The sequence below is a fragment of the Centruroides sculpturatus genome, unplaced genomic scaffold (assembly GCF_000671375.1).
Source record: "Centruroides sculpturatus isolate CEXI.00-Female unplaced genomic scaffold, Cexi_2.0 scaffold13, whole genome shotgun sequence".
NCBI classification, from domain to species: domain Eukaryota; kingdom Metazoa; phylum Arthropoda; class Arachnida; order Scorpiones; family Buthidae; genus Centruroides; species Centruroides sculpturatus.
Window position 1 is genome coordinate 920057 of NW_019384405.1, and position 64142 is coordinate 984198.

Here is a 64142-nt window from a genome sequence, read left to right on the forward strand (position 1 = left end):
AAATTTTATTCACATTTAATTAATTTTCAAAACATTAAAATGAATTTTCTGAGTGACTACCTTATACATTTATAAACTGTAGTACTTTTTATAATTAATTTATTCAGTAAATTTAAAATATTATATGATTTCTAATTTAAACTATATTACTATATTCTCAAACTATAAAATTAAATAATTTCACACTAACTCTACTGTATTAATACTACATAAATGTCCAAGCCTTAAGGACGAACACAATTGCTAGTGGCAACAAATAGAAAAAGTCTCCAAGCCAGTCAGTGGCAATTTGCATAAATGCCTGACGTGACATTGTGAGTGCTGCATCATGGTTTGAGGTGGACATATTCCGTACTCTCTCTGCCTGAATTTTGGTAAGTACTTTGCATCCATCTCCACCCATGTCCGACTGCTGTATATTTTTCACCTAAGACTTATTTTATGGCTTTGATTTGTAAAATCCTACAAGTTGTTGTGTATTTTCCATGTTAGATGTCAAGTAATACAGTTCTTGCCATATTTGTTGGCATTAGTCTACAGTTCTCTCCGTTCGTGTACAAATGTCATCCATCCTTAAGTTTTGGATAGGTATATTTAATCATTTTAAATGGAATATACTACACTAACCAAATACTCTTCCCTCAAAGAACTGATTTTTATCAACCCAAACTGGTTGCTTATTACCAAGTCCATCCACAGTGTATGCTTTAAATCTAGACGATAAAAGACCTTGAGTAGGATTTAGAATCAAACGAAAATATCTGAAATTAAGAAAAAATATACATAATTTTAATAAAAAGTAATATATAAAATGCTTTTAAGTTCCAATTTCTTACCTGCCAAGTGCTTTAAAAGACACTTCTTTAATTGTGTTGTATCGGTGGTAACTGGGATGGATGCCTCTTTTAGTGATCGTATGACTAACATCAGCCGCATCGAGAAGTTCAAAATATTTGAGCTGTGCATTACTTAAAGCTAGAACGAATGGAAAAGAAAAGTAAATTATTAAAATTATTTCAAAGTTTAGCACTAATGACCTGTTTTCATTTAAATTATATTTCATAAATTTAGAGTTGAGAGTAAAGATTTAACAAGACAGCCAATGAAAATGAAAATAAGTTTTATAGATGTACTGTATATTAAAAGAGACCTTTGGGAGTTATCAAAATTTACACACAAAAAAGGAGAAGAAAAGAGAACGATTTGAAAACATAAGAGACTAGTAAGAAGACAAACAATCGCGCATTAAAATACAGCAATCATTTGTCTTCTTATTAATAAACATTGGACGCTGAGATGGTCATAGATACATAAGATACTAGACAAGCAAATTTGTTTAAAACTTAAAAATTTATTTAATCTTTTCTTTGTTACTTTGTAAAATCAAACAACTGTAAGAACGTTTCATTTTTTCCTTTCTCACCTTCAAGTCAGCAATGAATTACTGATTAATTTGCTTATTTTCATCAGGATTCAGTTATAATCCTCATTCCTTTATGTAAATAAACAAAAGATTATCTTTTTGAGTATCAATCTCGACAATATTACACTCGTTATCAGTTGTTACAAAGTCTTAATCAGTGCATTAAACATTAAATATTAATCAATTTAAATTATTTGTCGACAATACATTAGTTTAAATTATCGGCATTTCTTATTTCAATTACATTCTAGCTGTTAATAATGATGTAAAAATTAGCAGGTAAACAATGATGGATGGATTATTATTAATTTATGATGCTAAATTAATAAATCACATTATGCAATTTTTATTGATTTGACACCTGTTTTTCAATGTCAGAATAGCTGTAGCTGTAGTCTTATTTATGTACTCCACTTATTGTTGATTAATTGCTTATTATTATTAGTTTAGGTGAATCTCAGAAGGTGCATCTAAATGACAAGCAGCTAAGTTAGCAAGCATTAAGGATCAATTACATTGGCTGAGCTTAGTAGCTACTGGTTGATGAATTTACTTGCCACTATGAAACTCATTCGATGTAATTACCTCGGCTAGTAAACTCTCTCAACGATTTATTCAAGTGAATAAAGTTGAAGATGGGCTACTTTTGTCATTAACTGCTTGCAATTTTACTTTAGGAAACTCGCTCTGTGTAATTAAGTGTAGCAAGTAACACACAGTATGGAAGTAGCATGAGTGGAAATTATACTGGTTGTTTCTATTCTAACAAAAATAAAAAAAAAATGCTTGGAAAAAGATCTGTAGACTCATTTTTCTATGGCTGCTAAAATTTAAAGAGTGCATAAAATAATTATTTTTGATAAAAACTTAGTTATTTTTGGATTAATTTTGCACCATTATGCCAATTAAACAGGCTAAAAATCACCATGTGTAGCAGAATTATACCACTGCTGGCAACAAGGCAGTATTGTGTATTTGCTACAAATGAGTAATAAACAAATTTATTAGTCCAGTATAACTAGTTATTTGACAGCATGCAAACTCACCAGAGTGAGTTTGCATGCTGTCAAATAACTAGCAAACAAACCCAATGTAATTGAGCCCTTACCTGCTTGTCATTTAGATGCACACAAAGTAAATTGTACTGTTAGAAATTTTGGTACAAGTTAAGGAAAGAATGTCTACTTTTTTAATTACTTAGGGGGTAACTAGGTAAAATGCGATGAGAAGTGGTGATTCTGGGATGATTTGGGTGAGGTAGGGCATTTTCACGTGTTTTTTTCCGACATGGTTATAGGAGTCAAGTCTGAATGTTATTTTATGTTTCTGGGTTTTAATTTTAGTTATAATTTAGTCTGGGACATTTTGTTTTGTTTAAAGGATGAAAGTTTCTACACCTCCCAGTTTTTAAATTCAAAAAGGCAAAAGTTACTTACATGACCATCACTTGTGAGAAACATCGTCGCTAATCTAAAACGACATCTTGGATTAAGCAATCGCCAAAGGGAGTTAAAGAACAGTCATTTAATCACATTGTTACCAATTTTAAAATAGAGCAAAAAAATTTTATGAAAAGATTGGACTGATTCTTGTCATAAACAAATTGCAAATAATTAAAACTGTTACCAAGTATGTACGTAAACGGAGTAGAGTGGTATGTGCTAATGTGATGTCACATTTGGGACATATAAAGCAACAATGAAGCTACCAAGTGAAAGCAAGTGCGAAGTGTCTTTTATGTCTTGATATGATTCACTAAACAAACATTTTTCTAGTTTTTTATTGTTTGCCTCTTAAAGTTCAGGCGTGGCAATTATCTGAACCCATTTTTCATTTATGTAACACCATTCGTAGGATTTAATTCTGGGCAGATTAAATAGTGCATTGCAAGATTGGCATTTTTGTGTTTGTCTAGCCCATCAGCTTTGAGTAGCTCACTTGAGTGTCTGCGGAGTACTTAACGTTATATAGTTGATACAGCAAGCACCTGTGCACTTTGGTGCTCGCTGTCACTCACATCTCAGTGCATGACTACATGCAGAGTGGAGATTAAGGAGAGTGACTGCAAACCTTGACAAACATGGAGCATAGACAATAGTAGTAGCATTGGTTCACACAAAAATGTCCTTCCTCATACAAAATTGCCCCAGAACCACCACCACTCATCACATGTCATTTACTTACCCCTAAGTAATAGGGCCAAAACAACTGCCCCTGCAGACCCCACCAGGGTACCCAGAAATATTTGGGGCCCACAACTGAAAGATATTTTTAAATTGACAATAAAGTATATATAAGATTTAATTCAGAACCTTCTGTAAAGAATAAATTTTGAGAACCATGGCTTTATGCTGTTGATGATAAATATAAAACACACAACCAAAAATCTAGCTCGTGAAACAGAAAACGATAGAGAAAAACAAACGTTTAAATGTAAAACAGACATTTGGATAAGTTGGAAACTCAAGTAAAGTACGTTTATTGCACTTAATTATATGCTTAAATACAAATATAAAAACAAAGAAATGAACAAAATACAATGACTTAAAGCTATTCATGACACACAAAAGAATGACCATTATCTCTCACCTCCAATCCCAACACATGATCAGAATGTCATAGTAGGAATGATGGCATCCAGACCCAATAAAGTAAAATGACAACCATACATACAATTAGAACCGCAGTGGAACAAATAACAAACCATCTGCACAAAACATCTTCATACACATATTCTAACATTGTAACATATGTATTAAAACATTCTAACACTGCCCCAAGTGAAAGTTGCTTGATGTTTTCTTAAGATGAGCTGAATATGGTTAGGCACATCAGCTAATTAGAAATAAGTAAAAAGTAAACAAAACAAAATTATATTTATTAATATATATAAACAGGCCCCTCTAAAAACTACTTTGGATTGTACAGGTAGCCCTTGGTTTACGCCGGCTCAATTTACACTGATTTACAATAATGCTGCTGCACAATTTGCCATTTTGCGGTGTAATTCCCCAATTTTCCCTATGCTAGGCACTGATTTTCATTTTAGTGTTGACGTATTTACTGAGCCACGACATTGTACATTCATTAAAACAAAGATTTTTATTGAATATTTTTATTTTTTCTGTTTATTATTATTGGGTATGTATACATTTGCATTAAATTAATATTAAAATACTAAATGTTTAGGTGCCTACGAGTCAAGTTATTAAACTTAATAGTCCAATAAATGGCGTCCGAATCCATAGCACCAATGAATGTATCCCGTATCAGTTCATTCAGGAAAACACCTTACGACGCAGTAGCACTTCCGGCAATCACAAACTATCATTAGTGAGACAAATCTACTTCTCGCTGGCCAGACGATACTTTTTTATTAGCCAGACGATGTCTATTTCTTGTCAGTCAGACGATATCTCTCTCTGCTTAGCCACCTTGAATTTTCCCGCTCAAACTGACCTTATACATGCGCTACAGCAACTGGTGGTCAACCAATCAGTTCTCTACTCGTCTGTAGCTCTACATCGAGTTAACATATCCTTTCAACTATGGAAAGTTTGACGGATGAACTTTGTGAGTTAGACAATGATTGGGAGTGAAATGCAAATGTAAAAAAAAAAAATCATCATCACATCCATTCAACCATATTCCGAAATTCTCAATGAAAGAAAACAAGTGTAAACAATTAATTAAAGATGGATACTTTTTCCGAAAAATGTAAGAGATCCGAAACTAAAATTTTTTAATAAAAACATTTCACTTTATTTTATGATAAAATATATTTTAAAAATTAAAATTTATTTGTATTTTGTATTATATTGTATTAATAAACAAAATTATTTGCGTATTTTTCACTTATGTAGAACCTAACCCTATACCTCAGTGTAAATATGAGTTCATTTTACGCCGATTCGATTTGCACTGGCTTTTGTACAAATGGAACTGCGGCATAAACCGAGGGCTACCTGTATTTGCACGTCCGAATACTTCAAAGATCAACTCAAGATTTGCTCCTGAATCTGTAATACAGTCGACCCCCCTATAACGTACGTTCCTATAACGACAATTCCTATAACGTAGCGAAAAAATTGTAGAAACTTTCGTATAACGTACCTCCTATAACGTCGTTTCGCGACAAGATTGATAGAGTCTGGACCAATAGTGGATGAGCAGCCGAACTACTTTCCTCCGACCCTGCGCCACGCTACGGAGCGGCTAAATTGAGTTTGCTATCGTCTGTTTAGTATTATATATAAATTATATATAAATTAGGTACTGTACATATAATTATATATTAATTATATATAAATTAGGTACTGTATATATAATTATATATTAACTTAATTTATTGTAACTTTATTATAATTATATATATGCTTTCTGCCGCCTGGCAACACGCTACGGAGATTTTAGGCTAGTAAGTTGAGTTTATTATCGTCTGTACAGTATGTAAATTAGGTACCGTAAGTCTAATACAGCACTAATTTTATACATTTCTTGTGAAAGAAACACTTCTTATTCAACGGCCATAAAAATTATTTATATTAATGATGTCTCCAAAGGTCAAGTTATTTTTATGCGAAAAATTCGTTATTAGAAATCGCGGCCGTCGTTTAATGTGCTGTTCCGCGATGAAAACCAGCTTTAAGCAACGGCGTAGTCGAACGGTACACACTCGGTAAGTAATCCTATAATTTTTTGTTTATAGCATAGTTTATACAGATTATTCCCAAAAAATTATACGTATTTTGGAAATGTTGAGTCGAATTAGTCTAGAATCAGTTAATTTTATAGAAGAAAACCTTTCAAACAGCCTTAGTCCGTAAAGTTCCCACCTATCGGGCTGCGATTGGCTCATGTATTTAATCGTTCCTACAACGTAATTTTCAGTTAGCGTGGAACGTATCTAAGCGTTAAGGGGGGGTCTACTGTATATGAAAGGGTGTGGAAAGGAAGGGGATTGAGCCAAGTCGTACAAAACTCGGACAAGGGGAGGAGTCGAACTTCGGTGGACGTCAGTTTATTTCATTAAATTTTATACAGTTTATTCATTTTATTATACAAGAAATTTTAAAATAAATAGATACTGTAAGTAGAAACTAAACATATCATTCATAAAGCAATAAAGGTTTTAAAGGGGAGAGTCAAGTCTCATTGGATATCCAAAAAGGGCAGGTGTTTACAGAAACTTAGACAAACTGGGAGAGGGAGAGTAAAAATTTCAAGAAAAATTTGAATGTAATTTATGGATGGTCCCTAATAGCGAGTTCATAATTACCTTCCAGTCATTTGCACAACAGAAATAGTGAGCGACTGTATATACGAACGCAAAAAAAGAACACCAATTTTTGAAGATAGTATTGTTCAAAAGAAACAGACAGAATAGTAACAATACAGATTAGAAAAGAAAATGATAATTTTAAAAAGACCCAATAATTGATATACTGTTTTAGTAATATTCAAGTGGTCTTCTTTTTATCTTATGAACATAAAGCACGACATTACCATCCTCTCTTACAAATTATGGTGTAATGTAATTTATAAACCCCAGATTTTCCGGATCGGTAGAGTTTCGGATCTAAAATTGGATCGAAAAGATCGCACTTTTGATTTATTCTTGGAACAAAAAAATAATAATAAAAGTAAAACAAAATTATCAAATTTTCTTCAGTTATCTGTTTATTAATTAATGCAGTATACAATATTATACACTATTTGAATATGACCATGCACATATAAGAAATCTATTAATATTTTCTTCTGTCAGATTGTGTCAACAGCCAGTGATAATGTTTTTTTTACAATTAAAAAAACTTCTCTCAGCCTCAAATGTAGTCACAGGATATATTTCAGCAAAGGTACATTGGCAAGCCCTACATCCTCAGGGATCTCCAATTAGACAGAAAAGCTTGGCAAAGCACAGAAAAACCACTGTTCTTGTCCAAAAGTGCCAACAGCTTCGCGAGAAGTTTGACTCTACATAAACCAAGAAGGTTTTGTATAGAATTCTCTACTGTTTAAAACATTTTTAGAGGTTCTTCAAGTAACAACCCTCTTGCTTCTAATGCTTCAATGTTATCCGGAAAATTTAACAAATGGGCGCAGATGTAAACTAGAGAAGCGATTAAATGTGGATTCTCCAAAGCTTCCTTAACATCAACAGTGAAAGAACTTCCTGATTCATCAAGTTCATTGATAAAATTTTGAAAGTCACATAAATGGTCCACATAGATTACTGCAGCTTTTATCCAAGTGCCCCATCTCTTGACTATGGGAGAGGGGGGCAAAGGAGTATCTGGCAAATGCTCACAATGCATAGCAGTTTGCATTGGTGTCTTTGGCACGCCATAGTTTGACAAGTAGTTTCTTGCTGGAACAAATGAAGACTTTTACATCTTTAAAATGTAAATGAACTTGTTCGACCAGAAGATGTAAAGCATGATTCAGGCAGGTTATGTGAATAAGATTATGTAAAAAGTTCTCATAACCATGGCTGCAGAGTCAGAGTCAGGAGGAATTTCTGGCCAGAGGAGTTGGAGTCGGGAAAGATGTGTAGACTCTGATTCTGGCATTTTAAATTTAATTTAGTTTTTTTTATTTAAATGAAAGAAAATTTGATTTTATATTTAATAATTTTTTAAATGTTTTTGTATTTTGTTATAATTCATTTATTCAACAATTTAATTTATTAAATATGTATCAATAGTTTTCTTTGTGGTATTTGTGTTTAATAGCTAAATTATTTTGACCCAATTGAATTTGAATGTTTTTGTTTCATTCCTTTATTGTTTCTGCTCTAAATAAGTACAAGTAACACCCATATAACACGGCACTTCTATAGCACGGATTCACTAACACGGTTCGAGAATTGGGAACATCTCCATATAACATGGTGCTTTTATAGCACGGGTTCACTCTAACAAGGTTCGGGAATTGGATAGAACACTTGTACAACATGAAATGTAATAAAGGGTGCGTTCTTTTATACCTCTGCGTAACTCTGCGCGAGCATTCTAATTGTTTTTGTGGCTACTTTGAATGCTCTTTCAACAAATAATCCATTTAATGGTTAAATTTTACAATTGGGACCCTTCTTTTGCCTCTAAAAGCTCATTTTAGAAATATAGATTCCTCCATCATGATATTATCGATAGTGCGGGCGCCGCCATCTTTCTTTCACCGTCGTTCCTAAATGCCTACAAACAGCAGCGCACTCCCGTTGCAGAGCAACTGCTATTAACGGATGCACCCAAAAACTGTTACCAATTGATGATGCTCTTGCTGAGATCATCATACTGGATGAATAATCCTCTGGTAAAATATTTACTTAAATAATAAATAAATATTTTACCTATGAAAAAAATAAATAATAAATCCAATTTAAATAAGGATTTAACAGCATGTTTTTTTTAATTTTTGGAACCTAACTTCCCTTTACGCACTAGTTCTTTGTTTCGTATAACACGGATTCACATAACACGGCAATTTTTTGGAACGTAACTCTTGTGTTATATGGGGGTTACCTGTACTCTATTTTTCTGAGTGAGCCAGACTAATTGATCAGAGTGTATATTTGTATTTTCTGAACAAGGGGCTGAAGTAGCTAAATCGCACACTTTTTTAGTTGGACAAACTTTTCTGGAAAAGGGAAACTGAAGTGCAAAAGCTGTAGAATAAAGATATGTAGATGTAGACTTTTATTGCTTCCCTTTTTTCCTCTTATTAAATATTTGTATTGTTAAAAATTAATGTTTTTATACAAATAAATATTAATGTAAGTTAAATATTAAAAATACTAACTATAGAAGTATTTGGTTAAATGGGCCCACCAGTGGCCAAGTGGTCTTCGTTCCCTGAACACTGGGAGTTCGGTCATGGGTTCTGTGCCTCGCTCGAATGGGCTGGCCACAAAGTTTGCCAGGTTTTCTCCATGTCTGTAATGCATAAATAGGGGCCAGTTACCCTCAAAAAGACCTCCAGGAAGGCATCCACCCTAGGCGGGAGATCACCAAGTGTTGCATTGCCATAACTTAATAAACAAACAAACAATTTGAGTAAATGCTTGGGGCTCCTTTTAGAGTTCAGAGTAGGGTAACTCCCTATGAGCACCTCTGCTCCCCTAAAATGACTTGGTATTTAATTTATTACTAAAATTATCAGGAGTTGGAGTCAAATGTTTTTTACCAACTCCGCAGCCCTGCTCATAACATTTAACTTTAACTATACAACAGCATTAAACCTTTCTGAACAAATCTTGCTATTGTCTGTACATTCGTCTTCTCCAGAAATTTATATAAAAGATGATAAATTTTAGTGCAATCTTTTCTGTCAAGTTTTCATACTACCATTAAAGCAACATGTCATCCGCAAGCATCTATAGTTTCATCTACAGCAAACCATGTAGCATTGTCACTAGTTTCTTTGCGAATTTGTTCAAGCACTTTCTGATGAACACATGGAAAATAATTCTTCCTCAGTGTTTATTCATCAGGAAGATTCTGCTCTGTGTATTTTTCTAAGTACTTCCTGGACAAGCGATGCATCAGTTTATGCAATTCTATATTGCATCCTATAAAGGTTTTTACTGTATCTAAGAAAAATATTCCTTTGATCCAGAGTTTCCATTTTTGTGAGCAGCATATGGGATGTTCAATCATGTCAACGTGATGCTTGCACGTCTTGCAGAACGCACAATTCTTAAAATGTGATTTCTGCATGCACACAAATGCATTTTGATATACCTCGCAGAACACTTTTGAGCCATCCACCGTGAAGTCTCTCTCGGCTAACTTCGCTTCCCTCACTCGCTTCAGCAGAAGTTGAGAGAGAGAACTTTTATGCTTACCCATTAAATTTCCTAGTCTATAGCCGAATATGAAACCTCGAGGGCTGTGCACACTTCTGCACTTCATGCTGTCACCAATAATTTATTAAAAAATAGCGAAAAGGTTACCAAATAAAATTAAATTAGCTCAAAAGATAGCCAAGACGCTAATAATTTTTATTTTCATCAATTAAAAAAGAAAAAAACCTGAATGTGACAAAGTACCGGTAATTCAGCATAGCAACATTGTTTACAAAACGACGTTCAAAGATGTCTCTGCTTTTGTTCTGAAATCCAAAATGTTTTTTCTTTGGTACCTACAATGGCATCAAGGACCGCATACATGACAGTATTTCTCCGAAAATTTTGAATGTATTTTAAAAAATTGCAAGAAAATACAATAAAATCAAGCATTTTTTTCTGATTTCAGTTCAAAAAATGTAAAAAGAGGAAAAATAATAATAGTAATTTAAAACTTTTTTATAATAAAAGATGGGTCTATAAATTTTAAACATACTCCACCATCATTTCGTCGCCATGTTTGTTGCAGTGACGATACCGCTATATCTCGTGAAGGCGCGCTCGTAGAGGTATGGTACTGTACCTTTGACTTTTTTTGTTTGTGAGTACGCTCTACAGCACTGCTAAGGTCCCACACGTACCATTCGGAGTTTGAATTGAGCCATCAAACGTGTTAAGTGTAACTTTACCTACATAGTGCGCTACATTGAATGTAGCGCACGTCAAAGTAATCGCGCGAATCCAACATGGCGTCGAAGTGATGGTAGTGGCGGTTTAGCACTTACAGTACCATCTCGTTAGAAAAAATTTCTTTTCGAATTACTACACGAATCTTGAATGTGAAAAATTAAAGAATGAATATTTATTGTCTGTAATTGTAAAAATTTAACGTAATCGATTAAAAAAAATACAATAATTGCCAAATTACCTTGGATATTATCTCCACTAATAACGAATAGGGCAATCAAATAAATAGGTACGTACATATAAACTATCATTTTCTAATATATTCGCTACATGTAAAATTTTTAAAAAAGTAATGCAAAAAATGAAAATTTGCATTTTAAAAACAAAATCATTCTTTAAGCTAAATCAAAACCGCCTCACGCCATCGCCCATTTTGAAATTTTACGACGATTCCGTGTTGCCAACCTTCCGTCGTGAAATCCCTCTGAACGGACCGGAAATTCCCCCTAAAACTAAAATGAGTTTCCTCTGAAAACTAAAACATTATTATTATTTTGATATGCATCGCACCTGGTGCAAAACTATTTAGTGAGAATCCTAAACTGTTTTGATCCAGGTGCGGTTTATATTACTCTTTTGATAATCCAGAGAAATAAATTTTCACTTTAGTGGGCTGGCGGCTTGGTCGCGGTCGAGCAAAAGGATAATATGATGATGCGAGATTTTTCCTTCATTCCTAAATTTTCCTCCATATTGTTGATTTCTCCCTAAATTGGCATCACTGCATTATGCTCGGGTGGTGCTTGAGCTACTAGGCGACTGAATTGCGTACGCTCGGGAAATGGAGTCACCTAGTAGCGGTAATACTTAGTATATGCTTGAAAGTAGTGGGGTGACATCCTTACACACAATTGTAATGGTTGGTCTTTCAGGCAATCACTTAGTTTCTTGATGCGCTTGTTTGTGCTGATACTTTCCTGTATAGTGTCTACCAAATGTCGTGGAAGTCAATACGATGTAATGGACTGTTTCACTTGGTCAGTACTTGTATCTGTCGGATTGCGCTAGTTTGCGGTAGTGTAGAAATCGATTAGTTAGAAGAATGTTGGTCCGAACTCTGTTTATATGTACTGTACACTGAACTCCCGATTATTCGTGCATCATCAAAATATTTTGTCCATCTTGTCTATGGATGGCGTAACGAAAGGAAAGTTATATATATTACCAGTGTAAAAGAAGTAGACGGCCGGATGGCCGAGCGGTTAAGGTGGCAGCCTACCGCTCGGGGTGGTCCGTTCGGATATGTCGGGCCCCGTCCCTCACCACCCGGCCGCCCCATTATGGGCCTGCTATAAGAGGCCCTCTCAGTGCCCACAGGGCGGAAAGAGTAAAAAAAAGAAAGTGTAAAAGAAATAGGCTTTGATCCGACACCTTAATCGCCTCGGCCATCCGGCATATATCACATTAGAAATAACAATAGATATTTAAGAATATTTTAAACTTTCAAAATAATTTATTAATATTAATAAAATATTTATTTATCATAAAATAATTACAAATCTTTTAATATTTTTATATCAATTCATAATAATTTTAAAAGAATTTGAATGACGGGAATTATATACAGAATATAATCTGCGATTTTTCGGACCTCTAGTGACGATCGACCGTACTAAATGAAAATGGCGGCGAAATGAGTTACGACTTATGAAAATAAAAGCGAACGAAGTTATTTAATTTCGACAACAAATTGTAGTTTTTTTTTAATCAGACGTTGTTTATACAATTTCTAACATGTTAGGTAAGTTAAACCAACGAAAATACTTTAAATAAGAGTTGTATAAGGATCGATCCTTGTATGTTTATTTTGTGAAATATTATCATCATCCTTGATCTATTTAAAAGGTTTTATTAATTCTTTTATGTAATATGTATCTTATTTAATGCTTCAATCGACTATTTCATCCAGTTTAATTCAATAATTCAATGTATGTGAAAGACATTTGCCATTTTAATATGCATCATTCACTTCACTTGTATTATATTATGAACAAATATAAATACATTACAAGTACATACAGATATACATAATGGCTACAGATTCACTTTTAGGTTACTTATTTACATTTGTACTAAATGTAAAGTGTACTTAAAAGTGACTTTTACTTCTTTGTCTTAGCTTTATCCCGTGTCTTAGCTTTATCCCGTGTCTATATGGGGGTCAGCGTTCCCATCTTTAATCCGTCTTCTCCGCTTCTCTCCATCCGGGGCGTCTTTTCTCCTCCGTCCCTCTTTCCCAAAAAGTAACTTTCACTCGAATTTATTAAAAATGCATACGATATATATTATGATTATATACTGTGTATACGGTATCTAAAAATATAGCTCACAAAGTCTGGCAAGAGGAATTGGAAAAGAAAGGTAAATGTGTTTCCGACCGCCGATCGGATGGTCCTGTATTTTAAACGTAACGTTTCTTGTTTTGTTTCCGATCCTTTCCTTTAACTTAAAATCGGTTGCTTGAAGCAATAGAAAATGTTTGTTTACCTTTCTTTTTTAGTTTTTTGTGTTGGATTATTGGTTTTGTGAGTGATATTTTTTATATTGTTGATCCAGTACATTGAGTGTATATTATATGGTATCTGTACACAAAAATGTAAATACAGTAGAGCGTCGTTTATCCGAATCAATTGGGGACTGGGGCCGTTCGGATAACTTATTTTTCGGATAACCAATTATGTACGAAAAAATATATTAATTTATCCCGTGTTGAAATTTTTCTCCGTTGCGTGTCGCTTCGCGTTGAATTTTCGTCGATGTTAAGCCTAACGAAGACTATTGTATCGTTAAAAATTATTTTTTTATTTTGTACAAACAAAATAAATATATTGAAAAATATAAAAACAATAAAAAATTATACTTCAGAAGTTAATTTAGTATCAAAAACGTAAAATATTTGAGTAGCCGAAGACATAGCCAAAGATTACAGCGCCGCAGCACTGGCGAAAATTTAAATTTGTCGACTGGAATTCTTTCGAATAACAGACCTTCGGATAAACGACGCTCTACTGTATATTATTGCTAGAGAATTGTTGAGAAATTTAACACTTTGCTATGAATTTTTATTGAATGAAATATATAATTTTATAGTAGAAATTATTCACAAAAGATTTAAGTTTGTATCCTATGTCACATTGTTAAAAAATTACAGATAGTGGTTAATTTTGATTAGAAATGGTAATTACTATGAGGCATGTTTATCAGAAGACAATTAGCATCATCCAGAAAAAATCTTGGCAACTTACATAGATTCCTAAAAAGATTATGGTGTAATTCTTAAAAAATGTGTAACAAATATATGTTTAAAATAAATGTTCCTCTTAAATTTAACTTGTAATTGATAAATACAATTTCAAAAAATTGTACATTGAAATTTTAAGTTGTAATTAAAATAAAGTTTTTTTTCTGGCATGTAATTTTAAAAGGTATAAAAGCTATTTTTAAAATTATATTATGGCAGTTTTAATAATGTTATATAATACAATAAAGATACATTATCCTCACTTACTGATATGAAATGTTTGAATAGAAGCAAACCTCTAGAAGAAAAACAGAAAAATGAAACAATAAATTGGTGGGGGTCCAAACGCCCCAAAAGAACTGCAGTTATGCCCGGAAGAGAGATTATTTTCTTTGTTTTCCTTAATACATTTGGAGTTGGATCTTCCTGCAAGACCATGGCATGTGACTGGTTCAGGAAATCTGTAACCCTGTGAAGAAAGTCCACTTCCAGCGGTGCCAAAAATTGAATGAGTGATCGATCTGTAAGTCGTTACTTATCTGCTGCCAACATGAGACTCTTAATATTGGACAAGGATAAAAGGTTTGTGTTGTGTAAGGAAGAGGACTTTCTTCACAGGGCTACAGACTTCCTGAACCAGTCACATGCCATGGTCTTATGGGAGGATCCAACTCCAGCTGTATTAAAGAAGATAAAGAAAATATTGTCTCTTCTGGGTATAACTGAGGTTCTTTTGGGGCGCTTGGACCCCCACCAATGTTGCATGCCCCAGGCTATTCTTCGAAACAATAAATAAGCTACATTGAGTGTTGCCAGAAAAATCTTAGAAAGTAAAATATTTTAGAGGTTATGGGACATCCAAATTTGACAATTGTGCCTTGCTGAATACTGCATTTACCAAATGATTGATTAATTTAAGTGTTACAACTTTTTCTTTTGTCTTGTGACTGATTAATATTTATTAAATGTTTTATTATTATTTAATTATTTCTTCAATATAGATGCTCAATAATTCAAACTTCTTAACTCTAAATTCTCACTAATCTAAATTTTTTGTCTTGACTTAACTCTCATAGACTCAATGCATTCTGTATTTCATTAAGTCAAAGTAGTTTTGAGATCTCATTTCACTAAGTCAAAATTTATTGGATGGACAATATTATCACAAAGATTGATATTTGAATATTTGATATGAATTGGTGTCCAAATGTCCAAGCTGGAACAATGAATCACAAAGCATCATCACTGATCACTGGAGTTGGATCTTCCTGCAAAGTTAATTAGTTGTTAATTATCAGTTAATTAGTGTGAATTATACTGAAGTAGATAAAAACATTTCTATTTAATGTAAACTATAGATGTTTTATGCTATCATTAGAGGCTGTTAGTCTTTAAAAGTGAACTTCATGTTGTGTTAAAGTGTCTTATCATTTGCTTAATGTATAGGTAGATGTGAAATATTTTCCATATTATGTTCGTGTACTTTCATTTTTAAGGAAATGGTTGATTCAATTCAAATTACTGATGAGTGGCTGTAAAATGAATCTATTTATGTACGTAATCAACCAAAGTAAATATAATTAAACCATAAGTTTTGGATCATTCAATTACCAGTATCGTTTCTACATCTGCAGATGCAGGACTGGAATTTTCAAGAGTTATCTAATTGGAATATATCCGGTGAATTCAACAAGAAAGGACATTAGTTGTTTTTATCAGTTCAAAATATATTAGGCTATAAGAAATACAGTAGAGCGTTGATTATCCGAATCAGTTGGGGACTGGGGTTGTTCGGAAAATTGATTTTTCAGATAACCGATTATGTACGAGTATTAATAGAGTATATTAGTATATCCCAATAATAGTATATTAATATATCCCGTGTGTGTTGCTTCGTGTTGAATTTTCGTCTATGTTAAGCCTAACAAAAATTTTTATAATAATAATCTTGACTATTGTATTGTTAAAAATTATTTCTTTATTTTGTACAAACAAAATAAATATATTGAAAAATATAAAAACAAAAAAAAATTATACTTAAGAAGTTAATCTAGTATCAAAAATGTCCGATTCAGCATGACACGGTCCGACTGGAACGCTTTCGGTTAACCGACGTTTCGGTTGATCGGCATTCGGATAATCAACGCTCTACTGTATAACAATTATTACAATTTATTGAAGTAAAGTAACATTGGAAAAAAGTTTGGAAAAACTGAAATACTTAGGAAAAAAATATGGAATATTTTGCCTATAATATTGTAAATACTGCATATTGCTGTCACAAGCAATATACCTTGACTATTAGACATCAAAATTAGCCATAAATGCTAAAGTAATTGGAATTTATTTTTGTCTGGAAGTAACAATTGCACTTGTCAAAGAAATAACATGTGGTCTGAAAAAAAAATATATAATTAATCAACTGCAAGATGGAAAAACTCAAAGTGAAGTAGCAAAATGCTTTGGACGTTCACAGTCAGCTATTTCCAAACTGTGGAAAAAATTTAAGACTACAAATACAATTTCAAACTATGGATGCAGCGTTCGGCCTTGTGTCACTCAACAAGCATTAAGCAATGCCATTTGCAAGAAAATGCATCAATCATCCTCCAAAGTAATGAGTCATGAATGGTTAAAAATATCTAATGTTAGAGTTACTGATAGAACAGTGAGAAATCCTTTTAATAACGTGGGATTTTCATTTTGTGAGACAGAAGAAACAGTATGTACCAGAACACATAGGGAAAATGGGTTGAATTGAGCCAAAGAAAGAAAATCATGACTGTGAATGATTGCTCATAGGTTATATTTAGTGATTAAACCAGGATATGTATTGGATGTGATTTATCTGGCCTCAAGCAGGGGAGAAATATGATGAAAACTGCCTAAACGATACTGTCAAATTTGCCCAAGCATTTACAATACGGGCAAGTATGTGTACAGAATGACCTGGAAAAATGTATTATTAATGGGAATGTTAATGTTGAGACATATATTGAAATGCTAGATGTATTTCTCATTCTTACGATTGAAGATCTATATGGAGATGCTCATGTCACTGTACCAGCTCATTCAAGACTTTCCTTCAACAGATAGACAACGAAACCATGTCCTGGCTTTAAAAGTCACCATAGAAAACCTGAAGTAGTATGTGGATGAACATCATCCAACTAATAAAACTAATTTGAAGATTGCAATATATAAAGCTTGGGAAAAAATTATCATCAGTGACTGCCTTAGTCTGCAAGCATCGATTTCATCAATGTTTGCAGACTATATATATAATTTCCTTTGCCTTAGACTTCTTACTATAATTTACATTTTTTTGATCTGATTTATGATCTGTAGGGTTTGAAAATAATCTGAAGAATTCAAGTTATTTTTAAAAACTTTTGTTTCTGTTTTAATGTACTTAATATGTTTAAAATGTCATGACAACTTGTAATATTTAACAATGAATTTAAAAAAGTATAAGATTTCATGCCACCTTGCATCTCCTTACATTGCATTAAAACATTTGATGACCTTTGACCCAAGCAATCGTTTGGAGCAGTAAATCTTCAATTATCAATGCATATTTGTTAAAGGTATCGTGCTGAAATGCCATGCTGGAAGTGTACACCACGCAACAGGTTAAAAATGTCCAAAAACATTTTATGTAGGCTGTTTTTTTTTTCAAGCTCCAATGGTCCATAAAAAAAAAAAGACAAGTGTAAATAACAAAATGAATTTATTACGAAAAGTTAGGTACAAACATGGTTACTTTCCGACATAATCACCATGAAGATTGAGGCATTTATCATATCTGTGGACGAACTTTTCTATCCCCTTGTCATAGAATGTTGCCACCAGTGAATTGAGATGGCCTTAACAATGTTGTTTTGGAGATCATCATTAGTCTCAAACTTCTGCCCTGCTATCCACGTTTTCAGTTCAGGAAAGAGGTGGAAGTCTTCACACATTAAACAGTTTTAAGCTGGGTGGAAGTCTTCACCACCTTTAAACACCCAGCATACAGCCCCAATTTAGCACCGAGCAACTTTCACCTCTCTCCTGAACAGAAAAAGTGACTGCTAGGAGGGCAGAGGTTTGAGACTAATGACGACCTTCAAAAAAAAATGTTAGGACCTATCTCAATTCTATGACAAGGGGATGGAAAAGCTCGTCCACAGGTATGACAAATGCCTCAATCTTCATAGTGATTATGTCGAAAAGTAACCATATTTGTACCTAACTTTTGGTAATAAATTAATTTTGTTATTTACACTTGTTTTTTTTTTATGGACCATCAGAGCTTGAAAAAAAAACAGTCCTTATAGTTATTAAATTTTTCTTGCATATCAAAGTTGTTTGAGTTGTTTGTCATCTTTGCATGGCAACTGTGAATTAGCCAGAAAATAATTCACATTGTCATTACTTCACTTGTTACTTTGAATTTTCTTCTTCACCATTAAAGAGATCTGATCTCACTCCCTTCACCAGTTGTAAACGTCTTCAAACTGTTTTTTTCTGCACTTTAAAATGTCCTAACTCCCCATTACACATTTGAACCACTCTTTTTGACCACTACCTGTCTTAATTGCGTGGATGGCATATTTTCTTCCAATCACCTGCCTATCTTTAGGTCACGCCGGCTGTTTTCATATGGAATAACCTTGTGTAAAGCTGCTGTTGATAATAAAGAGAGACTATGTCTGTTGTGATATTTTTCTCATAAGGATGATTGGGACCTCACAAAAGTTTTCAACCATCTTGACTAATCATTTTTAGGTTTAAACAAAAATTTGTAAAGTGGTTATATTTTATGACATTTCGTGTATAGCGGGAACATAATGCATGCACTATTTGAAATTAAGTCTGACATAATTACTCGATATGCAAAACCAGTTGATTAATAAAAACACCATAACAACAATAACAGTACTTGTGAGGGATAGACTTGACAATGCTGTAAGGTATTTGCACTCGATAAACTCAAAATATATCACCGATTCATTCATTTAGATTCATTGAGTGTGTAAAATAAATGTTTGAGATGTAATTATTTTTTGTGATGCGTAGCTGGACAATAAAAAGTTGGCAGCATGACAAAATCTACTACTTGCATATAAACATTTTGTTTATCACCTGGATGTTAGATTGTTATATTTATTGGCTATAATATTTATTAATTTTAATATTTAATATTTATTAATATTATAATATAATATTACTGATCTCGAATAATCGATACTACAGTTAGATAAGTTGCCAATATTATTTCATTTTTGTGATTAAATTATTTAAATTATAATTAATTGGCACCCTGAAATGAGATTTGAAATTTAAACTCTTCCAATTAGTAGTTTATTAGTCATTTTTTAAAAATTTAATTAATTAATTTAAAGTTAATCATTAATATTACTAATAAGTTGTGTGACATGTTTAAGTGTAATACATGGTAAGTATGAAAAGTTCAAGGACTTGGTCTGTAGTTCCTTGTCTTGAATAGTTTAGAATATCAATGTACAACCACTTTCAAACTAATCTTCTTTTCTCTGGTGCTTTATCTGGTTCTTATACAGCTTCTGGAAGCATTGCTGTAAGCCATCTTTTGCAACCACCCATAATTCCTCTTGCAATACTGTTTTTACCTCGTAATAACTCAAAACAATGTTAAAATGGTTTGAGATTGTTTTGATGTTGTTCTGAGTCATCAAATTAAGTAAAAGCAACATCGCAAGAGGCATTATGGATGGTTGCAAAAGATAGATTACAACAATGCTTCCATAAGCTGTACAAGTGCGGGAAGAAGTCTATTGTTGTCAAGGGAATTAGTTTGAGGATGGTTGTGTGTCAGTGTTTTAAACTATTCAAGGCAAGGAACTATATGTCAAGTTCCTGAACTTTTGATATGTGCTTCATATAAATTGAAGCATAAAATTTCATTGACGAACATAATCCTTGATGCCAGATTATATGAATTAGATTATATTACCATATTTACTCGTGTATAAGACGAACTCGCATATAGGGCAAGGTGTGACTTTAAAGATCAAAATAAAGAAAATTAGATTTATTAATACAATTCTAATTTTATTTCATTTAATCACAAATAAAATATCAAATGCGCATAAATGGACACATTGTCCCACAAAAATTACTGGCATTTTAAACTTTAAGGAAAAATCTTGTAAAATCGACAACATAATTTGTTCATGTAATGCTGGACAATTCCTATTTTGCCAATTCTTAACAGTCGAATTCACTCTCCGTCGATTACACCTATGAGTTTCTCTGAATTCTGATTTTTGAATAATCATCTGTTTTCATGTGGGAATGGATTAAAATTTATATTGGTCTGCCATGTGATTTTGGAATTCACTTCAAATGCTTTGTTTTTCCTTTTGCTATTCACATTTACTCCTGACAATACACAAGAATAATTCAAGAACAAATAACTCAGATAAAATAGTTTTGTTTTTAAAACCAGAGGGTGAGCATCTGTAAAAACTGCAAATTCCTATAAGACGACCCCAAAATCCGGTGTCGTCTTATAGGACAGATACAAAAAAAAAATTAGATTTAAATTTATACAAATTAAAATCATTATAAAAAACGGAAAAACCGTAATTATTTACTAGTAGAGAGTAGGGTTTGTCCACAAAATAGAATAGCCCAATGTTCCCTCTAATTTTTTTTGTAGATGAGCGGAACATATACTTCTTTGAGCAAAAATATTTTCTGAGCATATATATAAAATCTTATTTTTTCCTGTAAAAATGAAAATAATTAGTTATAAAGTAGAGATTAAAATTCATTTTAAAAACATACTTTTATATGAAATATTATCTTTTGTCAATGATTTAATGTATTTAATCGAAATATACACATCAATAATCATGTTGCAGACAGAGTGAGAAATAAGTAAACAACAATTCAAATCGGTGTGCATGCTCGCCTGTGCGGCACATAAATTCTCGTGCGCGGCAACAATTTGAGCAGTGCGCAGCCATGCAGCTTAGAGGGAACATTGCCCATACGATGTTTTGTGAATAGTCAAGGTCATTATCCGAATGCCCGAATCAGTGTGAATGTTTGCAACAATCACAAAGCAGTGCTGCCAGATGCAAGAAAATAAAATTTGAAGTTCTTTCAGAAAATTATGAGTAGGACATAATTTCGTGTACGCTATACAATGTTATTATCCAGATGACGATCGCCGATCTAAACTAAATTCATAGGCTGTCGATAGTTTGGGGGTCGTCTTATAGGACAGATATATGCTAAAACTATAAAACTTTGACGAAAATTTATACCTCATCTTATCTGCGCAGAATATAAAAAGTTTCTTAATAAAATATCATAACAGATGGCACCACCAAAATTTTAAATTTTGCCAGGAAGGTTAAGCCATTCATTGCTGGATTTTTTTTTTTTTTTGTATGAGTGAACGAATGAATCGGTGACCGAACGTAGTTTTCAGTGTGTTACGAATGAATTATTTATATTCTTGTCCACGTATTTACAAAATGAAAATTTTAATGGGTTTATATTGCAAACGCTTATCATTTAAAAATATAAAATTTATTAATAGGAATAAAAATTTTTCCATTATATCTTTAGTAATTATTTTTTAATATCTTTAAAATGTTATATTTTTATTCATTGATAAGTGTTCGAAAGCAAAAAAAAATTAATTTGATTTCTTTATATTTGATGATCAAACGAAAAAATCTACTTGCAAGAAGTGAGGCAAGAAATTTGGTAGCTAGAAGTATCTATGGAACAAAAAATACTCTGTTCTGTAGTGTAAGACATTTCCAGACATTTAGAGAAGAAAAGATACCAAAAATTAAGAGGATAGTTTATTTGAAAATATTCTGAATTATTTTGTGTTACTACAAAGTTTTGTTTAGAAATTTTTTAACAAATGACAGTTTATGGGATGTGTCTGTAACAAAAACAGATAAAAATGTTGTTATAAACACAGTCTTTTCAAGATATTCAAATATAAGTATACTCAAATGTCTTGAAATCTTGAAAATGAATCCTGTGAAATCTTTTAAAACCATTTAGCTTGATAAGATTGGCTTTGTACAGCTACGAAAGAATCAACTTTTGGCTTTTTAAAATAAGAGTTAAGAGTTAACAAAAACTTATATATTTATTTAGTTTTAAATGTATCCTTCAAATCTGTAATAAATTAAAGTTCAGATTTAAGAGTGCTGTTATGATTCTAAGCAGTACAGTGATAAGCGTTGCAAGCTCATTGCCATATCTGGCCTTTGGTGTTAAACTTTCTACTGTGTGTATAAGTGAATAAGCTTTTCATTTGATTACTCTGCATAAGAAGGGACAGATTCTAAACTATTAAAACTTAATAAAAAATTTTATCTTGTTGATGAGAGAATAACATTATGTATCAAAGATCAATGGATTTTATAAAATTTTTTTAATCATAGACTGGTAAAAAAAAAAAACAGGTATAATCTTTTAAAAATGATTCTTTAATCACCAAAATAAAATAAACTGACTTAGAAATAAAATCAAAAATAAGATTCAATAATAATTACATAATAAGAGTAAATACTAATGGTAACAAACAGTAATGTTGAATTACTGTTGTCATTATTAAATAATGACTATTAAGATATTAACTTTTATTTGCCGTTACATCGCATTAAGACGATGTTTCTTTTCTATTTATTATAATATTTTTTATATAAAGATATTTATAAAAATTTAAACAATGGAATCAGTATATTTTATAAGTTAAAAGGTTATGTTTCAAAAAAGGTAAAAGTTAAAAAAAACCTTAAAAGCTTCTGAAAAAACAGTTATGAGAAAATATTCTTTTCAGTCTTTACCGATTTTCAAGGATTGGTGTATAGTTTTTAATTAAATCTCCACGAAAATTGGTAAAGAGTGAGAAAGGTATTTTCTCGTGATTGTTTTTTGAGAAGTTTTTAATGTTTTTTAACTTTTACCTTTTTTTAAAATATAATCTTTTAACTTTTATTATATATTTCATTTTTTTCATTTTAATTTTGGATAAACAATTATTCATGTCAATATATATTGATGTGTAGGTACATACAGTAGAGCGTCGATTATCCGAAAGTCAATTATCCGAAAGAATTCCAGTCGGCAAATTTAAATTTTTGCCAGGACTGTGGTGCTGCAATCTTTGGCTATGTCTTGGGCTACTCAAATATTTTACGTTTTTGATACTAAATTAACGTCTGAAGTATAATTTTTTTATTGTTTTTATATTTTTCAATATATTTATTTTGTTTGTACAAAATAAAAAAATAATTTTTAACGATACAATAGTCTTCGTTAGGCTTAACATCGACAAAAATTCAACGTGAAGCAACACCCAACGGAGAAAAATTTCAACATGGGATAGGTTAATATATTTTTTCGTACATAATTGGTTATCCGAAATATCGATTTTCCGAACAACCCCAGTCCCCAATTGATTCGGATAATCGACACTCTACTGTATTATCATATGCTGAATTTTTAAATAACAGGAAACACATGATACTATTATATTATTAAAACTATTTAAATATTCATTATTTTTAATTATAAGAAATGCAGTAACAGTAAAATGAAATAAAAAGATTTCTGTTTATTAAGTATTGTTTAAAATTAGCTAAAATGTAAGTTTTTTACTGTTTATTTTTTATTAAAAAGTTACTAAATGCCTGGAAAATGTCGAATTTACAATGGAACTAAAATGAATTGATTAATTAGTATTAAGAATAAAAAGGATAACATGAAACAGAAACAAATGACTTCATGTGTACATATTAGGAAGAATAACTCAAAACTGTTGAAGGAGTCATAAATATTTAATTAGATTAAACACTTTTCACGATTTTACAATCTCATCTTCATATCTAATACATTTGACATTAATATTACGATGATTAGAAGAGAACAACTGTATGTACTTATAAGCTTTTGAACCAAACTGATCAATAGCATAAGTTCAAAATTTTAATACATGAAATCCATAAACTATCCAGTATTTTAAAATTAACAATATTGGAGATGTAGAAGTAAATTATAATAAGCAGGAAATAATATTAAACATGCATTATTTAAAAGTTATTAGCGCTATTTTGGCAACACGTTATTGTTAAGGATTATTGTATTCTGTGAAGAAAGAAGAATCTGGTAATTGTATCTTTTTAATTTACTGTTTTGGAAAGGAAAAAATAATTATTTGTTAATCAGAAAGGAAAAAAATAAATTGTCAGGAGAAAAAAAAAATGGAAATTATAACACAAACTGTACTGAAGAGGAACAAGGACCGAATTTAACTCTCTAGGCCCGATTTAAAATGCATGCATAAAGTTAAAATAAAGTTCCTAGATTTTCCTTTTTTGTCTTGTGCTGGCTTATGGAATTTTATTCTTTTTAATCTTAATATTAAATTTTATGAATAAAGTAACTGATATAATGTAAATTTATTTTATTTTTAATTTATTTANAATATATGAATATATCATTTGGCATTCTTTGGAATACAAATCAAATGTATTCGTGGATGTTAAAAGTGCCAAATGACATTATATGATTGAATTAATTGTCGTTTTGTGTCTCAAATAGTACGTTTGTTTTGTCAGAATGGTTATACCTTTAAGCTAATATTATATCTTCCCTCCGTAATGAGAAGTGTTAAATTATATCAAATTAATATAAGAGTGTATTATTATCCAGACAAAACAAATGCACCTTTTAATTCTCACTTAACTAAAATGACTTTTCTTACAGCAATGGTAACGTGTTGAAATTATTCCTAACTCGTGATCCAAGACACATTTTTGTGGGTGTGAGATTTTTTTTATTAGAGATGTTTAAAAATACAACCACTGAAAAACTAGGTAAATTTGATACAAAGCTACAAAAAAACCAAATAACCAGCAGAAAAGTTTAGAAATGCTAACGGTTTGCCTGTGTTGAACGGGTATTTTCAAGCTAACTGATCCCACAGCTGTTGAAACAACGGGGGATTGCCATACATGTGTGAAGAGGGAAAGTGACGTAAGAAGGAGAGGAGAGGAAATGTTATCATTTCCAGACTTTTCTGCTGGTTTTTTTTGGTTTTTTATGGCTTTGCATATGATGTTTAAAAAGTATAATTTAATTAGTAACGAGCAGGGCTGTTCAGAGAGTAATGGAGGCCTGGGGCAAAATACATATTGCGTTTCCCACTATATCAAATGAAATTATTATATTAAAGGACATAAATAAAAAAAATTATATAGGAGTCCTTGCTTCCATGGATCCTGGGACAATTTGTTCCTTTGCTCTCTTTGGGTATCTCTGGTAACAGAAGTAAAGCTGTGCATGTACAATTTTGGAGGTGTTCTTTGGAGAATCTTTCTTGATTGCTTAATCTTTCCAAACGTTAGACTAAAATACATATGAGAAAATGGGACATTATCATTCCTTAAACAAATAAAAACTTAATAAATTTTTTTTTATGGAAGATGCATTAACACATTTTAAGAAGTCAAGGGATGAAGCAGCAGGCAGAAAAATTTAAGAATCATTGCCTTATAATCTTTTTGTAGTCTATTTCAATGCCACCATCCTACTGGTTAGATAGAAAGGGAGCCTGTCATTGGTGGGTGTTGAAGTTAATTCAACCAAAAGTAGTCATTGACTTCACCCTGGATGAGAGGATGATCCCCGAAAAGTTTTATTGCATTTTCTCAGTGTCAAAATGTATAAAGAACAAACTAACAAACATTTTTCTTTATATATTAGAATATCACTTTTAAAACAGAATACTACAAACAAAATTAAAAACAACTTACTTGTCCATTAATTATGTAAAAATGATACTATTTCGTTAACTTTATACAACTGATTGAAACTATAACAATTATGATAATTCAGCTAAACTAAGGAATGAACAGCTCAGAATTCAGAAACATCTATAATATAAGGAAAAGATTATAAGTTGAGTTATTAATTGGATTTTTTTATTAATTCTACTTTCTGCCAGTTTACTTTGTAATAATATCTAAATAGGGCAAATTTTGAAAGATTTGTTATAGGGGTTTTTTCTATGTTCATTGTTTTCTGTCTTGTATTTAATAATCTTAAGGAGATTCTAATGTAACCTGTGTTCAGAAAGTTTATAAGTTTATACACCCTGCTAATTCAGTTATTTAACCATTGACGGGAATCCTTGGATGACATTATAATAGATATTGAATTAATAAAAACCTCATTCAACTTAGAACTTTTTTTTTGTTTCCAGTACTGTTTAACAATAAATAAAAGTTTGAAGACGAATGTTTTCAATCTAGTTGAGACCTTCCTCAGGTCTATGTGAGATGGAATGTGTTTTGGAATGTTAAAGTATTTTGAAAAAATGAAAAATTCTAATACATAAAATACAGAAATTGTGCAATATCAACACAATTACAGGAAAAGTAACAGAAAAGCATAAAAATAAACATTAAATAATATTAAAAAAACCGATATATCTGGTATATTATCCTGATGATGCAATCACGTTATGTGTGTGTCGTTCTCATGCAGTGTTTTCCAAGCATATAACAGGCATTGAACCTCTTTAAAGTTGATACAGTGGTCTTTGTTCTCCAATTTAAAAATTTTTGTGACCTCCGGGGTTTTTATATACACCAGACGACTTGATTATAGTCACCTCATCGAATAGGGTGTGCACATTGTTATCAGACACATAAGTGGACAGGGCAGTGCTTTTTTTTTTTTATATCATATTTATTTTCTGCTATTCTAACTTTGAGTGTACATAAGGTTGAGCCTATATATTCCGAGTTGTTGCCAAATCTACTGTCTCTCATGGGGACCTCGTAAGCCCCTTGAATTCTAAACAAGGTGTTGCAATCCTTCCTGTTTTTAAGGATATTAAAGATGGTGCAGTTGCATCTGAATGTTAATTGTTTACCCCTGTGTTTTGCTATTTCTTTATATATTGGTAGCATGTTGTGATAGTAAGCAAGAACGATACATCGTGTGTTTGTGTGTTTCACGTATTAACAGGGAGTGTTAGCGTTCATATGAGGTGCATGTTATTAGAGAAGGCCTGGGCTATATTCCAAATCAGGTTCTTATGATATCCTTGAGTAATAGCTACCCGCTTGCGGTATTTGAGTTCTTCGAGTGTATCTGTGTAATCCGTACAATGTGTAAGTTGAATGAGGATTTTATTAGTATTACTTTACAGTCTAATTTGTTTTTAAGTTATTTCTCAGAATATTCTGGAAGAAAAGATTGATCAGTTACTTGGAAATTTGTTCATTTAACATAACTTGTAATACGTCTGCACGATGATCAGAAGTTGTAGACCAAGTTCCTACTTTGGTTGATTTTTTTTTTTTTTTGGAATATTTTACGTTATTAATGTAATTAGTATCCAATTGTGGTGGGACCACTTATCTTTAATCTAAATTACTTCATATTTCACCAAAATATCGTCTGGCAAACTCTGGCTTTTGGATATTTGATTTTTACTGTTTCTGCATCGATTCCGAAAGACAAAGACTGAGCTAAGACCTTAAGTCAATGAAAGTAGGGAAGCAGTTTATATTTTCAAATCAGTGTAAAATCAACAGAGTTTACCAACAAGCTTTTTAACAGTTCAAACTCCATTTTCTTTTACTCTTTTTACGTCATTTGGTCGCAATATCAATCCGATGTTGGAGTCAAGTAGAGACGAATTGGAGTTAAATTTAATGAAAAAATACACACACACACACATATATATTTTTTCATATTGATTGTTTATCATTTCTCTACTTATTTGATTGAAACTTGGAATAGTTTGTTAATGAATGAATGAATTAAACTTAAAATTTAATTTTTTTTCCTGATAAACTGATGATAATTTTTGCAAAAATAAAGTATTTATTATTTAGTTAAAAAAAATTTAATATATACGTATGTGAAATATGTAAAAAATTGTAAACATTTTACAGACATGTGTTTTTTTTTTCTATCTGTGTGTATCTTATGAGGAAATAGTAAATGCCTATTTCGTAAATAAATACTTAGAATTTTATTTAAAGAAATGTAGATACTTTTTGATCTTTGTAACTGATACGATTAAGTTTAAAGTTCATATATTAATCTAGAATTAAAGGGTTAGAAAGTTTTTATTTTATTATTAAAATAATATTGATTAAAACATGCTCCATTTGTCTATTTTACTGAAAGTATAGAAATATTATTTATTTATTATCGGGCTGCAGTTTTAAAATTGCAGACCTATTAATTCCCGCTGTTGTTGTCCATCTGTCCGTCCTTCGTTAATCTTGAGAATGGAATTAATTAGATGAAATCGAGACCGGATAGGGAAAGCTTAGAGGTAGGAGGACCCAGTTAATTATATACAAACTTTCGATCTGGCCAGAAGTTATGTGATTCCAATTCAAAATTTTTATTATGTTTAAAATAACATAAACTGCATCAGATTTAAAATGATAATTCTCGGAAGTCTAGAAATATTGATGTGATACATGTCTAAAACAGTAAATTCTTTGTAAATACTTGGTTTTAAAGTATGTTAAAGTAAGATTTCTTAAAACTTTTGCTTGTTTCATAAGTTTTTTGTCTTTATTTTTCCGAATCAGTTAGATGATTTATATATATTATTCACTGTTTTGTATCAGTTGTCATGACGGTAATCACTGTTTTTGAACTACTTGTTTTTAATTCGTATTTTGTTTTTATTTTAGGAAATAGTTTTATCAATTTTTGTTTTGAAGAAAAGTTTTAATTTTGTAGTTAATATTTAGTCTGTTATATTGAATTATTTATTTTAAATTCAATCGTAAGTTGAAGTTTTAAATTTAGTTTTTGACTCTAAATATATGTGGATTATTTGAAAAGTTTGCGGTTTTTTTTAAACTTATATCAAAAAATAAAAGTAAGTTAATTTCTGAACTTCTATGCACTTTGTCCGACGACGTTTCAGTGACTTTATTCCAGAAGTGCAATTCTTCAAGATCATCATAATGACCATTTACTGCCACTTTCATCAACTCATTAAAATCTCTTGCCATCAAAAAATTTTTTAAGGTTAAGGAATAGATGACAGTTGGATGGATCCAGATCAGGCAAATAAGGTGGATGGGATAGCAAATCGTACTTAGTTCTGTGATTTGTGCCGTAGTGATGTTTTTATGGGCATGGGAGTTATCCTGATGAAAACTGATTTTTTTGTTTGATAAACAAGGCCTTTTCTCATAAATTTTTTGGTTCATTGATCCAAAAGGTTAGCATAGTATTCTCCCGTTATTATTTAGTCTTTGGATAATATCAGTTAACAATATTCCCTTAACATAACAAAAACTTGAAGCCGTTACTTTTCCTGCAGGCATAACTGACTTTGCCGTTTTTGGAGATGGCAAATCACTACACCTTCACTGTTTTGACAGTTGTTTTGTTTCTGGGGTATAATAGCAGATTCAAATTTTATTATTGGCCACAAATTGATGAATAAAATCCATAATCTTTTTAAAATAGTCTTGAGAAATTTGCATTCAAGTGTGTTTTTGATTAAGTGCAGCACCCATCATGCAGATAGCTTTTTCATATCTAATTTGTTTGCTATGATGTGAAATGACCATGAACTTAGCAATTTTGGACACTTCCAATCGGTAATTCCTCAAAACAATATTATGCACTTTACCAATGATTTCAGCTGACGTTGCACTTCTTAGACATCCACTGCGGGGGGTCATCTTCTGAGATTCTTTTCTGCCCATGTTTAAAATCTGCAGCCCGTTTTTTTACAGGTGTAAACAAATGCGTACTATTACCCAACAAATCTTTCTATTAAAAATTTGCATTGATGTTAATTTCTTTTTTTTAACAAAAAGCTTTATCACTGCGTGAAGTTCACTTTTTATCCATTTCGAAAAGTACACTGAGATGGCTTTGTTTAAAGATCTGTTTATAAAAAGCTATTTGACACTTTTATTAAAACTGATATTTTGCACCTATTCATAAAACAGAAGTGACCTTATTTTAAATAAGATTAAAATATTTCACATACTATTGCCATTTATAAGTTATGTCAGGCTGAAAACTGTTCAAATCACTCTCATAAAACCTTTAAGTCTGGCACAAAAACAAACAAACATTTTCAGCTAACTCAATTAGTCCGTCATGGTACAGTTTGGCCTATGTGGCCCTTGCGCCATAAAGCACCAACCAACCAATTAGTCATCAGGTTTGAAATATACAGGGACAGGGAATTCAAAAAGTTTCCAGAAAATGTAAATAAAAAGACAAAAAAATTTGGTTACCAAACATATGTTCTATTAAAGATAAAACATTTTCCTCGTGGTGTCGGCACCCTTCTTGGTAGAAATCGGTGCTCTTTGATTCGAGCCACTTCACTATAAAATGTTTCACTCAATCTATTGACTGCCAAAAAATGCCTTTAATGTTTTGTTTTAAATTTGGGAATAAAAAATAAAAAATCTGATGGTGCTAGATCTGGACTATAGGAAGGGAAGGTGTGGTAAAATCTCCCCTTGATGTTCATGCAGATACTGTACTAATAGATCGTGCAGAATGAGTGGGTGTGTTATTGTGATGGAACAATATGTACTGATGAATTTTTTCCAGGTTGTTTGTTTTAGAGTTGTATGCAGTTTTAAGAAAACTTTCATAAGAGCTTGCAATTATTGTTCTTTGGTCTTCAAGAAAATTTATGAGTAACATATCACCAGAATCCCAAAAAATTTGGCTATTACTTTCCTAGCTGATCTTTATGTTTTAGCCTTTATGGAAGCACTTGAACTCTGGTAACTGTTGCCTTTGATTGTTGCTTGCTCTTGGATCAAACAGATAGATCTAAGTTTTTTTTTATCTGTAACAGTCCCATTTGGAACAGCTATAGAACTGGCATCAAATCTTCAGCACCCGTAATGATGAAAGCTAGCTTAGATTTAGCTTAAAGAAGGCCATGATGTGCATTCCAGCATTACTAATATACTACAGTTGTTTCCTATTTATTCTGTAGTAACAAATAAAGAGTTTAAGATATATGACTGAATGTGTAGAATAATTAAGAACAATGGCTAAGCTTTACATTTTATGGGGACTGTTAGAATGACACTTAAATTTACAGTTGATATCTTTGAATGGTTTATTCGTTTATGGCAATGCAACACGCAAGCAATCTGCCAAGGTGGAGATTCCTCCTGGAGGATTTTTTGAGAAACTGGCTCCTATTTCAGTGTTACTAACATTGAGGTAACCAGGAAAACTCCACGTGGCAGGTGTGAATCCATGACCAACTACAGTGTTCAGTGGTTTATAAACGTGGCCACCACTGGTGGGCTATATCTTTGAACGATATCTGTACTTTTTAACAATGCAGTAACTCTCACAATTAGAAATTAAATAAAGTCTCCAGATTTTAAATTTTGAGTTAGTGAAATATGGTTTCAAAACTACTTTGATTTATAGAAACACAGAATGCATTGAGTCATCTGTATTTATAAAATATTTATTTTTTCACATTATTAATTTATTTTGAAAGAGTAATTGTTTGTAACTAATGTTAAAAACTTCTGATAAAAATGTTCAGTCACAAAATAGTAATTAATGAGTTGTAAGTTGAGTAATAAGGAGTCTGAATGTTGTTTTATTTCAACTACTTGACAATTTTCAATTTTCTTTCTGAAATTCTTGATATTTTTGAATTCCTTAAGTTCAGAAATTCTTAAGATTACAATTTTATTAATTACTGATACTGATAATTATTAAATACAGATTAATTTGGCACTAGATGTAGGTATTGAGTGCCACCTCTGTGCCAGATTAGTAGCAGTGACATAACCTGATTTAATGCAGTAATCATTTGGCTCTGATATTTTTGTCAGGCTTTAAGACGTTTATACAATTTTACTAATTGTAATTTGTTTATGAATTTTAAAAATTTATTCTGAATATTTTATTTGCTATTTTTAATTTCAGATTTTCAATATAATTTATCCGGAAGCGAAACAGATGTATCAACATCAAATGAAAACTTAACGGTAGAAGAGAAAAATGCACTCCGTAGTGGAATAAGACAGGAACCGCAGGGCGAAGAAACATTAAATGACGATTTAGACAATTCGGTATCAAATACTTTAATAATTCATAACAATTCATTTCTTGACAATTATGCTTCGGCATTTTATGGTCAAAGCAATAGACACGAGAAAAATATTGGTATGCTGTCGGAATTATCGCCACCTACCTTAAAAAGTAAACAACTAGGAACGGCACTTTATATGTTGCCCAACAGAAATAACTCAACTAAAGGAAATAGTGTGCCTTCGTCACCAAAAAGTATACCTAGAAGATCTCACTTAACTAGCTATTTAAGTACTGGAATTTCAAATTCACCAAATGAGAACTCTAGTTCTAATGTTTCGTCACAATCAAAAAATATTTTTATGGATACAAAATTTGAATTTCCAGAACATTCGGTACAAGAAATAACTGATATACCAAAACATTACCTAGACCAGTCGGAGGTACTAAAGCATTTAGCCAAAGAAGTACATCACCATCAATCTCCTGGGGATTCGTCGAAAACTTCGTCTCTAGACTCCACCAAATTTCAAATGACAGATTTCCAGAAATATACCGAAAACAAGTTAAATCAACTGCACAATGTTAGAAAAATTTCCGAAGAAGCAGATATAATAAAAGCGGACGGATTGATAATATCGCATTCTCATCCGGATCTTACGAATATCGATTACAATAATGCTAAATCCGAAGGAAAAGGTGTCAGAATTTCTGAATTAAGTAAAAGGTTAGTGCCCATGTAATATAATTGTTGTTTTAATTGAATTAGTAAATTTAAACCAATCATTTAAATTATTTTTATTAGACCAAAAACTCATGGAAGACCTGCAATAGAGGGAGATAATGAAACAAATCATATTATCCAATTGCTATCTACTGAAAATGCTTCTCTGAAAAATGAATTGGACATGTATTATCGAAAGGTTGCCAAATTAGAAAAAGTAAGTTAATTTAATAAATTTTGACCGTATTCTTTTTAGTTAATTTCAGCTTTATAATTGGAGTTGTTTAAAAATTAGAACCAAACAATCTGCCGAATTATCGGGCTATAATAAGACTAAGTTAATAATTAGATAGGAAGTAATTTCCCTAGAAGTTGTTTAAAAATTTTGCGTAATATTAAAATGTCAGCTTCTTAATTATGAAAATTTTTTTCAGCTAAGAAATTAAATAAAAATTGAAATTACTCTGTTAGACACTTTTAAGAGAGAAAATTAAAGAAACTGTATTCAGTTTTTTGATTTGAATTCAAATATTTTAAGCATAATGTGTAATGTGATAACTGCAATTAATATATTTCTGAAGATAACTTTTAAATAAATTACTAATTATAACTGTATTTTTAGTTTGAATTGGAAATTCAAAAAGTGTATCGTGCTCACGAGGATTTAATTAGATCATCAGAGAAAAGAGAGAAATTAGAGAGAGCTGTTCGCACATGGTTAGAAATTGAAATTCAACGTCTCTCCGATAATAATAAAGAACTGAAAGGTAATTATTTTTTAATATCTTTAAAATGTTATATTTTTATTCATTGATAAGTGTTCGAAAGCAAAAAAAAATTAATTTGATTTCTTTATATTTGATGATCAAACGAAAAAATCTACTTGCAAGAAGTGAGGCAAGAAATTTGGTAGCTAGAAGTATCTATGGAACAAAAAATACTCTGTTCTGTAGTGTAAGACATTTCCAGACATTTAGAGAAGAAAAGATACCAAAAATTAAGAGGATAGTTTATTTGAAAATATTCTGAATTATTTTGTGTTACTACAAAGTTTTGTTTAGAAATTTTTTAACAAATGACAGTTTATGGGATGTGTCTGTAACAAAAACAGATAAAAATGTTGTTATAAACACAGTCTTTTCAAGATATTCAAATATAAGTATACTCAAATGTCTTGAAATCTTGAAAATGAATCCTGTGAAATCTTTTAAAACCATTTAGCTTGATAAGATTGGCTTTGTACAGCTACGAAAGAATCAACTTTTGGCTTTTTAAAATAAGAGTTAAGAGTTAACAAAAACTTATATATTTATTTAGTTTTAAATGTATCCTTCAAATCTGTAATAAATTAAAGTTCAGATTTAAGAGTGCTGTTATGATTCTAAGCAGTACAGTGATAAGCGTTGCAAGCTCATTGCCATATCTGGCCTTTGGTGTTAAACTTTCTACTGTGTGTATAAGTGAATAAGCTTTTCATTTGATTACTCTGCATAAGAAGGGACAGATTCTAAACTATTAAAACTTAATAAAAAATTTTATCTTGTTGATGAGAGAATAACATTATGTATCAAAGATCAATGGATTTTATAAAATTTTTTTAATCATAGACTGGTAAAAAAAAAAAACAGGTATAATCTTTTAAAAATGATTCTTTAATCACCAAAATAAAATAAACTGACTTAGAAATAAAATCAAAAATAAGATTCAATAATAATTACATAATAAGAGTAAATACTAATGGTAACAAACAGTAATGTTGAATTACTGTTGTCATTATTAAATAATGACTATTAAGATATTAACTTTTATTTGCCGTTACATCGCATTAAGACGATGTTTCTTTTCTATTTATTATAATATTTTTTATATAAAGATATTTATAAAAATTTAAACAATGGAATCAGTATATTTTATAAGTTAAAAGGTTATGTTTCAAAAAAGGTAAAAGTTAAAAAAAACCTTAAAAGCTTCTGAAAAAACAGTTATGAGAAAATATTCTTTTCAGTCTTTACCGATTTTCAAGGATTGGTGTATAGTTTTTAATTAAATCTCCACGAAAATTGGTAAAGAGTGAGAAAGGTATTTTCTCGTGATTGTTTTTTGAGAAGTTTTTAATGTTTTTTAACTTTTACCTTTTTTTAAAATATAATCTTTTAACTTTTATTATATATTTCATTTTTTTCATTTTAATTTTGGATAAACAATTATTCATGTCAATATATATTGATGTGTAGGTACATACAGTAGAGCGTCGATTATCCGAAAGTCAATTATCCGAAAGAATTCCAGTCGGCAAATTTAAATTTTTGCCAGGACTGTGGTGCTGCAATCTTTGGCTATGTCTTGGGCTACTCAAATATTTTACGTTTTTGATACTAAATTAACGTCTGAAGTATAATTTTTTTATTGTTTTTATATTTTTCAATATATTTATTTTGTTTGTACAAAATAAAAAAATAATTTTTAACGATACAATAGTCTTCGTTAGGCTTAACATCGACAAAAATTCAACGTGAAGCAACACCCAACGGAGAAAAATTTCAACATGGGATAGGTTAATATATTTTTTCGTACATAATTGGTTATCCGAAATATCGATTTTCCGAACAACCCCAGTCCCCAATTGATTCGGATAATCGACACTCTACTGTATTATCATATGCTGAATTTTTAAATAACAGGAAACACATGATACTATTATATTATTAAAACTATTTAAATATTCATTATTTTTAATTATAAGAAATGCAGTAACAGTAAAATGAAATAAAAAGATTTCTGTTTATTAAGTATTGTTTAAAATTAGCTAAAATGTAAGTTTTTTACTGTTTATTTTTTATTAAAAAGTTACTAAATGCCTGGAAAATGTCGAATTTACAATGGAACTAAAATGAATTGATTAATTAGTATTAAGAATAAAAAGGATAACATGAAACAGAAACAAATGACTTCATGTGTACATATTAGGAAGAATAACTCAAAACTGTTGAAGGAGTCATAAATATTTAATTAGATTAAACACTTTTCACGATTTTACAATCTCATCTTCATATCTAATACATTTGACATTAATATTACGATGATTAAAAGAGAACAACTGTATGTACTTATAAGCTTTTGAACCAAACTGATCAATAGCATAAGTTCAAAATTTTAATACATGAAATCCATAAACTATCCAGTATTTTAAAATTAACAATATTGGAGATGTAGAAGTAAATTATAATAAGCAGGAAATAATATTAAACATGCATTATTTAAAAGTTATTAGCGCTATTTTGGCAACACGTTATTGTTAAGGATTATTGTATTCTGTGAAGAAAGAAGAATCTGGTAATTGTATCTTTTTAATTTACTGTTTTGGAAAGGAAAAAATAATTATTTGTTAATCAGAAAGGAAAAAAATAAATTGTCAGGAGAAAAAAAAATGGAAATTATAACACAAACTGTACTGAAGAGGAACAAGGACCGAATTTAACTCTCTAGGCCCGATTTAAAATGCATGCATAAAGTTAAAATAAAGTTCCTAGATTTTCCTTTTTTGTCTTGTGCTGGCTTATGGAATTTTATTCTTTTTAATCTTAATATTAAATTTTATGAATAAAGTAACTGATATAATGTAAATTTATTTTATTTTTAATTTATTTATTATTTTTATAATTTACTCCTTTAGAAAAACTTGAAGCAACGACTTCTCATTTTTCAAAGAGAACAGTAAGTTTATTTTCGTTATACATTATCAAACTATTCATTTAAAAAATTATTTTTTGTTTTGAGGAAATTTCATATTAAATTTTTATGCTATCAGTAATTTATGTTTTATTGTAGATGTAATACCTAGTAATAATTGTAGATAATTTTATAAAAGAACTTATAGATGTATTCAAACAACCATTCAAATTTCTAATTACTCAAACAACTAGGACTGGATTACATTCAGACTCATTTAATAAATGATCACGAAACAAAATTGATCTAAAGGTGGAATGTCAGGCCACCATCTTGTACAACTAAGATTGGAATTAAATTAATTTATAAGATTGTTAAAGAAAAGATCAAGCCAGCACGCGAGTTGAATCCATATTTGCAAGTTAACTACTTGCTACGTATTTGGCTCTGAACAATTCCCTGCAACCAATAATAGCTGATAGTTTGTGACCGGAGAGTGCTGACCCTCCAGTCACATTTCGTTTAAAAATATTTTTAAAATATATCTAATTTTAGATCTTAAAAAAATTTATTTAGAAGAAATATAATGCTTTTATGTCAGAGATATTTTTAACAAATATTCATTTTTGTTACATTTAAATCATCATCGTGTACAGAATAACCGAATTCCATCTAATGGAATGAAAAAAATATATAAAAATTGTATTCTAATAATTAGAAGTATGATTTGATGTGTTCTAAAATTGAGAAATTTGAATTTAGTTTTAATTAAGTAATTGAATAATATGCCAAATGACTACCAGATTAAATCTAGCTACTTCTCCATGATCATTTTAAATTAATTTCTAAATAATTTGTCACTAGAGGCAGGTGTTAAGTGCCATCTCTTCTTTAATAATTATAATTAAATTAATATTTATAAATAATTTAGAATATTTTGGAAGAAAAGAATCAGTCCAAAGTGGGACTTGAATCTGCAACTTCTGCTTACCGTAACTGGCAACATATCCATGCAGAAAGTGGGAGTTGCAGGTTCGAGTCTCGCTCCAGGCTTATTCTTTTCTTCCAGAATATTCTAAATTATTTAGAAATATTAATTTAATTATAATTATTGAAGAAGAGATGGCACTTAACACCTACTTCTAGTGACAAATTATTTAGAAATCAATTAAAAATAATTGCAGAGAAGTAGCTAGATTTAATTGTTTGGCGTATTACTAATATATTGACTTTTGAGATGTTTGTATATGTAAGTAATTGAATGTAATAAAGTACAAAATTATTATGTAATTAAACAAATGAAATGATAAAATTAATAAGGCCTAGTGCTGAAGACATTGGTTTGCTTATTTTAAACACATTAAATACTTTTTTCTTTAAAATTCTGTGCTGAAATGGAAACATGTCTTATATTCCCATATGTCTAATATGTTATAAAATATAGTATATAATCTTTGCTTTATTATTATTATTATTATTATTATTTTATAAGAATATATAATAATAACACTTATTAAATTTTATTGACATTTTTAACAGTTTTTGAACACAGAAGGTACAGATTTACAGAGAGAAATTGGAAAAAAAGAAATTTTAATCTCACAGTTATTATCTCAAAGTAAGTAAAACAATTATTATTTATATTAATAATTTAATGTTTTAAGTAATTGTTTATAATCTTTATTTGCTTTTTTATTAAGGAAAACTTAGAAAGTAGACTCTCTGCTTTTATGGCTTTCTAGAAAGAATGCCATAAAAGCAGAGAGTCTGCTTTCTAAGTAATCTTATGGCTCATTAAATGAGCCATAAGATTTCATATTCACTCATTATCATAAGTTAATACTATGATTCCTGCATATATAGTTCATTATCATAAGTTACTATGATTCCTGCATTTATAGTTATATAGTTTTAACTATGTAATACAACACTGAAATGGCACTAACTGAAAAAAAATTATATATATATGTAGTACTTAAATACAGAATTTCATAAATTATAATAGAAAATTTATACCAATTATAAAAAGATTATAAAGTATGATGAGCATCAGTATAAAGTATGATGAGCATCAGCAAAAAAGAGGTGAGATAATATCACAAATTTTGTTGCAAAATTTAATTTCATGCTATGTGAGTGGTAAGAGTTTGCAGTGCATATTGCTAAATTGCATTTCTAACAGGCAATAACATGTTATTTTGCATTCACATGCTACTCTACAACTATGTGGTATTTTAACAGTGAAACTGACTTCATTGACTTGTTATCGAAATCGNAATTTCATAAAAGATAAGGATGATACATTAGCCTCGTTTTTATCAATTATGCATCATTCATTAAATTAATTACATAAAATTTCAAGTTTGGTTCGTAATTAAATAATCGCATTAATAATTAATTAATGTAGTAATTAATTAAATCATAATCGCGTACGAATTATTTAAAATTTTCGTTTTCTGTTAACGATTATTGCATTTTTGAGAAGCAATAATTTAGTTTTTCGGTTTGCGCGAGTGAATAAACGGTGATTAAATCCAAAGAGAACGTAGCAAAAATTTTATTATTTAGTTTTGTAGACGTCATTGATATCGAAATCTGTCGAATAATTTATGATCTCGGTTATGTGTGTATGATATTTAATCTTGGAATATTTGTAGATATTTAAGTAAGATAAAATATTTTTACATCACTCTGTATAAATAAATCATAACCGATGTTTTTGTAGTGTATCTTGATGTATTTCACTTTAACGTGTGTATATATTAACTTATAAATAAGATTTTCAATCGTATTATATGGATTTTCGATGAATTAGTGGTATTTTATTCTGCGAATTTAGCAATTTTGATAGAAGTTTTAGATTAAAATCATAATTTTTTCAGAGTTAAAAACTGTAAGTATGATAGGAATGTTGTTAAGTTTACTTTATAACATATTCTTTTTATAAGAATGTGCGGTAGATAATAATTTTCTTTTAATTTATTGAGTTTTTCAAAGTTTGTAAATATAATAATAAACTTTAAATATAAAATTTTGTTTATATATTTTTTAACTNTATCTCAAAGTAAGTAAAACAATTATTATTTATATTAATAATTTAATGTTTTAAGTAATTGTTTATAATCTTTATTTGCTTTTTTATTAAGGAAAACTTAGAAAGTAGACTCTCTGCTTTTATGGCTTTCTAGAAAGAATGCCATAAAAGCAGAGAGTCTGCTTTCTAAGTAATCTTATGGCTCATTAAATGAGCCATAAGATTTCATATTCACTCATTATCATAAGTTAATACTATGATTCCTGCATATATAGTTCATTATCATAAGTTACTATGATTCCTGCATTTATAGTTATATAGTTTTAACTATGTAATACAACACTGAAATGGCACTAACTGAAAAAAAATTATATATATATGTAGTACTTAAATACAGAATTTCATAAATTATAATAGAAAATTTATACCAATTATAAAAAGATTATAAAGTATGATGAGCATCAGTATAAAGTATGATGAGCATCAGCAAAAAAGAGGTGAGATAATATCACAAATTTTGTTGCAAAATTTAATTTCATGCTATGTGAGTGGTAAGAGTTTGCAGTGCATATTGCTAAATTGCATTTCTAACAGGCAATAACATGTTATTTTGCATTCACATGCTACTCTACAACTATGTGGTATTTTAACAGTGAAACTGACTTCATTGACTTGTTATCGAAATCGGAATCAGTTTTTTTTTTTGGCATTAGTCTCCAAGTTGCGGCAAAAATTACCATGACTCAAAGACTAGTTACACAGTTATTAAGGCTAAAGGTGAATCAATTGATAACTAATAACTATTAAATAATAAGACTCTTTTAAAACATATTATATAATCTTTTTTTTATAATAATAAATACAGCTAATGATTTTATTAAATATTTTATTTGCATTGTTTAACAATTATAGATAAAGAATTATTAGCTGAAAAAGAAAGACAAGAAATTGAACTCCAAGCACAAAGAGTAACATTACAAGAACAAAGAAATCATATTGACATTTTGGACAGTGCTCTCACCAATGCTCAGCTGAATGTAGTAAAATTGGAAGAAGATGTAAGTTTTTTTGTTTATAAATAATATAAGTTAAAGAATGGCAACTAAAGTGTGTTTGTGTCTGTAAAGATCCTTATTAAAATTGTTTTTAAATGTACAATTTTTATAATAAGGAATTTTACTGAAGAAAGCATACCAACAGTTTTGTGTGTCAGCATAATAATAACTATTTTCTATAGTTAAATTCAATTAAATTAAGGAAATTAACTATATTTGGCAATCTATAATATTTGTTATTAATACATTTATTGCTGGATAATTCTTTTAAGAAACATGATCTTTAAATTAGAATATTGTGGCAAACTATTATCACAGTATTTAGAATATTAATACAAATACTGAAAATTAGTATACAAGTATAAAAGAATTATTTTAAAATCTCTAATATTGGGATATTTATATGATGAATTTTAATTGATTAACTCGATAGTGTCGTAAGAAGCAGTCTTACATAGATCATGCTGCTCAGCTTCAAAAAGCATTAGTAAATGTCCAGCAGACAAGTGAGAAAAGAGTAATGATGGAAAAGAAAATTAGATCAGAACTCGAAAAGGAAATAGAAGATTTAAAAATAGAAAAGGTATTGTCGCATCATCAATTTCATAAATGTTATTTTTTATATAAGTTTAGTAAATGATAATTGTTTGAATTTTTATCTATTGGCTTTTTGCAGAAAGGAATGCCATGTTCTGACAGAAATAAGAATTTGCAAACTGAAGAGGAATTAAGAAAAACAATAAGAGAATATGAAGAGAAAATTGTATTTTTAGAATCTGAAGTGACAAAGGTTTTGGAGAATGATTTTTATAGAATATTTGAAAAAAAAATGAAATTATTAAATATAATGAAATTTTTTGTTTAAATATTTATTTCAGTGGGAACAGTGTTACTTGGAAGAAAGTACAATGCGCCAAATTGCAGTAGATGCAGCCTCAGTGCCAAAGTAAGTTGAAATCCGTTAAATTTTAAAATGTTTTTAACTTAAAAATTCTAGAAGTAATTTTTCTATTCTCTCATAAAATTTGAAAAATGAAAATGTTATATTCTTAGAATTATCATTTGATCATTTCATGAACTAATTGTGAACTAATTCAGTTTATGATCATGAACTGAACTAAGCATTAAATATAATTTTATATTATTCTTTAGTTGCAAGAAAATTATTTATATTCTGTTTGTAGATGAAATTTTAAGCTTTAATTTTGTTTAAAATATATTGTTAATTATTATTTAGGAAAATTAAGAACAGCAATTTATTTAGTCATATTTTCTTATATGATCTAATAGTTAATTTAATTCTCCAAATAAGCACAGCATCGTATATTTTTGAGCTAAATGTATTCTTCCTAACAATTGTATCCTATAAGATACGATAAATACAAACATAATTTTCAAATATTTTGACAAACAAGGACTATCATTTGATTATAACCATTGAAGCATTTACAAAGTGGTACATTATCTTTGATCATATTTAACAACATTATGAAAATAAAAATTATCACAATTTCTTTCTAAACAAAAAATAGCACAGCCTTTTTCTGTAATAGTCAAAAACTAGATTTTCAAGATNTTTTATAAGTTAAAAGGTTATGTTTCAAAAAAGGTAAAAGTTAAAAAAAACCTTAAAAGCTTCTGAAAAAACAGTTATGAGAAAATATTCTTTTCAGTCTTTACCGATTTTCAAGGATTGGTGTATAGTTTTTAATTAAATCTCCACGAAAATTGGTAAAGAGTGAGAAAGGTATTTTCTCGTGATTGTTTTTTGAGAAGTTTTTAATGTTTTTTAACTTTTACCTTTTTTTAAAATATAATCTTTTAACTTTTATTATATATTTCATTTTTTTCATTTTAATTTTGGATAAACAATTATTCATGTCAATATATATTGATGTGTAGGTACATACAGTAGAGCGTCGATTATCCGAAAGTCAATTATCCGAAAGAATTCCAGTCGGCAAATTTAAATTTTTGCCAGGACTGTGGTGCTGCAATCTTTGGCTATGTCTTGGGCTACTCAAATATTTTACGTTTTTGATACTGGTAACCAGGAAAACTCCACGTGGCAGGTGTGAATCCATGACCAACTACAGTGTTCAGTGGTTTATAAACGTGGCCACCACTGGTGGGCTATATCTTTGAACGATATCTGTACTTTTTAACAATGCAGTAACTCTCACAATTAGAAATTAAATAAAGTCTCCAGATTTTAAATTTTGAGTTAGTGAAATATGGTTTCAAAACTACTTTGATTTATAGAAACACAGAATGCATTGAGTCGTCTGTATTTATAAAATATTTATTTTTTCACATTATTAATTTATTTTGAAAGAGTAATTGTTTGTAACTAATGTTAAAAACTTCTGATAAAAATGTTCAGTCACAAAATAGTAATTAATGAGTTGTAAGTTGAGTAATAGGGAGTCTGAATGTTGTTTTATTTCAACTACTTGACAATTTTCAATTTTCTTTCTGAAATTCTTGATATTTTTGAATTCCTTAAGTTCAGAAATTCTTAAGATTACAATTTTATTAATTACTGATACTGATAATTATTAAATACAGATTAATTTGGCACTAGATGTAGGTATTGAGTGCCACCTCTGTGCCAGATTAGTAGCAGTGACATAACCTGATTTAATGCAGTAATCATTTGGCTCTGATATTTTTGTCAGGCTTTAAGACGTTTATACAATTTTACTAATTGTAATTTGTTTATGAATTTTAAAAATTTATTCTGAATATTTTATTTGCTATTTTTAATTTCAGATTTTCAATATAATTTATCCGGAAGCGAAACAGATGTATCAACATCAAATGAAAACTTAACGGTAGAAGAGAAAAATGCACTCCGTAGTGGAATAAGACAGGAACCGCAGGGCGAAGAAACATTAAATGACGATTTAGACAATTCGGTATCAAATACTTTAATAATTCATAACAATTCATTTCTTGACAATTATGCTTCGGCATTTTATGGTCAAAGCAATAGACACGAGAAAAATATTGGTATGCTGTCGGAATTATCGCCACCTACCTTAAAAAGTAAACAACTAGGAACGGCACTTTATATGTTGCCCAACAGAAATAACTCAACTAAAGGAAATAGTGTGCCTTCGTCACCAAAAAGTATACCTAGAAGATCTCACTTAACTAGCTATTTAAGTACTGGAATTTCAAATTCACCAAATGAGAACTCTAGTTCTAATGTTTCGTCACAATCAAAAAATATTTTTATGGATACAAAATTTGAATTTCCAGAACATTCGGTACAAGAAATAACTGATATACCAAAACATTACCTAGACCAGTCGGAGGTACTAAAGCATTTAGCCAAAGAAGTACATCACCATCAATCTCCTGGGGATTCGTCGAAAACTTCGTCTCTAGACTCCACCAAATTTCAAATGACAGATTTCCAGAAATATACCGAAAACAAGTTAAATCAACTGCACAATGTTAGAAAAATTTCCGAAGAAGCAGATATAATAAAAGCGGACGGATTGATAATATCGCATTCTCATCCGGATCTTACGAATATCGATTACAATAATGCTAAATCCGAAGGAAAAGGTGTCAGAATTTCTGAATTAAGTAAAAGGTTAGTGCCCATGTAATATAATTGTTGTTTTAATTGAATTAGTAAATTTAAACCAATCATTTAAATTATTTTTATTAGACCAAAAACTCATGGAAGACCTGCAATAGAGGGAGATAATGAAACAAATCATATTATCCAATTGCTATCTACTGAAAATGCTTCTCTGAAAAATGAATTGGACATGTATTATCGAAAGGTTGCCAAATTAGAAAAAGTAAGTTAATTTAATAAATTTTGACCGTATTCTTTTTAGTTAATTTCAGCTTTATAATTGGAGTTGTTTAAAAATTAGAACCAAACAATCTGCCGAATTATCGGGCTATAATAAGACTAAGTTAATAATTAGATAGGAAGTAATTTCCCTAGAAGTTGTTTAAAAATTTTGCGTAATATTAAAATGTCAGCTTCTTAATTATGAAAATTTTTTTCAGCTAAGAAATTAAATAAAAATTGAAATTACTCTGTTAGACACTTTTAAGAGAGAAAATTAAAGAAACTGTATTCAGTTTTTTGATTTGAATTCAAATATTTTAAGCATAATGTGTAATGTGATAACTGCAATTAATATATTTCTGAAGATAACTTTTAAATAAATTACTANATATTATATAATCTTTTTTTATAATAATAAATACAGCTAATGATTTTATTAAATATTTTATTTGCATTGTTTAACAATTATAGATAAAGAATTATTAGCTGAAAAAGAAAGACAAGAAATTGAACTCCAAGCACAAAGAGTAACATTACAAGAACAAAGAAATCATATTGACATTTTGGACAGTGCTCTCACCAATGCTCAGCTGAATGTAGTAAAATTGGAAGAAGATGTAAGTTTTTTTGTTTATAAATAATATAAGTTAAAGAATGGCAACTAAAGTGTGTTTGTGTCTGTAAAGATCCTTATTAAAATTGTTTTTAAATGTACAATTTTTATAATAAGGAATTTTACTGAAGAAAGCATACCAACAGTTTTGTGTGTCAGCATAATAATAACTATTTTCTATAGTTAAATTCAATTAAATTAAGGAAATTAACTATATTTGGCAATCTATAATATTTGTTATTAATACATTTATTGCTGGATAATTCTTTTAAGAAACATGATCTTTAAATTAGAATATTGTGGCAAACTATTATCACAGTATTTAGAATATTAATACAAATACTGAAAATTAGTATACAAGTATAAAAGAATTATTTTAAAATCTCTAATATTGGGATATTTATATGATGAATTTTAATTGATTAACTCGATAGTGTCGTAAGAAGCAGTCTTACATAGATCATGCTGCTCAGCTTCAAAAAGCATTAGTAAATGTCCAGCAGACAAGTGAGAAAAGAGTAATGATGGAAAAGAAAATTAGATCAGAACTCGAAAAGGAAATAGAAGATTTAAAAATAGAAAAGGTATTGTCGCATCATCAATTTCATAAATGTTATTTTTTATATAAGTTTAGTAAATGATAATTGTTTGAATTTTTATCTATTGGCTTTTTGCAGAAAGGAATGCCATGTTCTGACAGAAATAAGAATTTGCAAACTGAAGAGGAATTAAGAAAAACAATAAGAGAATATGAAGAGAAAATTGTATTTTTAGAATCTGAAGTGACAAAGGTTTTGGAGAATGATTTTTATAGAATATTTGAAAAAAAAATGAAATTATTAAATATAATGAAATTTTTTGTTTAAATATTTATTTCAGTGGGAACAGTGTTACTTGGAAGAAAGTACAATGCGCCAAATTGCAGTAGATGCAGCCTCAGTGCCAAAGTAAGTTGAAATCCGTTAAATTTTAAAATGTCTTTAACTTAAAAATTCTAGAAGTAATTTTTCTATTCTCTCATAAAATTTGAAAAATGAAAATGTTATATTCTTAGAATTATCATTTGATCATTTCATGAACTAATTGTGAACTAATTCAGTTTATGATCATGAACTGAACTAAGCATTAAATATAATTTTATATTATTCTTTAGTTGCAAGAAAATTATTTATATTCTGTTTGTAGATGAAATTTTAAGCTTTAATTTTGTTTAAAATATATTGTTAATTATTATTTAGGAAAATTAAGAACAGCAATTTATTTAGTCATATTTTCTTATATGATCTAATAGTTAATTTAATTCTCCAAATAAGCACAGCATCGTATATTTTTGAGCTAAATGTATTCTTCCTAACAATTGTATCCTATAAGATACGATAAATACAAACATAATTTTCAAATATTTTGACAAACAAGGACTATCATTTGATTATAACCATTGAAGCATTTACAAAGTGGTACATTATCTTTGATCATATTTAACAACATTATGAAAATAAAAATTATCACAATTTCTTTCTAAACAAAAAATAGCACAGCCTTTTTCTGTAATAGTCAAAAACTAGATTTTCAAGATTATTTCTTTTTATTTTCAGAATCAATACTCTAAAATTAAACACAGAAAAAGCAAAACTGCTTATCTAAGTTGCAACAGATTAATATATAATTGAAAAAATTTTTTCTTTCTTTATAAATCTGTAAACTGTTTTTATAGCAGGGACAGATGTAGGAGGAGGAAGATGCTACTTAAAATAAAGGAAGATGATTTTATTTTTAATATACATTTTTTTGCTTTAAATCATTTTACAAACATTCAGACTGACCAATATGCTTACTTTATTATATAACCCTGTAGATGCCTTATTGGGCTTAAACATTTAATTTTTTTATTCATCTACATTAGGAAATGTTGCCGGACAGCAGATCTCCTTTCCTAATAAATAACAAGACCCATAACAAAAAAGATAAAATACATAACAAGAAAATCAACCAACATAATAAAACATATAAATGGAAATTGCAAAAAAAATATAAATAAGATTGAATACACAAAGGCTTCAAGCTGATTCTTCTAGAACCTTCTAAATTAAATGTTAAATATTAATTTATTTATAATTATTAAATTTATCATGCGATGGCGATTTAATTTCTTACCTCAAGTTAAAATCACTCAATATTTAATTATTAAAACGTAACCCCCTAATATAATCTGATGTAATCCAGCAGATTATTTGGTATTAATCGAGAATTGGGTTATTAGATATTTATATTTGAAATGTAAATCTTCTCTGCTTAGTTTTATATTAAACTCAGAAATTTTTAAGAATTATATCAAAATTTTCTATTATGTAGTGATTATAATTTGAAATGTCGAGACAAAATATAACTGACTATATGGATTATTTCATGGTTTGATGACCAAAGAAAAATCAAATTGTCATTGAATGCATTCTGTCTTTATGACTAGAAATTCTAATATGTACAATTTGAAAGGATGATCTATCGATAGTAAATTTAGGATAAATGAAATTACATTATGAAAATATTAATTTTCTGGATATTTTTAGGGATGCCAAAATAGCAGCACTTGAGAAAACATCACAAGAAAGTGAAAAATTAATAGCACAAGCTAGATCTGAAAAGTTGAAACACATGGATGAGTTATATGCAGCTCAAAGAAAGTGTGCCGAATTAGAAGGAAGGTTCGTATAGCCTTATAATAATTATGCAAATATAATATGTCTGATAAGAGATTAGTATATTCATAAAACATTGTAGAATTATAGTTGATTTGTGTATTTCTATCTTTGATTAATATTTTATATGTTAAATGTAACTGATTTAAAGTTAAATAATTAATTAGTGAATGTTATATCATGACTGAAAAATTTTGTATTTTAATATTTTTCTTTTGTTACATTGTTTACTATGCGGTAATTTAGAATGAGGATTAGCAAACTACAACTTGCTGGCCTCGTGCAGCCCTTGAATAGATATTTTGCAGCTTCTAACCATTACTTTTATTTTATTTTTCTGCTGGCACATGGAAACATCTATATTAATCCTACAAATATAATTATACAATTTCTTATGAAATTTCCATTATAAGAAGAAAACATGTTTAAGTATTTTGAATATTTACATTTATTTTGACAAATAAGTTACCTATTCATTCTGTTTGGTAATGCCATATTTACAGCGTTGGATGTTATTTTGTCATATGTTGTTTATTCAGCATGTGATGAGAACTTTCCAAATTCTCTTTATTAGAAAGTATTTAACCCCAATCTGAATATCTTTTTACAATTCAAGTAAATTTTTATAAATATTTATGGTCTGTTTCTTCAAAATAAAACTGTAATTTGGCCTGTAAATGTTTGCTGATCCCTGATCTAGAATATTATTGAATATAATTTATGTTCAAAAAGTTATTTTAATTTATTTAATTTTAAATTATTTTTCATGTATTATAAGAAGTCGTTTAAATAATTATTCATTCTATCAAATTAATCTTTTATATACTAGAGTAAGAGATCTGGAATCAAAATTAGCAGAACGCGATGCAATGATTAAGGTACTCCAACAACATTCTCAAGAGAAAGACGCCGTCCTTCAGAATGCGGTGCTCGGTCGACCGCCTCGTCATCACATTAGAGCTGCAAGCACCATGGGTTTGACCACCAGTACCAGTCATAGTACAACTACGACGGGAACGACCTCACTTGCCTCGGGATCTTCAACTACATCGAGTTCTGTCCATCATCGTACTGGTAGTAAAGACTGCATTAGAGATGAATTAAGTAAATATCATTTTATATTTTATGGTAAATTTATAATTTAAAGAATTTATATTTATTAGACTTTGAAAATATATGTGCTATTCACAGAAATTTGATAAAAATATTGTATGCTGACTGTGACCAAGAACATTTATATTGTATTTTATTCAGCTTATAAATGAAAAAAATATGTATACAGGGTGCATCTAAAATTGCACACCATAAAATAAATTATTATATTTTATTTTAACTGATGTTCAAAATAACCCAAAACATTTTTGAATTCTTTGTATTGATTTCTTGATGTGTCAATCCAAGGTACCATTTACATAGAGTCTCTTTCATGGTGATTCTGACAATATTTTCTTAAGTTCTACAATGTTTTTTGGTTGGTTCTGATATACAATGGATTTTAGATGACCCAGGGAAATTATTGAGGGGTGTTGAGAGCTTGTAACTTGAGTACTTGTCATCCAGGGCTGGTCATCCTATCCATAAAGTGAAAGACATGATTCACTTTATGTGTGTATGGTGATATATTATGTTCTGCATAGAAATATGAATATTATTAAACGAAATTTAAAATACTTTTAATGTAAATTTTCAGTTTTTTTTTATATTGAAATTTTAAAATATTTTCTAGATATAATTGATACAAATTAATGATGTTGCTGTAAATTTACTTGTTAATTTTGATTATCAGGAATATCTCCAATGGGAAGTTCATCATCAAATAAATCAAATAGTCCATCTTCATCTTTAATTGTAAATGAACCTCTGTTAATGTCCAAGAAAAAACTTGATGAACAGTTGAAGGAGCTGGACTCCAGATTATTTAATAAGGTATGTATTCTGAAAACTTTTTTACACAAACTTTAATATAATTTTGTAAAATTGGGTTTTAAAATTTAGATAATTATTTGAAATCATAAATTTATTTTTGAACCACCTGGCTTTTTTAAGTTCAAAAATAAATTTTATTAATTAAAAAAAAATTGCAAATGCAGATAAAACTTGTCAAGTACATATTTTACTGTAATCTGATTTCTAAAAACAAATCATTAACACTTTTTAAATTACAGATTATTATACGCATTAAATGATACATGCATACGTACATACATACATACATGAAAGACATTGGCCATACGCAAGATGTTTAGCCAGTGGAAAAGAGGATAAGGGAAAGGGGGGAAGAAGGAGGGAGAGGAGATAGACAGTAGAGAAAGATAGAATTCCTCTGAATGGTGTATATATGGCTACTGTACCCTCTTTGTTTGATGTTGGCATGCAGTTTTTAGGCTGCAATGCGGTAGTCCCCCGAAGGGTCTAAAAGAAAACCTGAGTGTAGCGAACACCACTAATTGAGTGCCACCATGAATAGCTAAGTGTAGAAGTTAGTGCCAAGTGGCTGTTAAATTATCTATACCAAAATTTGCTGATTTAGAAAATACAGGTATCCTCATACAACATGGTTTGAAAATTGGGGATATCCCCCGTATAACGTAACTTCTGGTTCTATTCTAACACTGTGTTGGAAAGCCTCCATACAAAATTTCACAATTTTTAAGTGTAAACCTCATTATTGAATGTTTTTTTTTCTTTTATTCAAGTAAGCATGCATGTTGTTTCAAACTTGCCCATGGATTTTAAAATATTGAAATTTTCAAATTATTTTCATCAGGTTTACTTTAATGAAACTGATAGTGCAATTTTTTTCTTCCTTGTCCTAAACTTTCCTATCAACCAGGTGTCATTGCTGCTTTCAGATTTTAGCCCTTAGTACTGTCACTGTGTTTTCTTTTCATAGATTAATCTCCATATTTAGCAAAGTTTATTTAAACATTTTAAGGTGAGTGTTATTAAACTTTTTTTAACTGTAGATAAGCAATCATTTGTAAAATGACAAATGAAATATGACGGTATCTTGGTACTTGAACAATTTTGTATTCAAACACAGATTCTGGAAAAAGGTCGCTCAGTACTCAATTGAACAAACGTGACCCTCTAGAACAAATTTTCGATTAATAATATATTTTTATTTTGTCATCCATAAAAAATTTTTTATGATAAAAATATGAAAATGTTGCTAATACTTCTGATTAAGATCAATAGAAAAGCTGAGATGATGATAATACTTTGTAATGTCTCGTTCAACTAAAATTATTAGTACATCATGCAGTATTTTTAATTGCTATTGTTAATTAATTATTGATTAGAAATAAATTATCAATTGCTTTAATAAACATATTTCTTGTAGTAACGAAAAAGAATAGTATACTTTTGCTAACTTCTGGAATGCAACCCTATGTTTTGTTTAGCATGGATTTGCATAGCACAGCACTTTTTCGGAATGTATCTACCATATTATATGAGAGATACCTGTATTCCAAAATAAAATTAATGATACAATAGATCCTGCTTTACATTCTCCTCTTCAACAGATGATGTAAATTTTTACGACGACTTTGTGAAATGCCTTTTTTTTTTTTGTTGGACTTTTTCAGTGCGATATAGTTTAAAAGGTTCCATGAAAACAATCTCAGTTTATGGTACTAACTTATGGAAAATAGGGCAGTTTATTTAGCAGTGGTTTTCTAGGAACAAAGTAAGTTTGGTAAATTTGCTTTGCAAGTTTTTACATTTGACATTGGTTCTTGAAAAAGATTTTATTTATACATATGTAGCTTTAGAAATTATTGATTTAAAACATTTAAATAAATGAAGTGATAAACATTATCATAAATATTTAAACTGCAATGTTCCTGTTAAACTTCTTGTAAGGCAGAGTCCATTATATGTAAAGTCATTCCAGAAACCCCATTGTATTGTGAAAATATATGAACCCAGTAAGTAATACATTGTGCTTTTATAATTCTAAGATTTCAGAAGCTCAAATGTTTGTCATAAGCTAAGTAAACTATTTCCTTCTCTAAAAAATAGGCTTTTTGCATTGGAAATATTAGTTATACGTGTTTAATACAAAACAAATATTCAAACATGATAAAAATTTAAACTAATAAAAAAAAAGTGGCTCTACCAGCAATTAATTTATGTATTTTTTAATCAAAATGTTTATTATTGAAAAATCTGTATTTATCATCATTTTAATCTACAATATGCAGATGCAATAATTTTGTATTTGAAACACTTGTATTTATGTCATTAATTGGCTTGCTTACTGTCAAAGTTTTAGTTATGGAAATTCTAAGTGAATATTTATTTTATTTGAACCATATTTTATTACAGAAAAACCTTCATAAAGATGATTTGATTTGAACACATGCCAAATCAATCATAGAGAAAAGTCCATCATATTTATTATTATAAATTTAAAGAGATTTCTGTCACATACAATTTCCTGTGAATATCTGAGTTATTGGTGTTTTAAAAAAAATTTGAACATTAGTGTGCTACTACAGGTTATTTTCTGAACTTAGATTGCAATTATGAGCACACCCAACAGCTTTTCCTTTGTATAAACTTAATAAGAGCATCTTTAAAAATCTTGTACACTACATATTCATCTGACATCGCAATTTTTCCAGAAATCATCAAAGATGTGTATATCTGTATCTTGTCTTTAACTATCTCTTTTCTATATATCAATCCCATGTTTCAATCGATATTATCAGACACTTAAACTTGTAGATTAAAAGCTACTAATTTCCAATAATCCCCCTTTCTACATAATGACTCTCAGACAGAACTATTTAAAAGCCAATTGTCAATTTTAGCTTAATTCTCTAATTCCCTATGTTAATTCTATACAGTAATAAGAACTAAGCAATAAATTTTCCAAATCTACTGTTGTATATTATAGAGCAGAGGTTTCCCAAACCTTCTGAGAAGGGCCATGTGAGCTGTAAAAGATAAGTCTGGGGGCCAGGTACGAAAGATAAAAAAACAATCTTAATATTTGACTCTTTCTGAATAACCACAGACATAAATCAATATGAAATTTGTAACTGCTTTTTCACAAGATAGTCATCTAAATTTTGAATACATTTTTTGGCACCCAATGTTAAAATCTTTGTGTCTGTTGGACTGTGATGTTCAGTATTTTGATTTTCGAAAAGGTTTGTTTTCAAAGGTACATAAAATAGAAAATATCCCCATACAAACTTCTTAAAACTTTTAAAATTCTCTTCTGGCTGAGATTTATAAAAATTTAACAAACTCCCCTTTTTAAATAAGTTTTTATATTAATTAACAACAGTCAAAAGTTTATAAAACATATCAGTGAAAACAAGCTATGGGGTCAGATTAATGTGCTTCAGGGACCATATTTGGCCTGTGGGCTGGAGATTGGAGTGTCTTGTTATAGAGTCTATGTACAACTTTCTTAGTAAAATTAACAGTAACATTAACAACAGTTTCTTTATTTACCACTTATATATTCTACATTTGGTATGGAAATCACTTCTGTCAATGGCAATATAAGATTAATTACTCATCAGATATGATTTTGAAAAGCTTATCGGTCTTGACCATTAAGCTATATGATTCAATAATTATAATGTTAATGGCTATAAACTTTTGCTCTTTTATTGCTCTAAATATTATTATAGAAATTTATTTAAATTTTTATTCTGATATTTTAAAATCGAGTAATTGATACAAATTTTTTTAGAATTCACATATTTAAGAAAGGTCTTATAAGATTGATTGAAACAGTAAACTCAGTAAACTGTGTTTGTTAATGTGTTAGTTAATTCCTTATTCTAAAGATTGAACTAACATTATGTATTTCATACTTTTAAGTTAAGTTAACTCTTATAAGGATAAAAAACAATGTCACGTGTATTAAGAAGCTCTTGAAATGTAAAATTCAACTTAAATTGCTTTTTCTGGAACAAAAAGTTTTCAAAAACTCTTAACAGAGATCTGCCCTTAGGAACTAACTAGAAAAATAGAAATTGGAGTTTTCTGTTTTTCTAGTTGATAACCATTTTATTGATTGACTCGTTTATTGTAATACATTACAATATACATTACTAAGAAAATGTCTGTTATGAAAATAAAAAAAAAGTATTTTGTCACTCCAGTTTTTTGTCTGTCTATCTCATACAAGACAGTTAATTGACTTGGGAAATTTGTCACTTTTAATTTTTTGTAAATTCTCTTAAAAATCTCAAGTACTTCTAGTTGAATCAAATTTTTATGAATTTAAAAAAAAATTTTAACATCATAGCATTAATGTGTATGTATACTATACTTCATGTAGACTACAGAATATTTGTGTTGTACAGTGATTTGCAAAACATGTACTTGTTGAGTTTCATATTAAAAAAAGTAAAAATTACACCATCAGATGGAAACGGAGCAGGATTGGCAACACAAAGTAGTTTGTCGATAGTTGGAAATTGAAAAAAAAAAGGTTAGTCTGAGAAAAGCTATCATTTTTTTGAGTGTTAAGTCAAATTCGCTATTGCCGTGTCATGTAAATACTGCTAATTCTAAACTCCAGAAATGAAATAAATCGATCAGTCAGATAAATCCATATTTACTATGCAGTTTTAAATGTACGTATACTCTAATTGACTTGGAATATTTTTTAAAAAATCAACACAGAATTACTCTGAAACATTTATTAAATCGAATAATTCTATGCAAAATATTATACATATGCAATGTAGTGCAAAATTGTCAATAATACAGCAATTATTTTTCATATTTGCTATGACTAATAATTACAATAGCAGTACATTATATTATATTTAGGAAGAATTATTTAAAAACTTAACAACAAACAAACTCGGTTGTATAAAATTGTTGATGGCTTTGAAAATTTTATCACTGTATACCAACTTTAAAAATGCTGAATTATTAGAATAAGATCGTGCACGGCTGGCCTAATTTTATTGTTTGAAAAATCGGTAAGTCGTTACAGAAGCCGTTGTGCATTTCAGATATTTTGCTGCAAATGGAAGAGGTTTATAAATGCATTTTCGAGATTCAAACCGACGGTGCATCAAATTTTCAACGTGACGGTCGTGAAGAGGTGCATGTGATCGGAATCGTCGGACTTCTTCCGTTTTTTCTATCGGTCACACCGACGACCGTCGAAATCTCTTCCAAACTATTAAATTTCTGATCGTAAAATAAACTATGCAGGTAAATTTTGGCAGTTTTGATTACTAGATAACTAGCTACATAAAATTTATTAGGAGAGAGGAGAATATTTTGAATGGCATTAATCATGCATGTTTGAATTTTTTACCTATTGCTGGTCGGTTACGTTTGATTAAGTTTACGGCTGAATAACTTCAAATTAAATTACCTAATAATGGGAGGAAACTTTTGACTTTCCTCTGTTCATTGCAATGTTTAATTGTGCAAAAGCTATTTTTTAAACAATGCGTTACTCATAATAAGTTAACGTGTAACATATAGGAGTAACAGGCATTACCTATACATTTTATTTTATTTTTTTGTCCTGTAAACTAATTTGCATGACAAGTTTTATTTTGCAATTATAATTGTGTCAGAGCTAGTTTAAAATAATTTTATTTTTAATTTCCTGTTTGATGCAAGTGCATGGAAAAATGATTGACCGAATTTTCGATTGTTTGTTTTATCACCTTAAAAAAAAAATTTTTTTTAATCTCTATAAGTTACATTTTCTAACAATACGTATTATTTTTTTTTTTCTATTTCAGGACACTTTAATAAGTTCGCATAGAGACGAAATGGAGCACACTCAAAATCAATTCTGGAGAGTTTAAGAAGAAAATTTGATAAATTCGACTTTGCTGGATTATTCCAGCTTCACTACGTTACGGTATTTATTATAAGAATATTTATGCCTTATAATCGTTAGATTAAGTGAGATGTATTTCGTGTCATTGAAGACTGCAGGAATCGCTTTGCCATAAAATGTATAAATGTGTCAAACACAAAATTTCGTGTCGACGATTTTATGACGAAAGAGCTCTTTTTTTTACGAGAGAAATATTTTTCTAAACTATGTGCATATTTAAACAAAGGAAAAAACAATATTTTTTTTTTTTTTGCTGATAAATTATAGTCAGTTATGTCTTCTATGCTGATAAGAATTTTTCTAGAAGTATACAAAAGTTATGTACATTGTAGTTTTGTTAAAATGACTCTCTTAGCTGTTTACACCAAGTATATTGTTGCATTATTATTATTTTGTTATTTCGATACAATTAGTAAATATATTTATATACTACAATAAAGCTTCGGTAAAATCTTCAGGAGTACGTTTGAAAAATGTTTGTCCAAAATTTTACTACAACAGAATTTACAATTATTATTTTCTGCAAAGATCAACACATCTTATTTTAACACGGCGAAATATCATAGTAAAATGTTCTGGAAAATTCTATTAAAAAAAAAAAGCTTATAGCCTTATGAAATTTTGTAATCTATTTTAATAAATAGTCAAAAAGCTTTCAAAACAAATTTTAAAAGTCCAATAACAATTATAAATAAATTTTATACAATATATAAATGTAAAAAACAATTTTCACACATTTTCTTTCTGTTTGCTTTCTTGTAGCTAATAGAAAACAATCACACAATATTAAATTTTTACGATTTTACAAACTAAATAAACTTGCGCGGTAAATATACATACATCACGTACTTAGTTTACGGAACGGCGTCCGGCACTATGTCGCCACCGCGTGCTTCACGTGCCCGACCGGAGCGGGATCCCCGGTTACTTTTCTGTACTTGAAACCCGAACACGTCGCAGACTGGTCCTTCCACTTGTTACAGCATCGCTCCATCTGCCTGAATACATTCTGGCAGGCTTCTTCTTGATAATTGTTAGCTGAAATTTTTAAAAAGTGTGCTTAGTAATGTTATAATAGTGCCAAAAATTTTACGAACATACAATAAAGACATATAACTCATACTTTAACCGAAAATAATTTTCTAAAATTCTAAAAGTGTTATATTAAATTCTACTACACAGCACAAAAAAAAAGAAATGTTATTTCCATAATTATGATGAAACTAAAACAAGTGCATTAGCACCAAACGATCCACCAAATTATCAGTCTATTTTTTTGGCTATGTTAATCATTAGATACACATTAAAGCACTTTGACTTAATACGTTGCTCGGAACAGTTTGATTCGGCCAAAAGTGACCGTACAGACTCAATAGTAAATACGTACGACAGTACAGTCCGTACAGTTAATACAGAAAAATATCCAATGCTTATTCAGAGGGTGCCGTAACACTACCTTTATAACATTAACATATTTAACAATCTAACTGCCAGATGTGTCTAGCATTGGCTCTAATAAAGAGAAAGAAATAAATGACAAACTTTCAAATGATAATTTATTGACACAGTTTAAATTTATAAGTGACTTCTAATAATTTGATTGATTTCTTATAATTATTAAATTATAAAAATTCTACTTTCGTAATTATTTTATTTTTGACTCAAACATAACAGATTACGTAACTTTAGTCATGCAAAGATGGAATAAGGCCAATAAAATTTGGTAGTTATCCAGCTCATAATCGGTTAAAAGATTATTATATCGGACAAATACTTCTGCTTAATTAATTAATTAATTTCTATATTATTCGGGTAGCACCTTGTAAAAACATAAGAGTACCACCCGTACAATAAATTCACGTTTAAAGATAATATTTGTCACATTAATTTCATATCCAGACTAGTATCATTCTCGAGTTATAAAAATAACCGATTGTAAGAACAATTTTGAATCAAGTACACCAGAGATGTGACTAGACAAGTTTCATTAGTTTATTCCTTTTAACAACTGCACACTTTTGACTCTCTCGTGCCAGTCTTTAAAGGATGCAAACGCCCCAAAATACATTCTCCAGAGAAGGACAGTGGTCAATTTTGCAGTGTTTAGGAAGCATGCTTTCACCGACGACAAGCTAGGTAGGCTCCGACAAACTCCAAATACAATTATTAATAATAAATCTACACCAGGCAATCTGCCAAATTATCAGAGGCTAAGTTAATTCGACAGATCTTCCAACTTTAATCAAAAATCAGGTTTGTCGAGTTGTCATTTATATAACAAGTCTACTATCGAAGAGGATAGAATGTTACTCCTTCATAAAAGTATATAACCTATTCATATTAAAAGAAAGACAGTTTTTAAAATGCAACTGCATCCTCATCAATGATGTAAAAGTGTAGTGGTAATATTACAAAGAATTCACATAATTATCTCTGATGTATTTAAATTTCCTCGACTAATTCTATATACTGTATACATTAAGTTAATAACAAACCGTACTAGAAACCCGACCCAGTTTTTATTTTAAATTGTTTTTCCAGTTTGCTAATCAAANTGGAGGTTGTGTATCCAGTGGTCCTTCCTCGGAGAATTAAGTTATTTTTGGCAGATAAAAAACACCAAACCCGATGCGGGCCGAAAATCCCGAAACACAAAAGGTTGAATAAAACCGGAAAAACTGGTCCTACGATTACCAAAATTAACTACATTACTCAAGGCTTGTCGTTCCTTGTCACTATATATCAAAATCCGGTTAACCGGGTAGTCCCGTCTGGAAAATCGAATCCAAAAGTTCCAAAGTTCGGACGTCTACCACCGAAAATTGGGTGGGCCAATCTTCTCGGCTAAGATATCTTTCGAATCTACTCCTTACGCCGAATCCACTGATGTATCACAATCGAAACTNGGCTAGCGGCTTGGTCTGCCTCTTCATTTATGTGGATGCCAACGTGACCAGGGGTCCACCCGATTTCAAGGGATGTTGGGTGAGAGCTGATAGTTGCAGCTAGGTCAATAATAACCGCTGGAGAGGAAAAATTTACGTTGGCGAATGCCTGGAGAACTGATTTGCCATCCGAGATGATGGCCGTCGGAGTGTTAAGACGGGCGCTGAGATTAACTGCCCGTTGGATGCCGAGAGCCTCCGCTCCGAAGACACTGCAGCTCGTGTGAAGCGACCAAGTTTCCTTGACCGTATGAGCCGGAAGAACCACTCCGGAGGCCGTCCGTAGGTGTGATTTTTGAGGCATCTGACCCAATGAGGGTCCAACCCCGCCAGTTGGTAGAATGTAAATAATTAAAAAGGGCATTCAAGGCTGCCGGAGGTTGGCTGGAAGCATTTGGAAAGTCGTCAAGACGAATTCTAGGTTGGATGTTTGCGGGGCTCGGGGGTACGTGTTTTTGCCTGTATAGGTGAGANAGGGTCCAACCCCGCCAGTTGGTAGAATGTAAATAATTAAAAAGGGCATTCAAGGCTGCCGGAGGTTGGCTGGAAGCATTTGGAAAGTCGTCAAGACGAATTCTAGGTTGGATGTTTGCGGGGCTCGGGGGTACGTGTTTTTGCCTGTATAGGTGAGAGATGGGTAGACCTTCCTGACGAATCAGTGAGAGAACCCTAGAGGCATACGGGACCTGGAAAGGGCGCCAATGATAGTAGTCTAGACTGGAAGCTGTGCTGAAAATTTTGTAGAGAGGGCTATAGTGGCCTCTTGAGAGGTGAGTGATGGCGTGCGATATTGCTTTCTGACGCAGCCTAGACTGGAGTGAAATATAGCCGGACTCGGCATATAAAGATAAGAGCGAAGTAGACTTGAGCACACCCAAGGCTGTGCGAAGGGCTTCGTGAATGGGTTTTTCGATGCGGCGGATAGTGGTTGGGGGCCCCTTCCAGGAGAGGAGCGCCAAATTCTGCTATCGGGCTAAGGACGGTATAAATTAAGCGGAGGAGGTCGGCTCTCCTGGTACCGTTACTACGAGAAGCAAAAAATTTGAGGAGGGAACCGGCACGAGTCACTTTGGTTCTTAAGAAAGTTTCGTGGGCGTGCCAAGTGAAGTTATGCGAAAAATGAAGACCGAGGATGCGGAGAGAAGGGCGCTGAGGGATATTACCTGAGTTAAGTGACAAAGTAAGTGGAGGGCAGTGGAGTTTGGCAGAAAAATCGACGGAAGCGCTTTTAGTGGCGGAAAAGGATAAACTCCATGTGCTTGCCCAGTGTTCTAGGTGGTCCAGGGCTAATTGAGCTTTGCGAGCTGCTTGAGAAGGCCTTGTACTCGAAGTGAGAATGTATAAATCGTCCGCGTAAAGGACGGCAGTGACATTGGGGGGAAGAGCGGTCCAAAGATCAGCGATGTATAATGTAAATAGAATGGGGGCAAGAACGCTCTCCTGGGGGACGCCTTGGATAAAGGCGTGAAGAGGTGNCTAGCTCTTGGCGGGCCCGTGTGTATTGCTGGCAGACAAGCCAATAGTGTACGGAAGTTTCTGGCGAGCCACAGTAGCGGCAATCTGGCGAAGCGCATTGGCATCGAGAATAGAGGAAGTTGTTCAGGGGGGCCGTATCTGTTCGAAGTCTAGCCAATAGAGTTTCTGTGTGGCGAGACGAGGCGTGATGGTATATGCAAGGTACGAAAGGTCGGAGATGGTCGCGATTTTTTTCCCGAAGAATGGTAGACTAGGTATCGGTGTAGTTGCGGATGATCGATTTTCGCATCTGGCGTATGAGGTCACGTGCCATGAGAGGTCTCCACCAGGAGCCGATGGGAGTGTCGCGGCTAGCGGCTTGGTCTGCCTTTTCATTTATGTGGATGCCAACGTGACTGGGGGTCCACCCGATTTCAAGGGGTGTTGGGTGAGAGCTGATAGTTGCAGCTAGGTCAATAATAACCGCTGCAGAGAAAAAATTTACGTTGGCGACTGCCTGGAGAACTGATTTGCCATCCGAGACGATGGCCGTCTGAGTGTTAAGACGGGCGCTGAGATTAACTGCCCGTTGGATGCCGAGAGCCTCCGCTCCGAAGACACTGCAGCTCGTGTGAAGCGACCAAGTTTACTTGACCGTATGAACTGGAAGAACCACTCCGGAGGCCGTCCATAAGTGTAATTTTGAGCATCTGCCCCAATGAGGGTCCAACCCCGCCAGTTGGTAGAATGTAAATAATTTAAAAGGGCATTCAAGGCTGCCAGATGTTGGCTGAAAGCATTTGGAAAGTCGTCAAGACGAATTGTAGGTTGGATGTTTACGGGGCTCAGAGGTGCGTGTTTTTGCCGGTATAGGTGCGAGATGGGTAGACCTTCCTGACGAATCAGTGAGAGAACCATAGAGGCATACGGGACCTGGAAAGGGCGCCAATGATAGTAGTCTAGACTGGAGGCTGTGCTGAAAATTTTGTAGAGAGGGCTATATTGGACTCTTGAGAGGTGTGTGATGGCGGGCGATGTAGCTTTCTGACGCAGCCTAGACTGGAGTGGAATATAGCCGGACTCGGCATATAAAGATAAGAGCGAGGTGAGAATGTATAAATCGTCCGCGTAAAGGACGGCAGTGACATTGGGGGGAAGAGCGGTCCAAAGATCAGCGATGTATAATGTAAATAGAATGGGGGCAAGAACGCTCTCCTGGGGGACGCCTTGGATAAAGGCGTGAAGAGGTGACAGCACTCCGCGCCAACGGACGCGAAAAGAACGATGTAATAGGAACGATTTAGCCAGGACAAGAGTCTCCCTCTCATACCGAAAAATTCTAATTTAGCTAGGAGTCCTTCTTGGCACACAGTCATATGCCCCTTCTAGGTCGAGTGCGACTAGGTGCACCCAGTGCTTTCTTGCGCGGGCCACGGCTATATGGTGGTGTAACGTAATAAGGGCTACTTCTACCCCTCGGTAGGAGAGAAAGCCAAAGTGGTGTTGGTGGAAGATATCAGAATGAAAGGTCCATTTATGGATTCGATAGAGGATTAGCCGTTCGAATAGTTTTGCGACATGAGAGGTAAGAGCGATCGGTCTATAAGAGGCGCATATCGTCGCTGGGCGACCCGGTTTAATGATCGGAACAACTGTAGAAGAGGTCCAGTCTGGGGGACAGGACCCTGAGGCCCAGAGATCGTTTAAGAGATTGAGGAGGGCCGAGAGGCCTACGTTTGGGAAAGTCCGTAAGGCGTGTGCTCTTACGCCATCTGGGTCCGGTGTAGTGTTCCGAAGACGGTGTATGACCCGGCGGAGTTCAAGGAGATGAAAGGGGGAATCGTCAAACTTTGAAGCCCCTGGTCGGGGATCATCAAGGGAAGCAAAAGTGCCCCTTGGGCGGGTACGCCCAAAGAAGGATGCAAAGGCTTCCGCCTGCTGGATGGGACTGAGTAGGTAGTCCGTCGTTTGGATTATATGTTGGGTGGCCGTGATCGCCGGCGGGGATCTCAGTCGACGGAAGATACGATGGAGTGTGGATGGAGAGGGGGAGAGACACACAAACGACCCACCACTCCCGACGAGCCTGACGGGTCTTCCGACGGAGTTTCGCTCCTAATTGTTTATATTTATCCCACCAGGAGTGAGACTCCCGCCTGCAGGCTAGACGGAACGCGCGACGTTTAAGCGCTCTAAGGCGACTGCATTCAGGGGTCCACCACGGTGGTTGACCCGAGGAGGAATGGAGCGAATTATAGTATTAGAGGAGACCGTCTCACGGATAGTGTCTACAAAGGCGTTATACGAAGTGGGAATCAATTCCTCGGTAGTCCAAAGTTGATCGAGGATATTTGAATAACGTTGTTGAAAAGTGTAAACGAGGGGTAGTCGTCGGATTAGGGGTGCCCGAGATAGATACAGTGATCGAAATAGGAGCGTGGTCACTGGTTAAGGTGTCCACGCGAGGGCTCCATAAGGCGGAACCTAATTCGCTTTTGCCAGTAAATATAGGTGGCGTATGAGTCGACCAAAATGGCTGCCACAAAGGGTATAGCGTGCGTGGCAATATACGAGAGTTACGTGTGTGTTGTCTTTTTAATGTATTTTTCTCTCTGTAGCCAAAACGTTTTATTCGCATTTGTGTCCGACGTTAATCCTTGTTGATTTCGTAGTTGTTTAAGTCACGATGATTACACTTTATGACATTTTAGAATATGTGGGTGATCGGAAAAGAGGCCTTATAAGAAGAGGAAATGCTAAAAAAGGGATATTTTTCGTATATCTTGGTTAATTTTTATGTTGTGGATGGCAAATCCTGCGCAAAGAAAATTTAGGGCCTTGAAGAGGGCGTGGGTGATTATATGAAAATAGGCTAACTTTCATAGGTTTAAGGATAAGGCTAATATTATAATTAAAACTGATAACTTCATATCTATTCGCCTCTTAGCAACTAATTCGCTTCAGTTTCACCAACACCTAATTTTGCTGTGCTTAAAATTCTTTTATTTTTAAAAACGTTTTCAACCTATCTAATATAGAACATCGCCAGATTTATTATTATAAATGTTCCAAAATGGAACGTACCGTTTTTGAATATTTTACATATTTAAAATTCAAAAAAGTAATTTAACTTCAAAATAAATTGAAAGAAGCGTGTATATTAAATAAAATAAATTAAAGACAAGTCTGTCCAAGAGGGATCACCATTTATTTTCCATTTCAGACTACACATACACATTAATGGCGACAGGCCTTCCTTTTTTCGGCTTCATGCCGCCAAAGGTAAAAAAAAAGTCCTCTAAAAAACGCAAACATCCAATTAAAAGTAAAAAGAATCGGTGACACACAGACGTCTTACTTCAATGGTGATCCATTTTAGACAGTCTTGTCTTTGTAAAAATAAAAGAATTTTAAGTACAGCAAAATTAAATGTTGGCGAAACTAAAGTGATAACTTCAGTTTTATTTCCCACTTTTTTCGATGTAATTTATTTTTTGCGAATGTCAGCATATGTACTGAGTTTGATGAACCTTTAGACTTGCATCTAAATTCACAGCAATACTTATTATTTACCATTGTAGCTTGAACACTTTCTAATTCTAACAGACTACAGACTTTACTGCAGTCAGACTTTATACCCTTAGCAGCCGCCATTACGTAGTTCGCGTTAATACCGCTAGATGTCAGATCTATCGTTGGCACAAGCGAATTGTTTAGATCCTTCTTCACCATATCATCAATTACAAACAATATGTTGCTTTTTAATTAAACACTATGCAATTGTCGGTAGCGTAATTACCTTTCGTCCATAGTGCTAGTGGCTTCATCCACAATGGGACAGGGGTGAATTTGCGTTTGCACGTTGTAATTTATGCCCCTGTTCGATTATAATATTAGGGGGATCAGAATTACAACGTGCAAACCTAAATTTACCCTGTA

At 31.2% G+C, this 64142-nt stretch overlaps 2 protein-coding genes across 6 annotated transcripts in view; one reads left to right on the forward strand and one right to left on the reverse strand.

Annotated features, from left to right (window-relative positions):
* LOC111618821 (ADAM 17-like protease) overlaps window positions 1-11409 on the reverse strand; it is a 27642-nt gene extending 16233 nt beyond the window's left edge. For all 5 annotated transcript variants that reach the window (XM_023360404.1, XM_023360403.1, XM_023360401.1 and 2 more), the window contains exons 1-3: window positions 11197-11409; window positions 837-975; window positions 628-761 (exon numbers count right to left, since the gene is read on the reverse strand). In XM_023360404.1, the coding sequence (XP_023216172.1) occupies window positions 628-761; window positions 837-975; window positions 11197-11266 (343 nt within the window). In that variant the 5' untranslated portion in view covers window positions 11267-11409. The remainder of the gene's footprint in view (window positions 1-627; window positions 762-836; window positions 976-11196) is intronic.
* A 20938-nt stretch (window positions 11410-32347) lies between these two features.
* LOC111618822 (angiomotin-like) lies at window positions 32348-56258 on the forward strand. Its single transcript, XM_023360405.1, has 14 exons — window positions 32348-33076; window positions 33155-33290; window positions 33696-33840; window positions 36747-36787; window positions 38282-38360; window positions 40689-40834; window positions 41265-41414; window positions 41508-41621; window positions 41710-41777; window positions 47829-47963; window positions 48787-49061; window positions 49744-49883; window positions 54953-55157; window positions 55703-56258. The coding sequence occupies exons 1-13, from the start codon at window positions 32487-32489 to the stop codon at window positions 55052-55054; spliced, it is 2121 nt and encodes a 706-aa protein (XP_023216173.1). The 5' UTR covers window positions 32348-32486; the 3' UTR covers window positions 55055-55157; window positions 55703-56258.
* Window positions 56259-64142: the final 7884 nt, after the last annotated feature.

What these genes read in the sequence shown, in the direction of transcription:
- LOC111618822 (XM_023360405.1), top strand. Translation starts at nt 32,487, where the DNA reads ATGCTGTCGGAATTATCGCCACCTACCTTAAAAAGTAAACAACTAGGA. An exon ending in AAGATTTAAAAATAGAAAAG is followed by an intron (nt 41,415 to 41,507) that starts GTATTGTCGCAT and finishes GGCTTTTTGCAG; the next exon opens with AAAGGAATGCCATGTTCTGA. An exon ending in GATGCAGCCTCAGTGCCAAA is followed by an intron (nt 41,778 to 47,828) that starts GTAAGTTGAAAT and finishes GGATATTTTTAG; the next exon opens with GGATGCCAAAATAGCAGCAC.